The sequence below is a fragment of the Pipistrellus hanaki genome, assembly GCF_964339955.1.
Source record: "Pipistrellus hanaki genome assembly, chromosome: 12".
Lineage (NCBI taxonomy): Eukaryota > Metazoa > Chordata > Mammalia > Chiroptera > Vespertilionidae > Pipistrellus > Pipistrellus hanaki.
Window position 1 is genome coordinate 16646190 of NC_140514.1, and position 72089 is coordinate 16718278.

Here is a 72089-nt window from a genome sequence, read left to right on the forward strand (position 1 = left end):
CCAGGGTTCCTAGAGGCAGCCTTGTCTCCAGGGTTCGGGGCAGTAGAGCCAACATCCCAGCATTCTATGCAGCTGCTGCGTATTTTGGCCCCATTCCCGCCATCCTGGATTCTCCCGCTAGGCATCACTCCCACACACTCCACAGCCAGACAAGGTCCTACTCTACATCAATCACCACGGGGGTCGGGGGACTTTCAGCGGATGTGCGTTCTACTCTGGAGAGCGTTTGGCTTCTAGTAAAGTCCACAAAGCCTTCAGATGTCTGGGACATGAATCGTTCAAAGTGGGGTTTAGGGCGGGGAACAGAGAGAATGTGCCTCCTTGGGACAAATTTCTTCCTATGACCACATAGAAAGGGGGAAGGAGAAAATGCTCGAACGGAACTGGGAAAGCTGTGAGGTCTTTTCCGACTGCTCTGCTAACATCCTGGCTGTGAAGCTTAGAAATGTTGATTGGAAAAGATTTACCTTTTTGCCTTGGCCAGAGTTCTCAGTGGTATTGCCCACTGAATGGTCATGGGTTTGATTCCCAGTCAAGGGCACGTATCTGGGTTGCAGGTTTGATCCCTGGCCCTAGTCGGGGCATGTGCAGGAGGCAACCAATCGATGTGTCTTCCTCACATCGATGTTTCTCTCTCTCCCGCTCTTTCTCCTTCCCCTCCGGGTGAGGATTAACAAAAGAAAAAAACAAGAAGAAAAATATAACTTTTTTTTTTTTTTTTTTTTTTTTTTTACTAAGGCAAGTGATTGAATAACACAGACAAGTCTTTTTATCAGCTGTCATCTGATATTCTAGCCAGCATCCCACCCCCACCCCAATACACACACACACACACACACACACACACACACACAGAGTTGGGTTTTTTCCCCACTTCTTGGGGGAATAAGAAGAAAATGGACACTTTTTTCAAACTGCAGTGAGATCATTTACCCTCCCCTGCAGTCCCAGAGCCCTAAACACTCCCAAACACAGCCAGCAGCGTCAGAAAGGACACCATGTACCACGGCGGGATTCTGAACTCCACCCTGCCTTCCCTCCGACCGCACTGAAATCTAGACCACGGCGGGATTCTGAACTCCACCCTGCCTTCCCTCCGACCGCACTGAAATCCTAGAGCAGCAGCCTTTTCCATCTCACGGCACACATGAACTAGCTGCTAAAACTCCGGGGCACACCAAAAAATGTATGTTTTGCCCATCGGACTGAAAAATGCATGTAATTTTGATTCATTCACAGCAGACAGGCATGCTCTTTTTTACTTTTTTAATCTGTATTGTTGAGAGTATTACAGATACCCTCTTTATTTCCTCCCATGGCCTCCCTCCACCTGGTTCCCACCCCACCCCAGACCTTCACTGCCCTATCTATTGTCTGAGTCCACAGGTTATGCAAATTTTCATGTAAATTCTCTGGTTAATCTCTTCCTGCCCTCCCTCCCCTTCCCTCTGAGATTCCTCAAGTCTGATGTCCCCTTGCCCCTGGTGCTATTTTATTCATCGGTTTATTTTGTTCATTAGATTCCTTGTTCATTTATTTTGATTTTTAGGTTCAATTATGGGAGGACATGTGTTTATTATGTTGGCTGTTGTCATTTTTTTATTCAACAATCTAAGAGGAGGAAAGTCAATGTCTCCGACTGAATAATCAGGTGTTGCACGTGTTAAGAATTCTTGTGGCACACTGGTTGAAAATCACTGCCCTAGAAAAACATTCTCTTTGAATAATATGTTTTCTGGGACTTCCCTGTGCTGCCTGAAAAGTACTTCTCTTTGAATGAAACCGTTTGGGCACAGCCCATAGTAGCTGGGGAGTGGCGAAGGGAACTGGGACTGTGGTCGCCTCTGGACACCACCACACCCTGCCCCAGCTTTCAGGCTGCTCGAGCTTTCTTGGAGAAAGTCTTTTCCAAGGAGTTTCCAGCCACAAGCTTTACACACACACACACACACACACACACACACACACACACGGAGAGAGACTAACTTCCATGCTGTGGGGCAGCTTCAGGCCCTCCACCTCCTGACCCTCTGGCCCTGCATGGACCCCACCCCTCACAGTCAGCCCTCCCAACAGGTGCTTGGAGTTGGAATCGCTCTCTCCTCCGGCTCCTGGTGCCGGACCCGGGGTCTCCTGAGATTTCTCGCAAGGACTCAGACTTGGGTCCTCCCGCCCAGCTCTCCCCCAGCTCTTGCATGAACCAGTTCAAGGCACATGGCCACCCAGGGCCTCCTGGACCCTCGCAGGCCATCCTGGGGCGTTGAAGCAAATTCTGGATGCCAGCACACGATCTCGCTCTGGACTGGCACTCAGGGACAGAGACTTATTTTTCGATGCTTCCTCTTCCACCCAAAGGGCTGGGATGGAGGCTCACTGTGGGCGTCCGGTAACGGCTGGCTGTACACATTCCAAGTTTCCCACGGTGGCGAGCACAGCCTTGTTTGTTAGCACGCTGCATGGAAACTCAGTAAACACGTGTGGTGGTGACTCTGACTTTGGATAAGTGTCTCCCGGCGTGTTCTCGAACCCTCCCTCCACCCCTGCGAAGGCCACCGGCAGGGGGGCACCCTCAGGAGGTCTGAAACCCCACGGAGCTGCTCTGCCCAGCTGGAGGGCACCGGGGGCTGTTGTTGAGCTTTGAACAAATCCTGGGATTATTTATAATTGAACATCAGACTCCGAGAGCCTTCAGATCCACGGAGGGGTTTATTATTCTCCACCCCCACATCCTTTCGCCGTCCCCTCCCCTCGCCCTCTGCCCTGACCGCCTGCCACACGCCCAGCAGGCTCTCCGGCTCTCTCCGGCCGCAGAGCACCTGTGCCCGGCAAGAGGCCGCCTCCCAGGAGTCCAGACTCACAGACCACCAGCACGCCACACCTGCCCTGTGCCTGGGATGGAGCATCAAAGAGTGACAAGGGCCAGCTGAGGCGGAAGGAAGCTCCACACAACTCACTCACTCACTCCAGGCTCCTCTCAGCAGGGCCCGCAGAGTCCGGCCAAGGAATGGAGGCCCCTTTGCCTGGATGGGAGCTCAGTCCTGTTTCCAACCCTCAGGGCCCCCTCCCACCCTGCCTCCTCCACTCTCCTGGCCTGAGCCTAGCCCGCCCTCCAGCACAGCTTGCTCTTGGGCCTCGAACAGGCACACACTGCGGCCAGGTGACCAAGAAAGAGAAATAATCAAGAACATTAGAGCCGGGAGGCTGGCAAAGGCCTCCTACGTGAGGGAATGGAGAACGCTATTAGTTGCAGGGCCCTTTCTTCAGAAGAACTTCCCAGAAAACGCAGTGACCAAGACCAATAAAACCCCAGAGAGCAGCCCGCACCTGTGCTCTCCGGTTTTGCTCTTTCTACTGGGCCAAGGTGTTTTCATTCCACACCTTTCCTTGGCTGCCTCCCATTCCAGAGGCCCCTGACCCCGGAGCCCAGCTGGGGCATGCCGTCTAGAAATGATGTTTCTGGAAAGTTGTAGGAGACAGGTGTTCGTCAGACTATTCTTTCTTGCGATTGGTGGAAGCCCAGCCCAGTGCACGCAAGCTTCATTAAAGCGGATGAATAGTCTGAGAGGATGCTGGAGCTCTCACACGTGTCTGGGCTCTCGGTGCCGGGAAGGCCTTCTCTCTCTGTCCCTCCCCCCTCCTTACCTCTACTTGGCTTTTTTCTCTCTCATAGAGAGAAGTTTCCCAGGGGTGATTGAAAACATAGCCTCTGGAACCCTAGAGTCCCATCCATCCTCCCTCCCTCCCAGATTTAACCAAGCCTTCACCACTCCCTCTTCTTAGAACAACCATTGGAAAGGCCTCTGATTGGCCCGCATTCTGTCATGTGCCTATTCCTGAACCAATCACAGTAGCCCTTGAGAGGAACACATCCCTGAAACAATGCTCTGACCCTAAAGAATGACCCACACAAGTTCCACTTCAAGACTTAAGAGAGTGGGCTGAAACCGGTTTGGCTCAGTGGATAGAGCGTGTGTCTGCGGACTGAAAGGTCCCAGGTTCGATTCCAGTCAAAGTCATGTACATTGGTTGCGGGCACATCCCCGGTAGGGGGTGTGCAAGAGGCAGCTGGTCCATGTTTCTCTCTCATCGACGTTTCTAGCTCTCTATCCCTCTCCTTCTCTCTGTAATCAATAAAATAAAAAAATAAAATAAAATAAAAAAAAGACTTAAGAGAGTGGGCTAGGAGAACCTTGCAGGGCCCCCTGACCACCCACAGGGGGAGCCAGGGACAGTGCCTCCCTCATAGCCAGAGCTAAACCCATGGTTCACTGGGATCATGTGTGTGTTGTTTTCCTTTTACACTTAATTCAACTTGAAAGGACTCTTCGTCTTATTTTGTGCAAGTGAGCAGGGGAGAGTGTGTGCGTTCCGTGCTGCAGTAAATAACCCCTCATTATGAGAAATGCGATGCGTCAGTCCACTCAGCATTTGGTAACAATAATCGGGCATTACAGAAGCTTTTCTGGTGAGACCAGAGATATCTGAGCCACTTCCTTTTCAAACAACTCTGGCTAATGGCTTTCCCTGCTATTAGTGGACCACGTCCAAGCCATCTTTGATTTGTGGTCCCTTGATTGGGTCCTGACAGGGGAGGCTGAGCTGAGCGAGGAGGAATGATCGCCTGCGAACGCGGCAGGGTGATACCATTCCTGCGGACCCGGAGGGACCACAAATCTGGAGACACTTAATTTCTCCGGAGAGATGAACATATTTGTAGAGGCTTCTCATGCCTGGGCTGGCCCTGTCCTCACTCTGACAGCTCACGTTGGCCCCCTCTGCTTCTCCGATTTTCCTGACACTGGGAATGCTGTCTTAGAGAAAAGCGGGGGACGGGGGAGAGGTCTCCCATCCTGGGCCACAGAGCCAGAGCCATTTAGAAAATGATCCAGCCTCACAGCCAGGCAAACAGGGCAAACTACCATATCCTTAGGCAAAAGTGCGCCCCTGAAACCTTGTCTATGAATTTCAAACTCTGAGTCCCGAGGCCCCAGAGCAGTGGCAGCTGGAGGGCAGGCAGCAGTGTGTGAAGCCACTGAAGTGACTCTCTCTTGCTAATAGGAAGAGAGGCGCCATTTTGTTCTGCAAAGGTGTATGGCCACCTGCATGCTTCTGGACTAATCCACGGGCCATTGGGGTGTGTGTGGGGTGGGGATGGGGGAGGGTGTTTGGTACCATCTGACTTAAAAGAGAACAACAGTAGAGCTTGACAAGGTGCTAGGCATGCAGCACACAGGTTGGGGGACGGCTTTGGTCTCATTCTCCAAACCCTAACAATTAAAGGTTGTCTCAGGCTTAGAGGGGACTTCCTTTTTTAATAAACTTTCGATCTGGGAATAGATTTATAGCCGAGCATCGGCCTGCGGACTCAAGGGTCCCGGGTTCGATTCTGGTCAAGGGCATGTACCTCGGTTGCGGGCACATCCCTGGTAGAGGGTGTGCAAGAGGCGGCTGATCGATGTTTCTCTCTCATTGATGTTTCTGACTTTCTATGCCTCTCCCTTCCTCTCTGTAAAAAAAAAATCAATAAAAATATATTTTAAAAAATTATAGATTTATAGAAAAGTTATACATATAGTACATAGCTCACATATAGTACCTAGCTCCCATATCCCCTTCGCCCGGTTTCCACTAACATCAGCATCTTTCATTATCATGCTTCATTTGTCAAAATCAGGACATTAGCATTGGTTATAATACCATCAACTCCAGACATTACTCGATTTCACCCATTTTTCCACTCATGTTCCAAGATCCTGCATGGAATTTAGTCATCGTGTCTCTCTGCGTCTCCTCTGTCCTGACCTATCATGGCCTTGATCATTTTGAAGGGCCCTGGACAGGCACTTCAGAGAATGTCCCTTGATTTGGGGGTTGTCTGATGTCTCAGAACAGACTGCAGTTATGGGGGTTGAGGAATACCCAGAGGTGAAGTGTCTGGGAGGAATTACTTTAAAGAACAGGGTAGCTGCCTTCAAACTGACCTGCCTGCAAACCCAATTGTGTTTTGCTTGTTCGATCTGTATTTTTAAGAAATGTGGGGCTGAATTATTTCAATTCAGACTTCCGGCTTCCCTTAAGAAAACAGAAAGAGCTGGTGACTGCATGCTTGCCCGGCGGTCACAGGCTGAGGCCCCCTGCTCGGCCACTGACTGTTGGCCCTCAGCTCCACGGAGACTGGCTGGCTCTGGCGGGCTGGGAACCCACCACACCGGGAGAGGCCCTTGTTCGCAGTAGGCAAAAGTGCAAACAAGTCATATGAGCAAAGCGGCAAAACCAGGAGGAGAGACGCAGCCAACGTTGGGCCTGGCCAGCGGGACCCTGGAAAGAGCTCCTCGGGGACCGTAAGTAACCGGATGGTGTTTGTCATAAGATTATGAAACACTGTGGAGCCTGCGGTTCCTGTAATCTGTCTGCCTCAGAGGAGCTCGTGTTTATTGACTTTCTCCTGCTGGAGGCAGAATCATCACTTTGGTTTGCCAGTATTGAAAGTTCTCAGGGTTCTGGAAGAAGCTTGGACTGCAAGAGCTGAAATAGGCCTCTCTATATTGGTTTTATCCTTAATGACAAAGAGGGCTATCACAGACTCATGAGAAACTGGTTTAGTGCCTCCCCTTCCACATCTACTTGACCGCTAGCTCTCCCGGGAGCCAGAGCCAGAGCGAGTTGGTACAATTTTCCTGTTTGTCCCAGAAAGAGTAGTTGGACAGGAGGGCAGGGGAAAGCATTGGTTAATGAGAGAGCCAACAAAACACTTGGCTGCTCAAGTAACTCTCTTTGCTTTAGCTCAGATTTTCCTTTTCAGAGGAAATTGCAATATCTCGCTTCATAACTCAAATGCATACTTACCGCTTTTTTTAAAGCACCAGGAAAGTCCAACACAGCATTGAAAAGTCTAAAGTTAGAATATTCTCTTGAGGTCTTTGCCCAAAACACAACCCCCCATTCCTGGTCCTTTCGTCTCTCCTGCTCTGATATCACTCTTGTGCCCATAGCAACAAGTCTCTCTCTCTCTCTCTCTCACACACACACACACACACACACACACGGCATTTGCTCTCTCAACATTTCTGAAAACTTCCTCTTACTTGTTTGAAAGGCTAAGAAAGTAGGAGGGGCTACTACTGCTGAAGTAGGAAACAAGATTCACTAATGAGCATGATGGTCTCTGACCCATTCTCTCAGCAACAATAAAAACGCAGTGACAGTTCAATTTAAGCAAACACCTAAACGCAAATTCAGATTTACCGTATAGAAAATATTCATGTTAAATCCATTCAATAGTCTCTTTTTTTAAAGCATTCAGAGTAGAATTCCTTTACTTAACAAGCTTCTCTCAACTATTCCAGAAAATGTGTTCTTTCGCAGATTTGACAGCACAGGTATCAAGTGTTCCATAAGCAATGAGCATGATGCAAAGCCAGATTCTAGTTTCCTTCAAAAGCTGAATGAAGAACAGCTTGAATCGGCTCCATCTGAAATGCTAAGCAGCCACCAATGATTTGGAAAAATGGACTGCATCTGCCCCCTGCTGCCCTCTAGGTAAATGACAAGACTTCCCAATTGAGCCTCAGGAGAAAGTCAAAACTGGCCCATACTACCAGCATCCTTTTCTAGAATACAAAGACGATGTCTGTGACTCACCATTGGATCTCAGCAAAGAGCATTCATAACTGGAATATAGCAGGTGTCTAAGTGCCAAATGAATGGACATACAGGAAAGTACACATTCTTTTAAAAAAATATATATGTATTTTATTGATTTTTCAGGAAGAGAGAGGGATAGAAAGTTAGAAACATCGATGAGAGAGAAACATAGATCAGCTGCTTCCTGCACACCCCAACTGGGGATGTGACTGCAACCAAGATACATGCCCTTGACGGGAATCGAACCTGGGACCCTTGAGTCCGCAGGCTGACGCTCTACCACTGAGCCAAACAGGTGTCGGTGAAAGTACACATTCTTATTTATAGTGGATGGTCAGGGACGTTGGCTATACAGTATGAAGATATTAAGACAGCGGGGGAAAGTGGAAGGCTTTCTAGATATTTGATATTAATATTTTATTCTTCTAGAAGTGATGAGTGTTATAGTTGCTAAAAAATAAGTCCTGATGGTTTACAGGTACTTACTGAGGAATTTATAATTGAAATGATATATCTGGGACTTCCCTAAAAAATAATTAGGCGCTAAGAAGCAATGGCCTGAGAAGCCCCTGCTTGGCCACTGACGGTTGGGCCTCAGCTCCATGGAGACTGGCTGGCTCTGACAGGCTGGGAATCTACCACACCAGGAGAGGGCCTTGTTCGCAGTAGGCAAAAGTACAAACAAGTCATGAGCAAAGTCATAAGGGGGTGAACATATATAAATGAAACCAGATTGGCTGTGTGGATAACTGAGTGATAGGTATATGGCAGATCATTATGCGGATCTCTCATATTTGAAAAATCTTCATAATCACGTCTTTATCATAATAAGGACATTTCCATTAAGTCCTGATTTAATCTGTGCCTGCACTACACTTCCTAACCAAGAGAAACGATCCGTAGGTGCGCACACAATGACACCAAAAACAGCCTAGAGCAGCGGTTTGCCACTCTGTTGATTAATGAGTTTGCCCACCACTGGCCTAAGGTAAGATCCTGACCGTTTACACAGACACGGCAGTAAGCACAGGAACCATCTTGACAGCACACATCAAATCGTTACCTGCAAGGTGGACAGGAGAAAATTCACTCTTTACTTAATATCTGTTTTTAAATGTATTACTAGGGGCGATTTTCACCTTCCGTGTTAACAGAATCTTGTCTTTTAGTGCTTTTCCTAACACAGCCACGACGGCTTTCATCTTCAGTCAGGGACATCACTGACCTGTATCTGAAACTTCGTATCGATCCTCACCCCCACCCCCCCGGAGGTGTGGGGTCTTGAGACACCTTTTTATGATCAAGTGCTTTCCCGGCCCTCTCGCAGTACCGTGGGGAGTATAAAGGCGCTCATGTATGCGGAGGTGCTTTACTGAGCCAGGCAGAGGCTGCGATCCCCACCCCTAACCCTTTTTATACGTCCTTTTGGGGAATTTTGATCTGGCCAACGGCTAGCCTGAGCTCTGATGAGCCCTAAGTCATGAAACTACAAGAGCACAGTAGTTGTGTTACACTGAAATGTGTCAAGGACAGATCAATTCCTGTCTCAACTCCAGCAAACAGCACATCTAACGCAGACGCTCCTAGATCTGGTACCTGACTCCCCTAGAGGCAGTGGCCACTCGGGCCTGCTTGGGAAAGCCCTCCTTTATCCTGGTTCGCTCGGGGGCCACTGCCAGGCCTCCCATGACAGGCTCCAGGTGCACTCTAAGCGAGACAGTCGCCTGAGCAGCAAGCCTGGCCTCGTGGGAAGGTGGCGGCCAGGAGCACGGCGGCCAGCTCTCCACACGGGATTTCACCACCACCACACATCTAAGACACACGGAAAAACACGCAGGCGCACAGGCCAGCTCTGGTTAGTGTGGGGATCTGGGCCATGAATGAAACGGCTGAAACCTAAAAGTGTCTCCAACTGACACCAGCTACCCGTGCTAGCAGGTAAGCAGCTGGTCAGAAAGCCAATTCCCCAGTAAAAAGACTACACTGCTTCAAGGGGCTTTCTGAAAGGCCATTTTGAATACTTACTGAGTGGACCACTAACAGCAACATCACAGTGTTTGCCGGTATATTTTTAATAGGCTGTTAACCAAGACCAAAGCTTATTTTGAATCCCATAATAATCAAATAATGTAATTAACACCAACAGCACTCACACTACACGGGTGAAGTCCCGTGCCGGTCCAATTCTGGAAGTAAAATAAGCAAGCCCAGCACAGGGTTCTCTGAAAATGTAATCCTTGAAATGGAATGCTGGTTTTTGATTCTACAATGTTCACTGAAGCAACCAGCTATCTTCATGAGAAATGTGTAAGGCATGCTTGTAACAGGGTCACAAATGAACTGCCTCTTCCACAAAAGTAAATTGTCTTTTTTTTTTTTTAATATATTTTTTTATTGATTTCAGAGAGGGAGAGGAGACAGAAACATCAATGATGAGAATCACTGACTTACCGGGAATTGAACTGTGACCTCCTAGTTCACAGGTCAACATGTAAGCCACTGAGCCATGCTGGCTAGGCCGTTATTTGCCTTAACTAGGAAGATAAATTATTTGTCCCAATTATTTTATTTTTAATCCTCACCCAAGAATATTTTCCCATTGATTTTTAAAGAGGATAGAGGGAGAGGTAGAGAGAGAAACATCAATGTGAGATGCATCGTTTGGTTGCCTCCCGCACCCACCTTGAACCAGGGCTAAGGACCAAGCCCACCACCAAGGAATGTGCCTGGGACCCTGCTCTACCCACTGAGCCAGATCAGCTAGGGCCTAAACTACTTCTTTGTAAAAACCCACCTTGTAATATAGATTATTTTTTTTTTTTAAATCATACCACAGAAAATGTACTACACCTAAGTTATTTCAGTCAACAGTTTATCTTTAACCCCTTTTATTGCTTCTTGCCTAACAATGTTCAGGATCTTCCAGCTGAAACCAAAGTGTGTTCTTAGGATCCTTTATAGAAGTAACCTTCTTCGGAGAACACACACTCTTTCCAACAATACTAAAAAACCCAATGGTCTAGATTGCACAGCTCTTTAGTTTAAGAAAATGTAAGCTATATGTCTTTAATTTCAGAAGAATTGATGCTATTATACAATAAACTTTTTATTCTTTCATTCATAAAAACAGTCCACAGCATTCATAAAACAGGATGGTCAAAGAAACCAAGAGAGACACTTTTCAGGTGGATTCTTTATGTGTAAGAACAGATGAGTTGGAACCAATTTAATACAGATGGAAACAAATACAATCCATAGAAAAACAGGAGTTGACAGGAGGAGGAGATAATATCAACCAAGATAAACGTAAGAGTTTTCAGGCATGCAATTCAATATATGAATTTTCACTTAGAAACCAAAGTAGGTGCTTTAATAGGTGTCCTTAAAGGCTACAAAAATATTGCAAAAATGTTAACCTTACATATATCACCAAAAAAAAATATATAATAAATTCTGAGCTACACCCAGGCTAATCACAACAAGTTCTCCCTATCCAAGACAGACACAGGAAAATAACTTTTTACAAGCTTAGCTTAAAGGTACAATACCTTAGAGCTCTCACTTGGGTGTTTCCTGCTCATGCTCTTTTCAATATAAACAAATGTGATTTATGTAATGGAATACATACTTGAAGAATTCCTTAAAAAAAGAATCACAAGTTTCATTTTATATATACAACAAATTTTTAATTATGTACTGAAAATAAATTACAGGAAATAACTTTAAAATGCAACAGAGAACAAAGTCACAATAAACATTCCCATTGGATTCCCTTGGGGGGTGAGATTGCAGTGCTCAAGGAAGATAAATATCACAAATATATCAAAAACTTCAAATAGTTTATGCATTCACACACTGACGTGAGCCACAAACGTTCCTTCACAGGGACTGTACTTATTAGCCTACCACAGAACCAGATTTTGCCATAAACTACAAAACTTTTAATACAAAATTGTTATTTATATATTTATAATTCATATACATGCCCTATCTGTGAGTTTAGAAAATAAAAGCTACACACTGTACAGACACTCTTAACTCATAGCTGTAGGCAACATTTTTGGATGGAATTTCTCCAATGAAATTAATGGCATATTTTATGTACATGAAGGCTAAACTGCATGATGACAGTTCAGATTCCCAGATATGCATCTCCTTCTAGGTCAGGTTTATAAATTGCAAAAGGCAAGACAAATGTACACCTCAGAATCACTTTCTTAGCTACAAGAGTTGTCGTGTAATGTCTGTGGTTTCTGTTACATGCATTTATGTAATACTGGCGTTGAAGGCAGTAAAGCAATATATACTTTTAATGTAGTGGCTCAATGAAGGCTTCATTGTCATTCCAATCTGATTCTTTATACAGTGATTCATAGCTTCTCTAAAAATTAAGATTCAATGGGAGGGACGCTGTGTTAGAAAGACTCTAAATAGATTTTCTTAAAATATTTCCCTGAAATATCCTTTTACATAAAACAAATTTCACTAACATTAGCTTAGGTAAAAAGGAAAAGAAAGATTTAAAAACATGGCACAAATGTGCGTGATAAACTGACGCTCCTCAGTCAATTTCCACGCCTTAGGAGCCATGAACAGAATGCTTAAAACCAGCCAACCATTTCACACTCTGTGGCAGCCGTCTGTGAAGCCAGTTGTACTAAACTACTTCTACAGTTGATTGTAAACTTTGGTTTATTTGTGTTTGAGTTCTCATTGTACAGCAAGCATGAACGAGAGGGAGAGTGGAGTCCATGAGGAGATGAACTGTCAGTCATTCTTTAACCGGGCATGATGCGACACCTGGTCAGTCAGGCCTGCTTTGATAGAGTTTGTTACAGACTGCCTTATGTTTTCCTCCATCAAATTATCACCCAGGGGCTTCAATACCTGTGGTATGAGAAATGTGCAAAACAAATAAAATATGAGGTAAAAAAAGAGTTACACATAAAAATAGATATAAAAATTCAATTCAAAGCAATGAAGAAAATAACCAGGAATGTGGAAAATAAAAAGATGCTTCTCAAAAAAAAAAAAAAAAAAGTTATGATGCTATAAATAATGCAGTTAGACATTTTTTAATGCAACAAAACCACTTTCCTCTTATTCAAACCATTTACAATTCCTATGAGATAGATGTGCAATTCCATACCCTATTTGCAGCATCAAATCTGGTATGTACACAGCATTTATGCAGACCGGCCCAGACGGTCCTGCTTATTGTCCTACATGTATAAGTGTGAACACTTCAGATAGAGAAAAAAGTTTAAAATACTGTCTAATCTTTCTTCTTGTTATTGTTGGATGGCAGTCTCTGTCGCTGTGCTGATGAGAGAGCACGATGAACCATTCGGCGTCTAGTAACTTCAAACAGTTTGGAAAACACCTAAAACATGGAGTGATTTGTTAGGAGAATCACTGAGAGTGCCTGCAAGTTAGAGTTTAAGACTACAGGAATTTGAGACTTTGTAGGTTTCTCACCTTCCTGGGACTCCTCTGAAGCAACAGAAAAGAGAAATGCAGAAAAAATTTAGATAAGTTTTGTTGACACAGCACAGACCCTCTCTGACTAGTGATCCCCTTACCTCAACGACACTGAAAATAATGTCACCCACTTGAGATTCTTCCATTTAATTCAGTGGTTCTCAACCTTCCTAATGCCGCGACCCTTTGATACAGCTCCTCATGTGGTGGTGACGCCCAGCCATAACATTATTTTCGTTGCTACTCCAGAACTGTAATTTTGCTACTGTTATGAATTGTAATGTAAATATCTGTGTTTTCCGATGGTCTTGGCTCTACACAGATATTTATATTACGATTCATATCAGTAGCAAAATTACAGTTATGAAGTAGCAACAAAAAATAATTTTATGGCTGGGGGTCACCACCACATGAGGAGCTGTATGAAAGGGTCGCGGGATTAGGAAGGTTGAGAACCACTGATTTAATTGTTTTGTAATAATGGCAACTCTAAAATCTTAAGAATCAATGATGTATAGGAGATGACTGGTTTTTAAAAGAAGACATTGTACAATTATTGTAATTTTTGTTGCAGACATTAGTAATAGTCCAAAATTTTAAAGTGGATAATACTTTTTTAAAAAGTGAAGTTGTAATAGCTTTTAATCCAAAGGAATGTGAAGAACCAGACTTTTAAAACAAAAATTTAAACTTAATAAATATCCAAACATAAGCTTCCAAATCGGACCTGAATAAAAAATGAGCATTTCTCTAAAGAATAGATTTAAAATCTAAATTAATATAGTGGGTCACTTTATAAAATAACATTACAAGAAAAGTCACCACCCAATCAACTTTCTTTAAAAAAAAAAAAAAAAAAGGTTTACTTCTTCAGTCTTTGCATTTAAAGCCAAAACCAACATGACCTGCATATTCTACACCTTCAATTAAGCCCATTACTTCATCGGCTCAAAAATGGTATCTGAAAATGCCTATTTTACTGTTCATCAATAATAACTGTAGTTTTCATTCTGGTCCTCGACACGATGCTCAAGTATTTCATGATGACCACTTCACTGACAACATCCTTAAATAGAATTTTCTGCACATGGGAAACTCTAGCACACAGTTGGCCAATATACAACATGGCTTTCCTTAGTAGATACATGTCAGGCCCGACTTTTATTTCTGGGTGAAGTAAGCATTATGATTAATGGTTGGTTCTCTGTAGCACTTTGCTTTGTTCATCAGTATTTCCTTGGTACAGAGGTCAAAGGGTTTTTTTGGTGCAAGAAACCACTATTGGATTGTTCCTTGTAGTATATCCGCAAATCATCACTATCTTCATGAACGGCAACAAAGACCTGGACGCCACCTAATGTTCTCCCTGGAATATAAGCATGCACTGCTTCTTGCCAATATTAGTAAGAAGCTTCTTTGGCTTTCCTAAAGGTACTGAACTTCCAAACTTCTTCTCCTTACCTTCATAACTTTCACCGATTATATTTCCTCTTCTCAAAGAAATCCTTAAAGACTTGCCCTGCCCATTGTTTGACAGAGTCAGGCCTATGATTAAGAATCTGTCCATAGGACATTACAGATTTAAGCCAACCAAGGCACTCTGAAATTACGACTTTAAAGAAAAAAAAAAACACTCTCCCGTTCACACTTTATATTCAGATTATACATCCAAACAAAACAAAAAAATCCTCTTGACATTTCGCATATAAAAGAAAAGGTGTGCAAATATTGTGTGGGGAGAAGGGGTGGGAGTCACTGAAAACCAAAACACAGATACCAACCTGTTCCCACAGTGTTTCAGCAAGCTGGTCAATCACTGTTCCAATTTCTCTGAACTCCCCAGAGTATTTAACATATGCCCAAGTACAAAGAGATGTCAGGGCCAAACCCATGCCCAGGTTACACAAGACGGCTATAGAGTTTAGACCGATGAAGCCAGTCAGTCCTGAGATTATATACATAGCAAACATGACTGCAAACAGTGTGGCAGGGGTACGAGCAGCATAGAAGATATTTTTGCCATCGTTGTGCTTTATGAAATTTGCATAGGTTTCTTCAATTTCAGCTTCAAGCTGGTCCTGATAGCGACGGCAGAATTCATCTCCACCCATTTTTTTAATTGAACAAAACTGTTTAATCGCCACTTCTTTGAGATCCAGGTGTTTTCGTTCCAGATCTGAAGGTGCAATGTAAGGCTTGTCTCCACCACATACCTGTACAGACACGATTACAGTACGAAGGTTACATGCTAGAAATGATTCACACTTGCAAGTTCCCTACTCTTAGCGTTCAGTCTCAAAAAGTCAAACCACCTGCATGGTTCAATTTTAAACTTCATAACAGCTCACACATAACCATAACCTATTTATTTACAGCCTATATGTTTAACTGACTCAGGCTAAAGAAATTTTCCAAATATAACTAATACAAGTAAAGACAAAAATAATTACACCAAAATTTGAACCTGACTTCACCTGACCCACTAATACACCATAAGAATACAAAAGATTACTGGCAAAGGAGTGGGTAAAAGATAATAAATTAAAAAAGTACATTAATGTGCAAGCTTAGCATAGAAATTGCTAGTGGCCTTAAGCTAGTGTTAATTACATCAGAAGCTATTAACTAACAGCACTATGAATCATGTGTCGGGAAATATTCCAGTACGGTTTATGTAATAACTTACTACCCATCTCCTGCACTCTCTGTGAATTATTTTGTTAGTTAATTTCCAGCAGAATTAGATAACAGAGAATTGGGAAATGATGTAACATAACAATGCATAAGAAGTAGAATTTACTTCAATTATTTTACATAATAAAAATCTCACTCTAGCATCAAATTTAAAATTTAGTTACAAACCTGTTCCATATTTCTGCAATAAATCTCTCTTGCTCCTGCTACTGCAGCAAGATTATTAGCTTCAGCTGTTGCCTAAAACAATAAAATATGTGCCAATTTTATGCAAAAGAAAAAGATGACTCTATAAATTCTGATCAATTCACTAAGTTATATACAATAAAGAAGTCTGAAAATGAACCAAAGAAAATATTACCAACTTCCAGTTTTCCTTTTCAATGGAACACCAGTTTAAAGGATATAATAAAACTCTACCTAGCTTCTAATAGAAACTATCTGCCTAATTTTATTTTTCTTACGTTTATTAAAATGGGTTTATAAAAAAATACTACATATGCTCAGAAAATCATAGGCAATAAAAAAACACAAACCTAAAATGCATCAAGTCTTCAGATGTAAAGAACCAAGTATTACCCAATATGATTCTCTCTCTAATAATCAATATTACACAAGGGATATTTTTAAATGCACAAAATTGCTCATTGGGTGAGTTTTATAAGAAAATACTACTTAGTCCACCATAAAATGGAGAAATTTCCTGAGGTAGCATTAGAAGTAGCTCTCAATCATTAACACAAAAAGAAAATAAGCCGATTTCAAACAACATTCACTGTCAAAGATGCAGAGGCAAGAAGCATGGTCCGGAGGCCCATTTTAAGCTAGCTTCTGCAACAGGAAGTTTCCTATACTTTCTGAGCAGCTAAAGGGAAGGTTCTGAGGATTCTTATTTCTAGTGGCCTGTGTGCAAGGTCTGCAATCTGTAGTTACAAAAACTTCAGGACCCATGACAAGTACTGCTTTAAATATCTGATATGCATATGCATGCAAAGAAGTACCACCCCATTTCCAGCATTTATCTCTAAAGTAAGACTTTTTTCTCTTCCACAAATAAATACATGTATAACACACACTTACCTGAAGCATAGACTTTGGATGTGGAAGTTCCTCTCCTTGATAAATTTTGATGTAAGCCTAAAAATATAGAAGACTTGTTATATTGATAGGTTATGCAATTTAGCTCTACAATCCAAAAGAAAGACAAATCATTAAATATAAAAACAATCCACACTATTAAAAGGGAAAACCTAGACTTTAAAAATCATCCAGTCTCATTCCAACAAAATTAACCCTATACTCAACATTATTAAATATATTTTTTAATCGACTTCAGAGAGGAAGGGAGAGGATTAGAAACATCAATGATGGTAGACAATTACTGATCGGCTGCCTCCTGCACAACCCCTCTTGGGGATGTGCCCTTGGCCAGAATCGAACCTAGGACCCTGCAGTCCAGACCAATGCTCCACTGTCTAGGGCTCAATATTATTAAATGTCTATGTTGCTAAATAACATCCTAGAGAAATGTTTCTAAATATAATTCCAACGTGCATAAAAGTTATTTCTCATATTTCAAAGTTATATATAAAATGCCATCCACTTTATGAAAAGAAACCCATAATTCTTCCATAGTACCAATGCTTCAACTAAATATGTTAGAAAACATTATAATTCAGTACTTTACTTTGACCAGTTTAAATTATCTCTCAGTTTAAGAAAAAAATTATGTAACTGTGGTATAAGAGTAAAAAGACAAGATGAGAATTTTTAGTAAACCGATATAGGAATCTTTCAACTTTCTATTGACTAAATTAAGTCATAACTAAACAAAGACAGTATGTATAAAATGACCAAAAATACACTCTTAGTTAACTGTGTTTTCCTTTCCACTTATCCATAACTATTATGAATAAATACAACCCTCTACAAGGTCTTGTTTTGTCTATCAAGCTATAAAATTTGAAAAGAACAAAGGGGGGAAAACCTACAAATAATTTTAGCTACAAATAACTTGCACTCAGAAACCAGTTCTGATACTTTCAGCTGCTCTTACCAAGCCCTCAGAACTCTGAGAGAAGGCCTATGTAAGCACTCAAGATGGAGAATTATGCTCCCAACCTCTATTGTCATTTACAAATGAGAGAGTGGTATTACAATACAGTGAATGGTTCTTCTCTCCATATCAGAGCTGGAGAACAAGGAGGATAGTTCGTAAACAAAATCACTGTCCAGAAGACACAAGGTATCTACTAGAATGTTAAATATCCTTAAACGTTGATATATCAAGTTCAAGGCAGACAAATTATAAATATTATATTTTTGCTTTAAAATAGGAAACAAAGTCATTTAATGTGAGAGTTTTCCTACCTTAAAATATTCTACAAGATCTCTACAAGTGACTTTAGATCCACTGATCTCTTTTTCTACCAAATTTTCAGGGGCAAGCAGCAATGGAACCAGATTTCGAAGCTCTCGTTTAAAGTCTTCATCAATATCTATTGGACATGAAATTAGTCAGCATATTAGTTCAAAAAAGCTAAGAACTACTCATTGTTAAGAACTCATAAAATTCTATTTCGTGAAATAAGAGTTCACAGTATCTATTACTTAAGTAGATTCATTTAAAATTCATCCAAACATGCCATCTCCTAGAAAAAATACAGCACCCCTGGCATTGCCCCTCACACCCCAAGAATTCTTTCAGTCAAATAATAGCGTGGACTACACAAACAAATCCCACATTAAGTATTAACTAAACTATCCCTTTCAGAAGGCAAATAATTCAAAAATTTGTATTAAATTTTAAGATTTTTCCCAGTCATACTGTAAAAGCTTCTTCAATCTTCAAGCCTTTTACCATCATTCTCAAAATAATCCAAAAACAAACATAATAAAGTTATACTTTCCCCCCTGAAAAGGAGAAACTAAAATCTGGTTGTATCAATACAGTACATTTTAGCAGAAAGCAACCAGATGAAATACTGAAATGTTCTCAGAACTTTTAGGACATCAGTGCTGAGCAACAGAGCACATAAAACGTTAATCAGTATGATAGCTGTTTGCAAAACACCAATGGAAAGCTAGAAAAACCACACAGAGCATTATAATCACATCATTAACAATGCATCAAATGTCCTCCAGTATAAAACACAAAATTTAAGGATCATGTATTTTTTTTTAAACTTTCAGCCCCTAAAAAATAAGTTCTGATTTTAGCAAGAATGGGAATTCCCACCTTTCAATCTCCCATCAAAACTAGGATTAGTTGCAACTTTAAGACCAGGATGTGGTAAAAGGAAGCAACCAAGATTTGAGAAACAATTGTGAATGTGCTTCCTTACATTCTGTAGCTCTTCATGCTGATTTTGCTTTACCTGAGGGCAGAAGGAGACAGAATGAAGGTGCAAACAGGAGCAAAAAACTTTTTAAAGAAAACACACACATTCTCACATGCATGCACACTTAACTCAGATGCTATTCCAGATAGGTGTTTGACAACATAAAATTTTACTAAAGATCCATTTCTGACCACTTTGGTAAGACCCCACTTTGTCTTAAACCAGAAAAGATGTTTTTCCCCCCTGCTAGCTGCCAAGGACACGGGGGGGGGGGGGGGGGGGGGGGGGGGAATTAACAATTAACCATAATATCTAACACCAGAATAATAAGTCATGGTTGAGATATATAAACCATGTAAGAAATTAAGAATCTTCCTTTAAAGTACTTAACAATGGCAAAGAGAAAAAAAAGTATTAATCTGCCTACAAATAAAAGGGTCAAATAATAGCTAAAGTGAATCACCCAGTGCAATCCAAAGAACATTAGAAATGTGTTAGGATTTCAGCTCTCAGTCCCAATGATATTTACGATTAATGCTAGTTATCAATGTTTGGGGAAGAGAGATTGCTCTGTCTTTTCGGGAAGAATACCTTAACTTTAGATTTTTAATAACTATTTATCCCAATATAATGTCTCAAAAATTATTCTAAAAAACATACCCAAATACCCCAGTCATAATCAACAAAACCTGGAAATTACCTAAATCACTATCAAAAGTAGAACTGAAAAATCATTGTTTATTCATACAATGGAATACTGCATAGCAACAAGAATTAACTAAGCGCCGAAACCGGTTTGGCTCAGTGGACAGAGCCTCGGCCTGTGGGCCGAAAGGTCCCAGGTTCAATTCCGGTCAGGGCATGTACCTTGGTTGCGGGCACATCCCCAGTAGGGGGTGTGCAGGAAGCAGCTGATCGATGATTCTCTCCCATTGATGTTTCTAACTCTCTATTCCTCTCCCTCTCTGTGAAAAATCAATAAAATATATTTTAAAAAATAAATAAATAAAAGAATTAACTAAGGGACTTGAAACAGTATGGATTAATCTCAGAAACATAATAATAGACAAAAGAAGTTATTCACAAACAAATACATACTGTATATGATTCCCTTCATAAAAAAGTATAAAAACAAAGCCAATTAGAGGTCAGTAAACTGGTAGAGGGTTTGGGGCCAGAGGAAGGGTGGTTCAGTGGATGGAGGTGGGTGATTCAGGATGCCAGGAACATGGTGGCTATGTTTAATTTGTACAAATTCATCAAGCTGCAGACTGATGGTTTTAAGCACTTTTCTATGTCACTTCAGTAACACACTAAAAATCCTTCTTGGCTTTTAAGTGCATAATTCTGAGTTTAGGCAATATGCCTAATGTGCTGTGTGTTAATTTCTTCTGAACAAACCAGAGAAAATTCTAGATGACTAAAATGATCTCCAACAGTAGGGTCTAAAGATAAAAATGCCTTTCAAATAATCTAAGATTGAAGAGCTGGTTTTAATCTCATTTTAGAAATAAGACAACTATATCGTACCCAAAGTTTATGAATGCAGTTGAGAAACTAAATGTGTCATCACATAAGCAAAGAAAATTGTATTAATCAAGACAGAACCCTCTTTTGTGTAGGTGAGTGGATGGGTAGTATCTGACAAAAGGGTTTCCCAAATAATGCCACGGAGGGTATCTTTGGGAATAAAGGATCATGTTGGCGAGGTTATTTCCCAGGAATGCCTTGGTGTAGCACCCTCCATGGGCCAGGAGACTGGATATTCAGGTTGTAGTCCAGTTATCAATAATTAGTTGAAGTGATCAAAAGCAAGTCACTTTTCTGGGTTCTAGTTTTACAATATATATATATCTTTTAAAAAGAAGACTGAACTAGATATTTAAGATCCCTTTCTAGCTCCATATGCTGTCGTTCTATGAGATAAGTATTCCTTGGAGAGATGGCCTCACATCCGCATCGTCTGTGCTCGATGCATGCACATTACATTATCCAATCTGTCCTAAACGTTCAGAAGATAGGCTGGGCCAGAGAGGAACATGGGTGCAATCTAAGTAGATAAGTCATTGTCCTCTTTTCACCGATTATGTATGGAGTCCTCTGAGCTAATTGGGGATACTCAATTTATTCTTTATCCCAAGGATACCTAGAGACTGGTAGTCTAAGCAGCAAAGAAGCCCACTCCTTCACCTGGCTTGGCATTTACACTCTCCTAAGAAGTGGGGCTTACCTGCAATCTCTTTTCAAGGAATTGTTTCCCACCTTCCAAACCATATGAGTGTTCATAAGGGTAACTCCAATCTCGAATCAAAAACATTAATGTCTATACACAGTGGGGAAAAAGAAATCATTTATTTTATAAAATCTTGCAAAAAAGCCACTACTTTAACAACTGAAGCCAAATAAGGCCCTAAATAATCCTTATAAAAATTTGTAGTATTAAATGGTTAATGCTGCTCATAGTTATATCAAGGGCCTACCTAAACTAACACTCCCAGATCACATACCACCAAGCAGTTACCTCCATTTGAGAACTTCCCTATGTTTAAAGAGCTACCACAAGCAATAATGCAGGTTTTAAGTTAACTCCCCACCCAAAATGTTGACAACCAAAAATGTCTCCAGACACTGGCAAATATCCCCTTGGTGGTAAAAACACCCCAACTCAGAAAAAAAGGAAACGGGCCCAATAGAGTGTATTTCATCCATGTACACAAAATGAAGCTATAACCAGCCCAAATATTTCATAAAAGTAGTCACTTGAGCAAGACAAGACTGAGGCAGAATTGTTTTTAATTAATCTCTATCATAAAGGGCTCCACAGAAGCAAGCAAAACAAATACTTCTAAAATAACTCCACCCAGATTAATTTCTAACAATATTCTGTACCTATCATTTAAAAAACATGGGCATAAAAGAGCAGAAGGGGGGAGAAATATAAATAATTACCTATGAAATCAAAATAAAGAACAGGATTAACCTCAACTTACAATACACCACCACCAAAGAAACCTATGCTATTTTGTAGTAGTTTATCATGTTAAAAGAAATTTAAGTGACTATCTATTAAGTATTAGAATTCGTAATATCTAATTTAGAATCTATAGTCATCTGTTCTATTTCCTACTAGTATTTGATTAGCCTACTATTGATAAGTTGGTGATGACATTACCATAAATTAATATCAATTCTGCTGAATCTAATGCTAAAAATAAGTTTGTTGTAATGACCTCATGTTTTCAGTTACAAATGAGATGACTTGATAGCTGTCCATAGGTAACTTTAAAAAAAAAAAAAGATAAAATATTTATTTTACCTGAAATGGTTTCTGGTAGATTTCTTCCATTGCAAGCCTGCCATACTCTGTAAATAACTATTAAATCAAGTTATTTAAAATAATGCCTCCAAAGAAATTGAAAGAAGACATCTGTAAACTGTTTTACATCAGACCACTAGATGTCAGATATCATCTGAAAGCCAAGCATTTAATTTTTTAACATACTGGGTGGTATATATTAAAATTTAATTAATAAAAAGTTTAATGAATAAGAAGTCGTACATCAGTTTAAAATCATGCAGTATTCAATCTTCTTACAATGTTATAGGCTTTTAGGAGTAAAGCCACAATAAACTAGGAATTAAATTTTCAATACTTGGACATACATGAAGTCTTACGTACTTGCAAGTGCTGAAGATCATCTTCTTGAATATTCTGAGACAAATTATATACCTGTTAAAACAAAATTGTTTTTACTGGTGTTTTATTTTGAATACCCAGCTGTGTATAGCTTTACTTGTGGAAATAAAGGCTATTTTTACTTCAGTACACTCACTATATTAACCTGTGGCATATGAAAAGGGTATTTTCATTTTTCCTAATAGGATAAAACATTCAGAGGAAAACAGTGGGAGTAAACTATAAAAACCATGAATCCATGCACACGGGGCCTAAAAAAGTAGCACACTTTTAAAAAGGTATATTAAGTAGTAAGTTTCTATTTTCCTTCTCAAGGTTACTTTAAAATGTTATAAACAGGGTTTTTTTAAGTAAATATTGTTTCCAAAATTATTGTTCTCAAGTCAATGAATGTGAGGGGCATAGTTCTACAAAGATAAATTCTTCCCTGATACCAGTACAATCATAGTATATAGCTGATAGTTATTCGATGGGTGTCTCAACTACCTTAGATTCTAATATTGCTCTCTTTTTACACAAGTAAACTCATCAGACTAAATAACATGAAAATTTCAACAGTTTGTGCTAAAAAAAAAAAAAAAATAGCAGTAGGTGGCACTCTTGCCCTTTCTGAAATTCTCAAGAAGCTTTCCATAGACCAGAGCTGATAATGAAAGGTCTAAGTACTCTCAGGGAAGGAAAATTGGAGAAAAGATTCACTAGGTCCAGTCCTTCTGGCTCAGGTCTTTATGAGGTGACCTGGGCCACCACAGGAGAAAAATGGATGTCCACAGATGTCACTCTGCTAAGAAATAACGTTGTCTAAGAAAACAGGGTTGCTCCAAAGATAGAACAATTTGTTCTAACAGCAAATGAGTGATAATCTAGCTGAATCACTTGGAAGTCAAGAATACAAACAGCCAATATAGGTCAGCAAAATTAAAATAATATTCTCAGCTGACTAACTCCAAACAGAGTACTTAAAAGTAACTAATGACTGAAGTGATTAAACTCTTAGATTTAAACTTAAAACCAAGAAAATAAATAAATAAATAAATAAATAAATAAATAAAAGATAAATAAACAAACAAACTTAAAACCAAAAGCATGACCAATCTATTTTTACCACATGGGCCTTAACTTTTAGATAAGAGGTCCAGATCCTTTCACTGTCTGAGCCAAGTTGCAAATAGCAATGAGAGGATTTGTTCATTTAGATGGTTAGTACTTAACATACTGTGTTGTACTTAATAGAGGCTCAATAATTATTTGATGAAAGAACAGATAAAAAGAGATCAATTTGTCATTGATCTATCAGCCAGACAGCTTATATAAAGAAGGTGAGAAATCTAGCCCCAAAGATCAGGAGGAAAGCAATAATAAAAAAATAACTTTAATCTTCTTGGTTATTAATAGTTTACAAAGCACTTTCTTATTGCATTATCTCATTTAGATCTCATATCTGATTGCACATAACTACCACATGTGAGATAAGCAAAATGGGTAAAATACTCATTGCATAGATAAAAGAGTGGATGAGTGACCGTAAATGATTGTCCAAAACCAGGCCTTCTACTACCATAAAACTGAATAAACAAGAGAAAATCATGGTACGAGTTTTAGGACAGAGAACTCCACTCCACATTATATTTTAAGGCAAGCCACAATGCTAACTGAAGGACTATACTGTGATAATATAAACACAAAAATGTGGCTTCTGCTTTCCTAAAGGGATTAGCAGTTCTGCCACCTTGCACGATCAGAGAAAAAGAGGTTGAACAAAATGGACAAAAGAGACTGAGGATCCCCAAGTTGACAGTGACAGATATCCCAAGCCCTATAATAAATAGAAGCCAGGCTGAAAAGTACTCCTCTTTTATCTCATGATACACAACACTTCTTTCCACTCTGACAGCTAGATACTTCAAATTGAGGAAGTATGGAAATAGGAACTTCCAGACTGGTCATATGTTCCAGATATTACTGGAAAGCATAACAAAAATTCCAAGACTGTGACAGCATCACCTATAACCTACCACTGAGAAGAAACATCTCTTATGTTAGGAGTACATATCTGCCAGCCATATGACTGAATCCAACTAAGGATAACATGCAATAACTTTTTCTTTAAAAAAAAAAAAAAAAAAGGCATCAGATACTATGAAGAAAAACCATAGGAATTGGCTATTGATTTATTACTTTCTTGGCAAGCACTCAAAGTATGAAATTTTATACTGTGAGCCAGAACAGCAAGCATGAAATGTAAATAGCTCTAACTTTAACCCTTTTTTCTCCGATCAAAAGGCATTTTGAGGAAGAGGAAAAGTATTAAGTTGATCTGAACCAATCATACCACAGCAGCTTGTGTCTCACCTGGACTGAGCTAGTCATAGTGCTCAGAGCAAACACTGTTGCACAGTCTTTGATTGTTGACTGGCTATCGAAGGCACCCTGAGTATCCATTAGCAGCACAGCCACCTAGAAATTTAAAGTTTAAAAAATTAAATAAAATATTCACCAATAGTGAATTTAAAAATCTATATATATAAAAGCCTAAGCGACCGTTCCTACCTAATAAATGGAACAACTGGCCAATCAGTCACTATGACAGGCGCTACCAGAGGAAGACGCTCAGTGCAGGAGCTGCCCCCGGGTGATCAGTGCACTCCCACAAGGAGCGTGCTGCTCAGCCAGAAGCTGGGCTCATGGCTGGCGAGTGCAGCTGCGGCAGCAGGAGCCTCTCCTAACTCTGCAGCAGTGCTACCAAGTGGTGGCAGCAGGCAGTGGGCCGGGATGAGGGTGAGCAGTGTGATGCTGGCCTCAGTTCAGGCTCTTCCCTCTCTTCCCTAGCTGCCTGCCACTTGACGCTCTGCTACATCTCCCAAGGAGTCCCAGACTGCAAGAGGGCACAGGCCAAGCAGAGGGATCCCCTTTAATACCAGAAAATAACTCAAGAAAGAATATGGGAGAAAAAACACAGTAAGTAAGTATAAATAATATTTACTTTTGTTCCATCAGGTCTGTCAATCACAAACACTTCATTCCAGACTTGTATGCCTGTTGTTTCTCTTTCACAACCACCTCGCCATGTAAAGCCAGTCAATGGTTCATTGTTTCCACCAATCCAACTTTGAGAATCCTGTAAAACATAAATGTAAAATAAAACAAAAAATTAAGAACTAAAAAGAAATATAAAATCACCCACTCTTTACAGATGAGGAAGGCAAATCCAGTGAGATAAAATACACTGGAATATTACACAAACAGTTACAAAAGCAGTCCCAAATCTCATCTGAGGTGGTCCATCAGATGTGGACTTTCTCACACCTAAACCCTCTCAAATCTGCTTACATTTTCTCTCTCTATACTTCTAGATAAGTGGAGTCACACCACTTTCCCCCATTTTGAAAAGCTTTCTTATCCTACAGGGGTCTTCAAACTGCGGCCCGCAGAGGAGTCTGATCCTGCCCGCCAGGTTTTTTGGGCAGTGAGCGCAGCCGAGGTGTTACAGTAGGAATTAGTAGTTCATATAGTCCGGCCCTCCAGCTCTCTGAGGGACCGTGATCTGGCCCCCACTTTAAAAAGTTTGAGGACCCCTGCGTATATAATAAAAGCCTAATATGCTAAGTGTCCAACTGTTCAACCATTCAACCAGTCACTATGACATGCACTGACCACCAGGGGGCAGATGCTCCAACTGGTAGATTAGCTTGTTGCTGGGGCCCGGACAATCAAGACTGGGCGAGACAGGCCAGATACGCCCTGGAGCCCTCTCTCGGTCCTTCCCCTGCCCTAATCATGCACCAGTGGGTTCCCATGGCATGGCCTGCACCCTCTCACAATGTCAGAGAACTGGTTTCAGTCTGATCCCCACAGGCCAGGCTGAGGGAGTCACCAGTACACGAATTTGTGCACCGGACCACTAGTGTTTAATAATCACAAAAAAATAGCTACCATCTATTTTGACATTTCTTATACAGATAAGCAAAAACTAAGTTCTAGACAGAATGACTGTCAAAAACAGTATATCTCTTAGAATAACTTACACTAAAATGTTTTCGCACTACCTTAATGTTCTCTTTAAAAAAAAAATATTGACTTTAAAAATAACCACAAGACTTGTTTGGAATCTGATTCAAACAATCCAACTGTAAAAGTCTCTAAAGAACCTAGAGTGGATATTATATTAGATGCTATTAAATCAGAACAAAGTTGATTCTTTGCTATGATAATACTATTATGGTTATGTTATTAATAAACACATTAACAGAGTCCTTTTCTGTTAAACATGCATGTATTTATGGTGAAAGGCTGTATCTGCCATTTGCTTAAAAATGTTACAGAAAAAAAACAGAAAAAATAAAAGAATTGCCTAGCCGGCATGGCATGGCTCAGTTGTTGAGCATTGACCTATAAACCAGAAAGTCATGGTTCAATTCCTGGTAAGGGCACATTTAAAAAACAAGTGTAACAAACAAAACAGTGCAAACATAAGATATATTAATCCAACTATATCAATAATCGTTTTAGATATGCATGATCTAAAATAAAGCAATTAAAAAACAGAAACTTGCCGAAACCAGTCTGGCTCAGTGGGTAGAGCGTCGGCCTGCGGATTCTGGTGGGGGGGGGGGGGGGCATTGGTTGCGGGCACATCCCCAGTAGGGGGTGTGCAAGAGGCAGCTGATCAATGTTTCTCTCTCATCGATGTTTCTAACTCTCTATCCCTCTCTCTTCCTCTCTGTAGAAAATCAACAAAATATATTTTAAAAAAATAATAAAAATAAAAAACAGAAACTGTCACTGTGGATAAAAAAAGACCCAACTATTCATTGTCTACAAAAAACACACAGTTTAAATATAAAGACACAGGTAGGTTCAAAGTAAGAAAATTAAGGAATATATATCATGCAACCACTAATCAAACAAAAGCTAGAGTAGCTGTACTAATTTCAGACAGAGCTGACTTTAGAACAAGGGAATTACCAGCATAAAGTATAGTATTACATATAATAAAGGAGTCAATTTTCTAAGAAAACTTAACAATCGTTGAAGTGTATATACTTCACAACAAAGCATGAAAATATATGAGGCAATACTAAACTAACACCTTTCAATCACTAACTGACAAATGCAGCAAACAAAATTAGTAAGGGTATAGTTGAACTGAATAGCACCAGCAATCAAGTGAATAAACTGGAATTACAGAACATTTCATCTAACAACAGAATGCACATTCCTCTCAGACTCACACAGAACATTCACCCAAATAGACCACATTCTAGGGCTAAAAACAAATTCAAAGGAATAGATTATACAAAGTATGCTCTCAGACTACAATGGAATTAAACTAGAAACCAATAATATCAGGGCTGAAAAGCTCAAAATAATTGGCGTCTAAACAACACACTGTGAAACAACATAGGGGTCCACAGAAGTTTTTTAAATATTTGAACTAAAAGAAAACAAAAATACAACTCATGAGATTATGAAATGCAGCGAAAGCAGTGCTTAGAGGAGAATTTATAGCATTGGGTGCACACATTAGAAAGGAAGAAGGAACTAAAACTAGCCATCTAAATGTCCACCTTAGGAAATGAGAAAAGCAATATAACCTAAAGCAAGCAGAATACAGGTAGAACAGAACCAATAAAACTGAAAAGGAAAAACAAAACAAAACAAAAACAAAAAAACAGGCTATCAATAGTGGGGGGAGAAAAATCAATGAAACCAAAATGTTTCTTTGAAAAGATCAATGAACTTTATTTGAGAGAGAGAAAAGACAAGTTAATATCAGAAATCAAAGAGGAGTTAAGATTATTATTTGATGGACATTAAAAAGATATTGTAATAAAGTAATAGTAAAAACAACTCTATGCCCACAATTTTGATAGCTTAGTTACAATGGATCAATTCTTTGAAAGAAACAAACTACCAAACTACACATATAAAAATAAAATTATCTGAATAGGCCTATTTCTACTAAAGAAATTTAATGAATAATTAATAGCTTTCTAAAAAAATAATGAACTAAAGCCCAATTTCACTGGTGAATTCTACTAAATATTTGAAGAAATAGCACCATTTCTCTATAAACTCTTCCAGGAAATAGAAGCAGAGGAAACACTTCCTAACTAATTCTATGAGGCCAGTATTATCTTAATACCAAAATTGGCTAGACATTACAAGTAAGATCAATATATCTCATGAACACAAATACAAAAATACTAAGTAAAGTACTAGCAAATTGAATTCAACAATGTATAAAAAGAATTATACTGTATACCATAACTAAGTCTGATTTATTCCAGGGATGTAAGACTGACTCAATATTAAAAAAATTATAATCCATCACATCAACTGGATAAAGAAAAATCACGTGATCATATCAATAGATGCAAAAGAAAGCATTTAACAAAAAAAATCCATTCATGATTTAAAACAAAAAACTCCTAGCAGACTAGGAATAGAGAGAAACACCCTGAACATGACTTTAAATTTACAAAAAAAAAAAAAAACTTTAAATTTACTAAAAAATCTATAGCTAACACCATACATAGTGTTGAGAACCTAGATGCTTTCATTAGGATGTCTGCTCTTATTACTTGTTCTCAACATTGTACTAGAGGTTCTAACCAGGAAAATTAGCCAAGAAAGATACATAAAAGATATTCAAATTGGGGGGGGGGGGAGAAACTATCTCTATGTACAGATGAAATGATCATATATACAGACGACTCTAAAGCAGTGGTTCTCAATTTTTCTAATGCTACGACCCTCTAACACAGATCTTCATATTGTGGTGACCCCCAACCATAAAATTATTTTCATTGCTACTCCCTAACTGTAATTTTGCTACAGTTATGAATCGTAAATATTTGTGTTTTTCCATGGTCTTAGGCGACCCTGCTAGCGGTTCTGACCAACAGAAAACACAGATATTTACATTATGATTAATTAACAGTAGCAAAATTTCAGTTATGCAGTAGCAACAAAAATAATTTTATGGTTGGGGGTCACCACAATATGAGGAACTGTATTAAAGGGTTGCGGCATTAGGAAGGTTGAGAACCACTGCTCTGAAGAATCCACTAAAAAACTATTAGAACTAATAAAAGAGTTGAGCAAAGTTGCAAGATATAAGATCAAAGTACAGAAATCAATTGTATTTCTATAAACTTGGAATGAACAATGTGAAAATGAAATTAAAAAAACTTCCTTTAATAACATTAAAAATAAAAAATTTAAAAAACAATAAAATTTACTCTGCAAATTACAAAACATTTTTGAGAGAAATTAAAGAGCTAAATAAATGGGAAAATATCCCATGTTCATGGATTGGAACACTTAATATTGAGAGAGCAATACTCAAACTTTCAGCCTCAAACCAATCATCAACAGAATCCCATTTAATCTCTCATAGAAATCTGTAAGCCAAATCTAAAATTCATATAAAATTGCAAGAGACCTAGAATAGACAATCTTGAAAAGGAAGAACAAAGTAAGAGAACTCTCACTTCCTGATTTGAAAACTTACTACAAAGCAACAGTAATCAAGACAGTCTGGTACTAGTATAAGAATAGACAAAGAGGTCACTGAAACAGAATTGAGAGCCCAGAAATAAATTCACATGTCCATAACCAGCTAATTTTCAACAAGGTTGCCAAGACCATTCAATGGGGAAAGAATAGTCTTCCCAACAAATGGTACTAGGACAACTGGATAGACACATACAAAAAAATGAAACTGAACCCTTACCTCACACCATTTTTATATACAGGTATATAAAAGTATTATGTATAATTAGTGAATATATGTTAAACTATGCTAATACAATTACAGCATTATTTATAAGACTAAAGATGGAAACCCAAATGTCTATTAACTATATATATAAAAAGCCAGTGAATGGAACCCCATAAGGATCAGAATGACCTATTGCTAAGACACCCACTGCAGCCAGCGAACCAAACAGCCAACCTCCTGTGACTTTTCCCCACCCCACCCCTGCCCCCGCCAGCCCCACCCCGATTGGCCCGAAGACTCCCCCCAGCCGGCCCTCTCCCCTAATTGCCCCCTACCCCAATAGGAGGTGGGCTGACTAGCTAACCTCCTTCAGGCCCTCCCCCCAGCCAGTCCCATGCTCAATGCACCCCCACCACCCCGATTGGCCCATGGCCAGATCCCTCCCCACAGCCACCCCCTGACCGCCCCCCCTTCACACCAATCAGGGGCAGGGCCCACTGGCCTACCACCCATAACCCCTCACCATGGCCAGCCCCGCCCCCAATCTAGGATGGGGCCCACCAGACAATTGCCCACGGCCCTTCCCCCAGCTGGCCCGGCCCTGATCAGGCCCCAATCAGGGTGGGCTGGCTGGCCAACCTCCCACCGTCTCCTCCTCCTGACAGGCCCGGCCCCAATATTCCCCGATTGGGCCAGACAGACCACACCACTGCTTGAATTCATGCACAGGGCCTCTAGTAGATAAATAAAATCTGTTATATCTATACAATAGAATATTATTATCCTAAAAAGCAATGAAGTACCGATAATGCTACAACATAAATGAACCTTTAAAGTGCCCTGGCCAGTGTGACTCAGTTGGAGTGTCATCTGTATCGTTGGTTCAATTCTTGGTCAGGGCACATATCTAGGTTGCAGGTTTGATCCCTGGTTGGGGCATGTGTGTGCATCTCTCCCTTCCTCCCTCTCTAAATAAATAAATAAATAACACTGAGTGAACGATGGCAATCACAAAAGACCACATATTACCCAGCCAGTGTGGCTAAGTGGTTGAACGCCAACCCATGAACCAGGGGTCACAGTTCCATTCCTGGTTAGGACACATGCCCAGGTTGCAGGCTCAATCCCCAGTGTGGGGTGTATGGGAGGCAGCCGATTGATGATTCTCTCTCATCATTAATGTTTCTCTCTCTCCCTCTCCCTTCCTCCCTCTGAAATTAATTAAAAAAAAAAAAAAGAGCACATATTATAGCACTTCCTACCTTCTTTAGCTAGCACACCACCTTTGAAGGCATACAGGTTAATGAAATAAATCGAAAACCATTCCATTGTTATTGCTCCTTTCATCTCCTAGGAAAGCTATAACCCACCATTAAATCAGTACAAGCATGTCATCTTACAAATCAGATGCTGTTTAATGCAATTTTCAATTAAGAGAGATTACTTATATCAGGAATTCTACACAGAAACCTTTTGAATAAAAATTAATAAAAATATTTCAACTTAGAAGCTACTAATTAGGTATGTAACAGCACTCAGGCCCTCATAACTTTCCCCAGGAAAGGGGGTAGGAATCCTATTAGTGAAAGACAGCAAATACATGTGTGGACTGCTATTCCTCCTCTGAACAGCCCCTACTAACTGATCAGAGATGGAATCACAAATGGCACCTGAGGTGAAACTTATCTGTCATTGCCAGACAAGTGATCTAAGATTCCTTCCCCTTCTAACATTTTACTGTCTGTGACCTACTTGAAATCAAATACATTTGCAGTGAACAGCTCAGACACAGATAGAGACAATTCACTCAAACTAACTAAGGGGTTGGAACCTCAAAATACAGAAATTCTTAACCAACTTTAAATGTACAGTGTACTTTTATTTATAGATTCCTCTCAGATGTGAAACTCAGGGGAAAAAACAAGTTTAAGTAGAAAAACTTTAAAATACCATCTTTCTCAATTTCCAATAGAATAGTATTCTTTAATATGAACTACATTCTGATACTCAGGCACACTTGAATATTCCTGAAGAGACCCCTATAAAAAGAATTTCCTGAAAAGCAGATGCATAATCAGTTACAGATTTATATAGAACTCATAAAGGTGAGCACCTTGACTAATATTTAGACCAACAGTCGCCAACCTTTCTAACCTCACGGACCACCAGTAGTCCGCAGACCGTCGGTTGGACCACTGATTTAGACAATTACATAATTCTGTCAAAGTGTTATTTCTAGCATCTTCATGTGGCTTCTAAAGGTCAAAATGTCAAATGCTCCCAATAAAGCCCTTCCCACTAAATGATCCATTCCAAATTTCCTATTCTTTCTTGGTCTCTATCAAACTCCCATCCCCTCAGCCCAACTTGAAACTGTTATAAAAACATTCTGTTTCAAATTTTTAAAAAAACTTTTTTTTTGTTGCTTTTTTCAGGGAAAAAGTCAGAATTGGAGGGGTGCAAGGGAGGAGGGAAATAACAGTTGTCTGGCACCATCAAAAAGTGAAAATGTGTAAGGAAAGGGAGATCATTAGCCAAAATATAAAATGAGTGCTTACACAGGCCAAGTATTGTGCTAGGTGCAGGAGATATGGTATTCAAGATAAGGCCCACCCTTGAGAGAGGTTAAACTAGCCAGAAAAAAAATCTATATATAAAAGCCTAAGGTTAGTGAGGGGCAACCAAACGACCAAACAGCAGGCTGCGTGGGGCAACTAGGCCTGCAGGGGAGACAGTTGGGGGTGACCAGGCCAGCAGGGAGGACAGTTAGGGGCAATAAGACAGGCAGTTAGGAGCCAGTGGTCCTGGATTGTGAAGGATGTGCCGGATTGGAGAGGGTGCAGGCTAGGCTGAGGGAACCCCACCCTCACCCCTGTGCATGAATTTCGTGTACCAGGCCTTTAATAATAAAATGGTATAAAAAAAAAAAATAGTATCAATAAAACACATGGCTGAAACCAGTTTGGCTTAGTGGTAGAGCGTCGGTCTGTGGACTGAAAGGTCCCAGGTTCGATTCCGGTCAAGGGCATGTACATTGGTTGCGGACACATTCCTAGTAGGGGATAAGAGGCAGCTGGTCGATGTTTCTCTCTCATCGACGTTTCTAGCTCTCTATCTCTCTCCCTTCCTCTCTGTAAAAAAATCAATAAAATATATTTTTAGAAAAATAAAAATAAAAACACATGACCTGTGCTTTGAGCATTGGGAGGACATAACTTAGTCTTAGACATTAGGGAAGGCCTCATGTGAAGATTGGCCAAGGGCACAGTGACATTTGAGAAAAATATGACACACTCAAGGAACTAAAAACTATAAAATCCTTTTATGAACAAAGGCAAGAGATGAGTCTAAGAGAACATGGAAGACACTATAAGGGACTCAACTTCATCCAAAAGATGAAGGTGACTCGAGGAGCATAGATGTACTTCTACAAAAGTCTCTATCAGCTTACCTCACCCACTAGAAAGGTGTTCAAGAAGGGGAAGGTACAAAAAAATAACAAAAAGGGAGAGATGAACAGTACTTTAGAGACTTTGGAGTATATTCAGGCATCTTGGATTAGAGCTGCAATGCCTGGAACATAGATGCTCAATTTTATACATCTGCATGTATTATAAGCAAAAGGAATTATAGAGATGAAGTGCAATCAAGAGCTCAATCATATATTACTGTCATAACTGAGAAGTCTTATTAAGAACTGATTTTTGTAAAACTAAAAATACAGCTCTTACTATTTTTTGTCTATTAGCTTTTAAAAAAAATTGGTTGGTTGGTAGAGTTTGTTGTTTTTAATTGGGTTCAATTTAAAAGACACTATTCACCTTGTTATACATATATCTAAGCATGAAGTCCAGTAGAAATGATTTCCCTTTACGAAAAGCTCCTGCCACGGATACTACCACTATGTTAAGATCACGAATGTGCTCCTGTAGCAATATCTGCTCCAAAGCTTCTTCATCAAGTTCAAAGTTATGGTCATCTTCATGAGCAAGAACAATCTGTACTGGACATGGTTTCTTCATAACCTCATCAGAGTTTACTAGGTTCTCATCTTCATAATCCTCACCTAGAATTTAAAAAAAGAAAAACATTACATAAATTTCTGCATTACAAACTTTTTCTAAAGATCACAATTAAAGCAAAATTTCAATTAACTTCCCATACCACCCCCCCCACCACCACACACACACACCCCTACAACCATCCGAAAATATTTACAATGATGGTCAGGTAGAGGTTGGATTTCCCATTCCTTCTATTATAAGACCAAGAATACCAGTAAGATTTCCCACTATATCTATAATAAAAGCATAATATGCTAATTAGACTGGACAGCTGGACAACCTTCCAGAGGAAGCTGGGACCATGAAGGCCAAGCCCCTTGCACAAATTTCATGCATTGGGCCTCCAGTATACAGATAAGCCGCAATACTAAATATGGACTCTATCTCAATTAAGTCTTTAACAGCTGAATGTGAACAGTAGATGTTGCTGAGCACTACATTATTCTATAAACAACTTTTGCTACTGTATGCACAAGAAACTAGTTGGAGGTGGGAGGATCAATTTCACCTAATAATTCACAATCCAATTTTCCTTGTAGGTACTGCCTGAAAGTTACTCCAAGTTACAAAGATTAAAATATGTAAGAAATGTAAATACTTTTCATTCTGAAACTTCAAAGGGCTATGTTAAGGTCCTCAGACTTCTCCAAAAATGAGACTATGATAAAGATAACGAGTCCCTAATTTAATAAGAGTAACTCAGTGGTGCACAGGATTAATGTTCAGTGGAAGACACAAGAAAAATGGTCAGTGAGGTGCAGTTATAACTTAATTATAACTTAGTTTCAGCTACCTCTCCTGTTCTTTTTCACCAAATACCACAGCCACCACCTTTAAAATCACATAGCTCCCAAAACAGCTACATAAACTCTTCCTTGTTCACCTAGCACACCTGAAGAAAGTAACTGTTACAGAAGAACTTTTCTGAACAATGTGTCTCTCTCAACTGAATGGGAGTAAAAAGCCGAGACAGGCTGTAAACACAGATGACAAACAGCAAAACTAGTTAAAGCCCATTGCTACCACTCTATAAGCATAAACTGGCAAAGCCTCAAACTAAAATTGCTTTACTTTCAATACTCTACTGTGCTTTTGTAACCTTTATTATAATTAGGATTCCCACAATAAGGATCAAAATTCAAATTTCTAACTATAAACACTATGACCAACTCAAAACCAAGCACTGTTGGCAATTAGCTGATGCTAACATCCAGTTAAAAACCTGGAGTTGTGCTTAGCACAAATATATGCACTGTGCTCTCCTTTTTTGGGCGTAAATTTTCTTAAATTTTGGAACTTTTTGCTTTCACTATAATCTCAAAAAAAGTAAATCACCATAATGTCAAAAAAATTTTTAAGTAAAAATATTGTCACTCTAGAAATAAAGCAAAGCACTTTAAAGTCTACAGATGTGAAGAATAAAAGAATACAAATTACCATCCACGTTCAAACTATCATGTTCAACAAAGCACAATTGTGAAGGACACGGAAATATAACTGAAGGAAGCACAAACCTCTAGGTCAGTACAATTACCAGTAATCTTGCTAAATGTGACAGACTGACTAACAATGTGGGACAACTTCATAGAACGCATATCAGCAAATCCATAAAACTGAATCAGAGGCCATTTTCTTATAAAGGCACAGTCTACAGTCTTCAAAAGGCTTAAAAACTGGACAGGTGTGAGCTAGTAAAGGAGTAAGTTTTTAGCTGACAATATTATTTGAGAAGTTTGGGAAGATAACTGACTGGCTCTGAAATTCGGTGGAAAGCATTAAGTGCCATTACAATGCACTGTTACCTGGAAGAGAAGAACTTGCTATGTGAGATCACTGTCAACAAAACAGAATTTCTCAGAAAGTGAATGCATTAGTAAAGCCAAGAAAGAAAGAGCAATGCAGAATTTCAAAGCAAACTTGATCTGTTAGAATTTCACTCAAAATAGTTCACCAACAAAGCACTTTCAAAGTGGAAAAGCAAGAAATCATTGAAGAAAAATTCTTTCCTCCCATTTGTTATTCGCAGTTTTAGAGCATCAACAAGGAAAATATTAAGTAGAGAGTAACTCTGGATGTAATTCTAAGATCTTTATTAAAATAACATTTGAGTATTATGTATATAATCATTACTAAATAATATGTTTATATTGGACATCTAGTTTATATTCCTAATAAATGTTCTTAAAAGATTATCCAATATTCACGTATTTTCAAGTTCAAGTATGATACAGAATGAAACAGATCTCCTATATCAAATTACCAATGAGAAATAACACACACAGGAACTAATCTGTCTGACGTAGACTGTTTAACTGGGAACCAATTAAATAGTACCTAAAGTCCTACATAAATAGAATCCAGGTAGTCTTCACTCTAGAAATGGGAACTACAAAAAGGCAGCATTGCACCATGATTTCGAAGACTGCTAGGTGAAAAACTGATGAGATAAATCAGCAATTTTCCTTTTTTAATCTCATGGCACACCTAAACTAATTACAAGATATGTGCAGCAAACCAAAAATATATTTTTTTCCTGATCTGACCATAAAAAAGGTATAATTTTATTCATTCACACCAGATAGCTACTATTATTGGCTGTTGTCATCTTTTATTTGACAATCTAAGAGAAAAGAGGTCATAGTCAGGTATTGCATGTTTTACAATTTCCTGCGGCACACTAGTTGTAAATCGCTGCCTTTAGGCACCTAATTATCTAAAAAGTCACTCTGGAGCAAAAAGGGCAGGTAATTTTTGTTTTTTGTTTTTTTTTGTAAATCAATCAAATGTGTGCCTATTTTTTTGTCAGATTGACAAAAAATATTTTTTTTTTTGGTGTGATGCAGAAATGCAGTAATTAGTTTATGTGTGCCATGATAATCTTATTTCTACTCTTTCTGAATGTATATATAGTTCATAGTTATTTCAATGTATAATATTAGAAGTGTTTGGGGTCTTTCTTTATAGGTTTAGTGATGTTTTATTATATGACCAGAAATGTGCTACAGGAATTTAAGTCTTGTTTATATTAATTAGCTTATGGTAAACTTGGTTATGCTATATGTAATCTCACTGCAGTTTTAATAACCCATCAAAATTAAGTAAGAACTTGCTGTACTTAAAATTAAGTCTAACATATCACTCACAGGGGTTTTGGAAACTATGCAGCAAAACTCACCCATTTTAAAGATAAGAAAAACACATGCCTAGATCACTAAAGGGCCAGGTCTTATGAATTTAGTATTATTTCCTCTATAACAGTGCTTCACAAACTTTTAACATGTACATGAATGACCTGGGGATCCATGTTCTGATTCAGTAAATCCAAGGTAGAACCTGAAACTGTACACTTCTAACTCCAACATGATACCAACACTGCTGGTCCTCAGGAAATAACAGAGTACCCAGGGTCACAATATTTACAGGTGTTTAGTATGTAAATATCACTTTATTTCATTTCATGTAATTTCAAGTGATGTTCAAGTTCCCACAGTAGAAAAAAGTTTAAGCTCAACTATAACCATTCATTCTTCCTGGGAGACCGCTAACACTATGACATAACTCACCACTCCACCCTGGCTACCTACTTCAAAAATGTGAATGTAAAAGATATTTTAATATGTTGACATGATATAAAGCTAGAGTTGAAAACTACTAGGAAGGAATCATCATCAGTCACCTGGGTGAGCTTTTCTAGTAGTGCTCAACTTCCCCTTTCTCCAAATAGGTACTGCCTGGAGTAAGAATGACAATGACACAAATTTGGACTTCAATAAACTGTTTTTGAAAGAGAGAAGAAGCTATTTGCCAATCAGTTACTACAAAAAAAAAAAAGAAAAAGGTTTTAACTATTTGCTCCTATAAAATGTTATTAAAAAATGTATAAAGTTAACTGCTCTCATATGAAACTGGAACCACAATGCAAATTGCCAAAATAAAAACTTGACAGATTCCTGCAGAGGAGCTATTAACAATGTCAGATATTAATTATGTGGGAGAGAAAGAAATTTTACACTACCCTTCTTTCTAGTCTTACAGCTGGTCTGTTTAAATTGATTTGAGACAAAGAAAAAACCGAATTTAATTATATATTGATATGGGAATCCCCACAAGCATGACAGGTTCAGAGACAGAAAAGTAAAATGAAGTAATATAATCATAGTGTAACTATCTGTGCTTTCCAATGGTCTTAGACTCTACAGCAGCGGTTCTCAACCTGTGGTTCGCGATCCACAGGTTGAGAACTGCTAGCAGGGTCGCCTAAGACCATCGGAAAACACAGATATTTACATTATGATTCATAACTGTAGCAAAATTATAAAGTAGCAACAAAAATAATTTTATGGTTGGGGGGGTCACCACAACATGAGGAACTGTATTAAAAGGTCACGGCACTAGAAAGGTTGAGAACCACTGTTCTAGATAGTTAAGGAGGAATAGGGTCTCAACTGCATTCAGCGCAAAATAATTCATAGGCCAAACTGGCACATTTGGGGAGGCCTGTTCTGAACCCCTTCAGGTGACGTCCTCCATTAGCTTTATCCCTTTGACCAACAAGACCATCCTAAATCACCAAGTTTTAAAAACGCTTGTAAAGAGTATATAATGTAGTTCATCTCCTTTCATTACTATCAAATCAAGAAATAAACAAAAAATTGTTTTCCTATAAATTTTACATATTATTTTGCACTTGAAATCTGTTTCCATAGTAACCAGCGCTAATGCAACAGAATTTCTGCTGTTCCCATTTTAAGAATACCGAATCATAAAAATTCCTTCATGCATTTATCTAAATAGATGAAGAAAAATGTAAAATAGATTACAAACGTATCAGCTAAATGTATTTTCCCAGAGCTTATCATCAAATATTAAGTAGTTCTTTTTTTTAATATTTTATTGACTTTTTACAGAGAGGAAGGGAGAGAGATAGAGAGCTAGAAACGTCGATGAGAGAGAAACATCAACCAGCTGCCTCCTGCACACACTCCCCTCCACCACCAGGGATGAGCCTGCAACCAATGTACGGTACATGCCCTTGACCGGAACGGAACCTGGAACCCTTCAGACCACAGACCGACGCTCTACCACTGAGCCAAACCTGCTTCGGCAAAATATTAAGTAGTTCTTAAAGAATACATTTGAATATCAGTGTACTTTGAGATAAAAAATATTTTTCAACTGAAATACATTTTAAATTAGGCATTTTAAATGAGGCTGGAGTTATAAAGCAGTTTTGTTGCTAGTTAAGAGATGCTAAAATGAGTAATGGCTCATGGAACTCTGAGCAACAACACAAATTCAGAAAAATTCTATTTAGGCTCTGCAACTTAAGAGTCCTCATTTAGGTTCTTCTCTATTTTCTTCTAAAGGAAAGTTTTGCAGAAAATCTCACCCAAGTCACCCCAAGAATCTTGCATCTGCTCTTTCTTTGGGGAGTGGGGGTCTACTTTTGTTCCCTGGTCCTCATTTTTAAACACAGTACAGAGTAGTGAAACTTTTTAAACTTAATTTTTCATTAACTTTGTTCATATACTAGAGGAATTCTTACACATATGCACATGGAGAAAGAGACAAGGTCTCTTGTTTCCTGAAGCATTGTTTGTAACCATAAAAATAAAAATTGGAACCTGAATATCCATGAATAAACCACGAATTAATTGAAATTATGAATAAGATCTAAATGTGTACACATGGATAAACCTCAAAACCAATGTAAAATGAAAAAAAAGTCAAGCCACAAGTACACAGTTTAAGCCACTTACTAAAAAAAAAAATTTTTTTTAACATATGTATTATTTAGGGAAAATATATAGACATTTTACACAACTATTTAAAAACCAGAAAACATATATATATCACTTGAGAGGCATACATCTGAGGGGGAAAGAAAGGAGATAGAGAACTCTTCAACTATACAGTAACACTTTCTCTTTTTAAAAAAGGATTTTAAACAAACATGGCAAATATTAATAGACCTATGCAATGGGCATTTGGGCATCTATTACAGTTTCCTGTCGTCTTTATAACTTTGAAATACGTTACAATTGTTTTTTAATGAAGTATTTTAAACTGCTTCAGAATTTACTTTCTGAATTCAGAATTTACTCACTGAAACTCTTATGACTGACTTATGCCAGGCACTGTGACAAGAATCCTCTCCACAACCCCGTGTGTTAACAATTGTTCCCATTTCAGGGAATTCGCATTCAAAAAGTTTAAATTTTCTTTTTCTTGAAGATTCTACAGCTAAAAGTAGTATATGCATCAAGATTTCTACCTAGGTTTTTACAGTAAGCCCAAGCTGTTTCCTCTATACCAAACTGCCTTTAAATGTTATAGGACCAACCACTGTTCTCAGGTGCTATAGTCTAGAAGGAAGACTAAATCAGACATACTTTTGAATTATGCTTTTCACTTAAATCCCTGATATCAGCTCATCCATTCTTTTCTTTGTTTTGTTTTGTTTTGTTTGTTAATCCTCACCAGGATTTTTTTTTTCCTATTGATTTTTTAGAGAGAGTGGAAGGGAGGGAGGGAGAGGGAGAGAGGAAAAAAACAGATCTGAGACACATCATTTGACTGGTTGCCTAACAAACACACTCTGACACAGAGCAGGGAAGAACCCAGTAACATGCCCTTGTTTGGGAATCAAACACGAGACCCTTCAATCCACAGGCCAACACTCTAACCACTGAGACAAATCAGCCAGGGCATCATCCATTCTTGTCAGTTAAAAAAAAAAAAAAAAAATAGACACACATACATCTGGTTTAAAGGGTTTTATTTTGTTTAGGCAAAGTGCATTGGTAAATATCTAGTATTTCAGATGTCTAGATCCTTAAAGTTCTGAATCATACTGGATTTTGGGACAAAACTAGAATAACTAAAATAACCAAAATTACAGATACACATAACTCTACCCTAGAGATCAACAGAAATATTTTGCTACAGAATGGTCAATTCATCTGTAATTTAATTATACATGGTTCTACAACCAAGTTATACTGTCAGTATTTAATTAGGTACAGCCACACAATAAACTGTGAGTCCCATATACACTAAAACTTAATAAGAACCACCAGGGTAGCTTGTTTAAGATTAGCTTGTTTAACACTTCTCGTCCAGTGTTGAGACAGCTGATTAGATATGGGGTCTAGTAATCTACCTTTATAACAAACACCGCACTGAAAACCACCAGAGTAATGTTGATTCAGGGGACGAAAAGAATCCGAGTGGGGGGTATGGTATATAAGTCTTGATTCTCTCAATAAATATTCACTGAACACCCACTAATATGCAAATCGACCAAAGGGAGGAATCACCCATGGTGAGTGCACTCCCCCTGCTCAGCCAGAAGCCCGGCTCCAGACAGGCGAGCACGGTGGCGGTGACAGTGGCGAAAGCTTCTCCCGCCTCTGCAGCAACGCTAAGGATGTCCAACTGCTGGCTTAGACCCCCTCCCCATGGGAAGCGGGCCTACGCCAGCAGCTGGACATCCCCTGAGGGCTCCTGAACTGCAAGTGGGCACAGGCCAGGCTGAGGGGCCTCCCTGAGTGCATGAATTTCATGCACTAGGCCTCTAGTAATAGCATACTATCTCTACATAAAATCACAGCAATGAGTTTCCTTGTTTGTATAAAGGATAATGAGGCACAGATTAAGCAATGTGCAAGGACATAGCATTTTAAAGTAATCAAATAAGGATGCACACCCAGGTTTTTATAATAGTCATATCCATCATCTTCCTACTGTGCCAATCAAGCAAGTTTGCTGAATAAACTCAAAGCTGAATTAGTATGTGCTCAAAATTTCCAGAAAATTGAAAAAAGTTAGCAAAAATACAATCTGTTGCCTAGGCCCATGAACCTGGAGGTCACAGCTCGATTCCCGGTCAGGGCACATGCCTGAATTGCCAGCTTAATACCCCGTAGGGGGTATGCAGGAGGCAGCCAATCAATGTTTCTTTCTCATTCATGTTTCTATCTCTCTATCCCTCTCCCTGCCTCTCCCTAAAATCAATAAAAAATATATATTTTTTAAAGAATCAACCAATGAGTGCATAATTAAGCCAACCAACAAACCAATGTTTCCCTCTCAAATCATTAATAGTATTTTTTAATACAACTTTTTAATAAAAATAAGGGGTATATATAATATCTTACCTTTATAACAAATTTTGGCATACAGCTATTTTTCCCATTACTTTCTCCAAAAACTTCCTTGTCAAAACAATCATGTATATAGTCAGCATATCATTTATACAGTCATCCATTTGGGAAACAATTCTCTTTCACTCATAAGCTTTAGCAAAGGGCAAGTTTTAAGTTGTAGACTTTTAAAATATAAGATGCATAAGCATTCGGGATCTTGCTCTCTAGCATATGCCATCAGTTTTGGCTCAAATTAACTCTAAATAAGTAAATAAATAAATATAGTTTACTTGCCCATCTTTGGTAAGACGTGCATATATACTTATATATAATATAAATAAGTGTGTAACTCTAGTTCATACCGTATTCACTGACACAATGACCTACACAATGTGTCATGAATAAGTGAGAAAGGCCCCACCCTGCTTACCACAAGCCGGTAATTAGAGAGCAAGGCCCTACGCTTGATACAGAGATGTACAATTTGCTAGTAATAATCCTAACTCCCAAGGTGTGAACACAAACAAGCATAAAAGCACAGTATGAAGAAAATGCTATCCTGGACTATTTAAATTGGGGTTATTAATGAAGACATCCTGAAGAAGGCTGCATCCCTCTGAGCCCTGAAAATCAGATTAAGGCCAAACTTGAAAGTTTAGGCTAAGGGAGCTGGCATTACTCTGAGGAGAGCCACGGAAAATTTTGAACGCGAGTGATAAGATCAAAGCTGTGTTAGAAAGATAAGGTGAAAGTGATGATGAGTGAGGAAGAAGTGTAATGAGAGTCTAAAAACAGAGAAATCAGATATAAGGCAACTGGAAGAGACTGAGTATAAGGTGAGCCGCACAAAGTGAGGAGGTGACAGTAAAAAGAGAAAGTGATGCATGTAAGAAAGAGCTAGCTAGTTTGGCATCCTTCTTTGGACGAGGCAACAAATAACACTAAGTTACTCCATATTTTTTGTAAGAGACATTCTCTTTCTTATAAGCCTTCGTAAAGCAACAATGCGTTCAATTTCTATTTTCAAAAGTATTTTTGATACAGTGACTACAAAGTTTTGTAACACAGTGAACAGGAATCCAACGTCAGAGGAGGTTTCCCTGACTCAGGCAAATAGTTTAAACATTCCTTTTCTGCCCCCCCCCCCCCCCAAAAATTAACTCCATAGTAAGTCAAAAGATATTAAACCCACAAAAGAGCTACTGAAATTTGGGCTAACCAGTTAGGAAAGGAGTCACTAAAATTAATAACAATGCACACAGAACCCAAACTTAAATTTAGAATAGGGTTTTCATGACAAATCTCAAATAGGTATCTATCTGCCAAGTCTCTGGAAATAAGATGCTTAAGTTCCATTTTGCCAACTCTCTACCTCAGATGACTTGTTAAAGGAGCAGTTTTTTTAAAAAAGGGGGTTTTGGCGGAGGGGGTAAAGTATACACATAATACAAGCCAAGTGCTTTTAAGACATTATCTTTTCATCTTAAACTTTTAAAGTGTGTGTGTGTGTGTGTGTGTGTGTGTTTTAGTTAAGGAAGCTGAAGCTTGGTTGTGATGGTGATTTGAACATGGTCAACTGATAGACAGTGTGGCGCACATCTGTAATATTCCTAAACTTTGGAATCTATACTACACTACTGGACACTGAAGCAGATGCCCACAAACTCAACACAATCCCTATTAAAATACTAACAGAATCTTTCATAGACCTAGAACTAACTCCAAAATTCATATGGAACCAAAAGAGGCCCTGAATAGTCTCAGCTATCTTTTTTTTTATTTTTTTATTTTTTATTTTATTGATTTTTTACAAAGAGGAAGGGAGAGAGATAGAGAGCTAAAAATTTCAATGAGAAAGAAACATCGACCAGCTGCCTCCTGCACACACCCTACCGGGGATGTGCCCGCAACCAATGTACATGCCCTTGACTGGAATCGAACCTGGGACCCTTCAGTCCACAGAGCCAAACCGCTGAGCCAAACCAGCTTCCGCAGTCTCAGCGATCTTAACAATAAAGTTGGAGGGATTACAATATCTGATATCAAACTATACTACAAACCCACTGTAATTAAAACAACCTGGTGCTGGCACAAGAACAGGTATATGGATCAATGGAACAAAACAGAGACCTTAGAAATCAACCCACGCCAATATGGTCAACTGATATAGACAGTGTGGCGCACATCTGTAATATTGTAAATTATAAATAAATAAAATTTTAATTAAAAAGCAAAAATGAAAAGGGATTTCTTATATGCAAAAGATTATTTACATAAGAATAAGAGAAACACTGAGAGATGGTCAAAGAATACAAACATACAATTAATAATTTGCATTCAGTTACCCATTAAATTTCAACATCAATTGTAACCAAAGATATGTAAATAAAGCGGTAAAATCTCCATTTTTACCTATGTTGCATTTTTAAATAATGCCCACTTGTATACAAAAGTATCTGTAAATAAGCACAAACCTAACTAATGGGAGACAGAATGGATACACCTTTCTGAATGGATTTACTGATGTATGTCTTCACTCTTGAAAATAAACATGCCATTTGACCCACAAATCTACTTTTATTGCCTATCCTAAATGTCAAGATTTATCTACACAGATGTTTAGAAATAACCGCATATCCAAAAAAGATTAGTTAAGCAGTACTTCAATGCCACTTAAGAAATCAAGCTGTAGAGATTTTTTTAATCACATAGGGAAATACAATATGCAATAAAAAAGTAAATTACAATAAGATCTCAATTTAGGAAAAATTACAAAAGGATATAAACTAAAAGATGTATACTAAAATGTCAGCACTGGTTACCATTAGTTGATATGTTTTTACTTTCTTCCTTTTTATTTTGTGTTTTCCAAGTGTCTACAAAAATTATTGCTTTTCAATTTAAAAAAAAATAAAACTTTTACAACAAGGTGTGAATTATCATATCACTCCTTTAGGTAAAGGGCTGTGGTCGGTCACAAACCCTGTTCCATCAATCACAAGTTTAGCTATAACTTAAAGGCAGTGAATTTCTATCTTAAGCCAGAGGGAGGGGAAGGAGAAAGTCTGGATAGAGGTGGGCAAAGGAGGAGAGGTGGAGGAGGGTGAGACATCTGTAATAATCTCACCAATAAAAAATAAAATATTTTTTAAAACTCCGTCTTAACACCCAGTTGTAAGACATTTGGCACCAGCTACAACTGTTGACCTTCCCTTGACCTTCTAGCCTAAATTTAGAATTTTTTGAAAACAATATCCAAGTGCACAGTCATTTTCTTGGAATACGTAAAAAGCCTCTCAATTCTGAACAAAAACTCCACGTAGCCAGTCCATATTGACATACTTATTTTAAAATTAAAGTGCTGATGAAAAGAAAACAGCAATTTCTGAAGATCTGATTAATAACTGTCTTTTTTTAAAATCTAAGAACAATGTTCATTTCCAGCCAAAATTTCTCTCCTATTCAAAAAAAAATCACCCTTCATTCTAATACAAGTGAACTTAATCAAACTTTTCATATCTCATAAATCCTCTCATTCAAATACAGAAAAAACAGCTTATGTGTGCCAATTTCACCCCCTTTAAAGAATTTAAGGAAGGCTTTAAAGTTCAAAGTACCTTCATAAGTTATTATCTATTTAATAATAAAAAAATGTTTAAAGACTAATCAGTTGATATCAACCTTGTAGGAGGTGGAAAATGTTATTACTGAGTAATCCAAGCCTCCATTCTGAAGGTCACAGGAAGTTTATAGAACTCAAAAGCTCAAAAGTAAGTCATTGGTTAAAATAACTATGTTCTAATCACTACTCGTGACTCTACTATAAATTATTATATAAAGGGGAAAATTTTTTTTATTGATTTGAGAAACAGAGAGAGAGAAGGGAAGGGGGGAGAAAAACATTGACTTGTTTATTCCACTTATCTATGCATTCATCGGCTATTCCTTATATATGATAATAATTAGTATGGTATTAAGTCAATCATTTTTAGTCATTCTTATGCACAAAGACCATAGTTAGATTTTGCATGTTTACTGTTTAAAATGCACTCTACTTGGAAACTGTCATGACCTTAACTAAAAAATGAATTCATATTGAGTCTTGTAATTGAAAAAAGCAATTTCAGAAGACTATTTTGCCATATTAAGTGATTCTCTAAAATGCAAGTTTATTAAAATAGCAGAAGTATGGATGTTTACTTTTATCTTATAAGAAACTAAACAAAGGCCTTTCAAGTCACCTATTTTACAAATTAATTTTTCGTTCAAAGTCTCATCTTAGATAACCACAAATTATAGTATTAACTACCATCAATACAATGTTTTCCTTTGGGTTAAGCACTTTTATCACATTTAACACTCATAATACCCTCATCCTGAACACATTATCACCATTTTACACATAAAGTTAATAATTTACCTACCACCCTTGTCCAAACTAAACCTCTGTCCACATTACAGAAAAACAATTACAAGAGACTTTCTGATTGCAAATAAACACATACAAATAATAGCACAAGTATTCAAACTGGCATTTCCTTACATATCTGTGCCTTAAGCACAAATTTACAAAACTGTCGTCTCATTTGTTTCCCTTAGCAGCCCTGACAGGGGATTTTGTCACTACCATATGTCATAGGCTTCAAGGATCAGAGAGCTGAAGTGAAGTCACTCAGGTTTTGATTCCTCCTCCTTTTTCCATACACCATCTCTCTTCTTTATGGTTAAAGAAACATAACCCCCACAATCTATAAGTATTATGCAATAAGAAGATGAATGTATTAGAGATCTAGACAAGCAACTTTCATCAGTTACATTCTTCACCAAGTTAATTGAGTTACTGGCTATTTTGATGCCAACCACAGAAATACAAATTATATAAATAAATTCTGTTAAGCTGGCATGTTAGCAAGGGAATCCCCTGGATTCTACTGACCCAGAAGTCAGTGAGAAGTACAAACTATCTCCTTGTGTAAAAACAGGGTGAATACACTAGTCTTCCATGAATTAACAGTTGTTTCAAAGACATCTGCCCATAAAATCCACCACCGTACAGCCATTTGCTCCAGAGTGGGTACTGAGGGTGGCTACCTGTAAACACACATTTCTACTCACGTTCAGCAAATATGTGTACACTCACACACACACAGTTGTGATTAGTAATAACTGGAAAAGTCGTTTTTAAAATACAATAGTTCTCTTGGCTCTGCACTTATGAAGACTTATGCTTCTCAATGTGCACAAGCAAAACTGTTCTATAATATTTAATTACTTCCACTTCTTCCTACAATGTCTACCGTTACCCTTTCTACTTTAAAACTTCTCACTCCTGCCCTGGCCAGTGTGGTTCCGTTGGTTGGAGCATTGTCCTGTAAACTGAAAGGTCATGGGTTCAATTCCGTCAGGGTACCTACATAAGTTAAGGGTTTGATTCCCGATTCCGGCAAATTCTGTCTGATTGATGTTTGTTTGTTTCCCACCCTCTCTTCCACCCTCCCTGCCTTCCTCCCACTCTTCTTCCCTCTCTCCTTCCCACCCTCCCTCCCTCCCTTCCTCCTTCCCTTCCTCAAGTCAATAAACATATACTCAGATGAGGATTAAAAAGAAAACATTTTTTATTTCCCACTTCACTTAGTGACTTGCCCTTTTACTTTTTTTTCTCTAATCCCCACCCAAGAATATGTTTTTATTGATATTGAGAGAGAAACACTGATGTGAGAAATGAGAAACATCAATCAGTTTGAACCTGCAACCTAGGATGTGCCGCGACCGGAAATTGAATCTGCAACCTTTTGGTGTTCCGGCTGACGCTCCAACCACTGAGCCACCTAGCCACCCATTACTTTTTAACCCTGTCTTCTCATTAGTATATCTGACTTCAAAGTTTTACCCACTCGTCTCTAATTATGTGACAATTTTCGATGAAGAAATGCCTCCTGCTTTCTGAGAGCGCCTCTGAGGAGTTTCTGTGACGAGTTACAATCATTCCCTCTAATAGCCAAACTCTATTCCCTCACAGAAAGATTTTGAAAGAAAATAAAATCAAAGCCAGATGTTTAAAGTACCTCGTAAAGTACTGTAACAAGTATCCTATTGCCATCATACTTTCAGGTTGGTTTGTTTTTTCGGTTTTTGTTTTTTGTTCCTGCTAGCCATTTTTAACGCTATTGGAGAAAGTCCTCAATGGTCTTCTGGATTATGGGTGCTGAGAGTAAGGGATAGGAAGAAACTTACATGAGTACTGAAATCATTGGGGAATCATGTTCAATTACTCTATATTCCCAACTATCTTCCTTAAGTTATATAATGTCCAAGAAAGTAAACACACCTGAACTTTGAAATTCCAAAATGGCTACAGACTACAGTACTGTTACACTTTTAAAAAGAAAGGGGGCGGGGGGGGGGGGGGGGGGGCGTTTCTCAGCGCCCATCCCAGAGAAAACCCCTTTGGTAAAGCTGTAAACTGCCATTACAAAAGGTTAACTTTTATTCCCATCCCTTACATTTCTGGCTCTTACAATTGAGCGCCTGCCTGTTAAATGGCTTTGCTTACAATTGTATGTCAAGCAGGTCTTCCACTGGGGCACAAACAATTTTTTTGATGTATATTGCTACTAAGTGTTGAAATTTTTAAAACATATTTTGCCCCGAAGGCCTGGCTCAATGATTGACTGTCTACCTATGAACCAGAAGGTCACGTTTCAATTCCCAGACAGGGCATATGTCCAGTTTTCTGACTTGATTCCCAGTGTGGGGCGTGCAGGAAGCAGCCAATCGATGATTCTCTCTCATCATTGATGTTTCTATCTCTCTCTCCCTCTCCCTTCCTCTCTGAAATCAATAAAAATGTTTAAAAAATAAAAATAATAAAACCATGTCTTGAACTACAGGATCAAACTAGATGACAGTCTTCCAGGCAGCTGCTTACTATCAGACATATGGGAAAAAATCACAATTTTGGAAAAATTCTAACAATTTCAATCAATTATTTTCACTTATGAATATTCAAAAACTTCATCCTAAAGTTATAAAACAGTAGCTAACGAAAAAGGAATTCCAAAATAGGTGCACTCTACTTAAGACCAGAATAATCTCATTTTACACTCATTCCTTATAATAAATTACTCTAAGACAGCTCTTCCTTCCCCCAAAAAATAATTTCAAAGGATTTCAAAACTTGACTAAACATCTACATATTCCAATCATCCTATAAAGCCATTAAAATATGAGTGTTAATGCTTTATAAAGATCCTACATTTCCTAAAAAAGAGGAAGCATTTCTCTTAAAAGTCACACGAAGCACCTAAGACGTAACTACTGGAGTTGCACCTGACTCACCCCAACTTGGTACTTCACCTTTACTCATCCAGAAAGCAGAGGGAGACAAAGAGTTTCTCCAGTCAAAAATAGAAGAGTCCCTCCTCATCACAGCCTGTTTGCTCTCCCTTCAAACACAAATCTTAACACGGTATTTGGTTTCTAATGTAGTAATAGGTGACTCAGAGCAAGTTAGCAGGGAGAGGGACTGTTTTAGGCATTCCTTTGCTAGGAATGACTATCAAGTGAAGACTAACTAGAAGGAGGAGAGAAGAAAAAGACTAAAATCTGCGAGGAGCAGACTGAGCACTGACTGAATAAATGGTGAGCCTGGTCTGTCCAGTTTTAGAAATCCCATTTCTTCTCAGTGTACCACAGCATAAAAAACGATGTTCTTGGCCACAGCGGAGCCAAAAACTTGTGCTTCTGATTAGACGGGTACACGGAAAGACAGCCATATAGACACACACACACACACACACACACACACCCTAGGGTCCAAAAGAGCTAAATTAACCAATCCATCTGCATTCCAAGCCAATTACTTGAGAATTCCAACCAGAAGAGATCTAGGACAAAACATCCCTTTTTTATTTATTTTTTTTTCCTGCGTAAACAGTTCTGCCATGTGCTTTGGTTGGCAGGTAGTAATAAATCAACCTTTACTTCCTGTTCTTTTCTCCCCTTACCAAATCTCTGCCATCTGACATCACCTCTGACCCGTCCCCGGGCCACCGGTGAATGAAGAAGTGTTATTTCACACAAACTTTTCTATCCCAGTGTGCCTTCCTGGCCACTATCTTATCAAAATGCCTTCCATTTCATCTCACGGGATCTCAGATCAGATTTTTGGAAAGAGAGAACTCTGAAAACCGCCCAATTCCTATCTAGTATCCTTAACCCAACTTTTCACCTGTGCCATGGCCGAACCGACCTAACTGGAAGCTTTTATGATTTCTATATAAAAGCCTTTGCAAACTTCATGCCTTTTAAGTTACCATCAAAATTCCCAGACAGAATTCCCTGTGTGCAATCCACACCGCAGGGAAAGATCAAGGCTATAAATTCCTAAAAATAGGGGTGCCGTCGGCGAGACGGCCGACGCACACATCTGGGGGGACCAGGGGTGTTCCTCGCGCTCCCGGCCCGAGTGGGAACCCCAATTCAGCAAAAACCCGGGAGCGAGGGGTCGGCCGGAGTGGGAACCCCAATTCAGCAAAAACCCGGGACTTCGAGCCGCCAGACACGCTCAGTCGGGGGGGGGGGGCGGCCTGAGCCCCTGCCTCGGACCCCAGTTTGACAACTTAAGTCCGGACTCGCACCCTGGCCACGCGCCCCCGCGCGGAGGGGTCCAGCGGGGCCGCGGGCGCCGGGAACCGCCGGGCACAGCCAGCCTGGCCCCGCGGGCTGCGCGGCCCCCGGGAAGGCGCCCGGAGGGTCCCCCCGACCTGGCGGCGCGCGAGGTGTCCGCTCCCCGCGCGCCTCCTCCGCGGGGCCCATCCCGCCCGGTCACCCGCCGCCCTAGGGACACGGCAGCGAGAGCCCGCGGTGACAGGTCGCCCTGCCGCGGCGTCCCGACCTCTCCGGGGACCCGGGGACCCAGCCCGCCGCCGCCCTCCCCGCGCCCCGGTCCTCAGCCCCGGCTCAAGGCCGCCCCCTCGGGTCGGGGCGGACGCGGCGGCGGCGGCGGCCACGCGGAGGGCGGGCAGGGGGCCGGGCCGCCTCCCGAGCACCGACAGCTGCGGCCGCCGGGCGCCCCTTCAAGGCCGCGCGCGGCGGGCGTAGGCCCCACAGCCCGGCCGCCCGGCGCGGCGCCCGGAGGAGAGCCGAGCGAGCGGCCGCGGCCACGACCCCGCCGCCTGCAGCAGCCGGAGCCCGCGCGCCCCAGCGGCCCGCGCCCGCCCCCCGCGGCCCCCTCCCGCCGCCCGTACCTAGCGAGGTCGTGGACGAGACGTGGTTGACCTCGGTGCCGGGGTCGCTGGTCCGCCGCCGGCGCCGCAGCCCCAGGGGCGGCTGCTGCCTCCGCGCCACCTCGTCCCCCTCCGCCATCTTGTACCGATTTAAAATTAACTCCCCGCTGACGTCAAACGGCGCCGCCGCTTTATCCACCTCCCGGGAGCCGGCGGCCGCCGGCGGGTCCTAGCGCCGCCCTCGGCCCGCCTCCTTCTCCTTCCCACGCCCTCCGGGCCACGCCCCCCAGCGCCCTGGCTCCGCCCCCCGCCCCGCTGGCCGGGCGCTAGGTTTGCCTGGCCTTTCCCTTCTGGGATGCATTGGGCGCGCGGTCTCAACCCTCCTCCCCCCCACAGTCCAGAGATCTGTGTACACACCCTTTGCCCTTGGCCGGGATAAACCCAGGAGGAATCTCCTTGGGACCAGGTCCCTCCTCCCCAATTCTCTCTCTCTTAATCTCTCTTAATATATTTTATTGATTTTTTACAGAGAGGGATAGAGAGTTAGAAATATCGATGAGAGAGAATATCATCCATCAGCTGCCTCTTGCACACCCCCTACTGGGGATGTGCCCGCAACCAAGGTACATGCCCTTGACCGGAATCGAACCTGGGACTTTTCAGTCCGCAGGCCTATGCTCTATCCTTTGAGCCAAACCGGTTTCAGCCATAAACCCATACTCTTGACAGCTTTCCTCCCTATCCTTTGACTGGAACCCTGCACGTGAGGTTGCTTCCCCCCTCCACTCCTTTCCTTCTCCCCTTTTATCACCCCTTCCTCCTTCACAGCTATTCCCTTCCTCCCTGCCTGCCACCCCACCCCAGCTATTGCTTGCGACCTGCTTTCCCTTTTGATTCACACACACACACACACACACACACACACACACACACACACACACAGAGTCCCTGATGTTGCTTCCCCTCCACACACCAGCCTATGGTTCATTTGCAATAGCTCCATTTATAAAACCCTTCCCTATCTTCTTACGTGTGCATAAGAAGGGGCAAACCAGAAAGCTCTCCCACCAGAAAATGAATTTTAGCAGATCCTAGTGATGAACTTTCTTGTAAGGGATCCAATGACGTCCTGTAAAAGTTCAGGTCACTTTTTAAAATAACCTGTGGACCCTGGCCGGGTAGCTCAGTCAGTTGGAGCACCCTCCCAATAAGCCAAGGTTGTGGGTTTGATCCCTGGTCAGGACACATGCAAGAATCAACCAATGAATGCATAAATAAGTGGATCAACAAACCAATGTTTCTCTCTCTCTCTCTCTCATCAATCAATAAATGAACAATTTTTAAAATAGCCTGTGTGTGGAGACTTCTGTGATACATGGTCCCTGTTCTTTTGGGTTTTTGCCACATCTGCAGTTGCATTACAAATTCCTTTTCTCTGATGGTTGCTAGAGGGGATGGGGGTGGGGGAGACTGGATGAAAAGGATTAAGAAGTACAAATTGGTAGTTACAAAATAGTCATGAGGATATAAAGTATAGCATAGGAAACCTCTTCAAAAATATTGTAACAACTATGTATGGTGCCAGATGGGTACTGGAAAGATCAGAGGGAACACTTTGTAAAACATATCATTATCTAAACACTATGCTGTAGACCTGAAACTAATACAAAGTAATATTGAATACAAACAGTAATTGAAAAAATAAGATTTTCTCTCTCTCTCTCTCTCTCTCTCTCTCTCTCTCTCTCTCTCCATGCACAAATAAAGGCCATTTGCAAGCACACTGAGATGGCCACTTGTAAGCCAGGAAGATAGCCTCACTAGAAACCAACCCTGAGGCACTTTCAGCTTGGACTTCTTACCTCCAGAAATGTGAGAAAATATATACATACCAGAGGCCCAGTGCACGAATTCATGCATGGGGAGGGGGGGTTCCTCAGCCTGGCCTGCACCCACTCCAATCCGGGACCCCCTTCAGGGCATGTCCAACTGCCAGATATCTGCTTTGCAACCCGGGACCACTGGCTCCTAACCGCTCACCTGCCTGCCTGCCTGATTGTACCTAACTTCCTCTGCCTCAGCCCCCACACCCAGACCCAAGCTTCCCTCCCTCTGGCCAGTCTCAGGCACCTGGGACCTGGGCCAGCTTCACCCGGGCCGGCCCCAGGAGCCTGGACCACAGGCGGCTTCTCCCAGGCACTGCTTTGTGAGGAAGGATGTCCGGAAGGTCATCTGGAAGACGACCGGTCTAATTAGTATATTACCCTTTCATTAGTATAGATAATGGTGGGAAGAGGGAAGGGGACATCAACATACCATTTCACTCATTTGTGCATTTATTGGTTGCTTCTTGCATGTGTCCTGCCAGGGGATCAAACCTGCAACCTCGGTGTATGGGGACTACCCTCTAACAAACTGAGCAACCCAGCCAGGACAGAAAATGTCTATCGGTAAAGCCATTCCATCTGTGGTATTCTATTATGGAAGCCAGAGCTGACTAATAAAGGGGGCATCATTAGTGGTCCACTGAAATGTAATTTTGCTGGGAAACTCTGGGAATTGGTACACCTAAGATTTCTTTCTTTCTTTCTTTCTTTCTTTCTTTCTTTCTTTCTTTCTTTCTTTCTTTCTTTCTTTCTTTCTTTCAGGTTTATTTCTATCCAAGGAATGAAGAAGCTAGCATTTCTGCACATTCAACTCATAACAGATACAGCTAATGACTGCTCCCATGCGTCATTCATTTCTCCAAACATCTAGTTACAAAGTGGCTTCCTGCAATTTAAGGAAGAAAGGAAACCCCGGGAACACACGCAGACACAGCCCCTGGGAACCGGGTGCTGCTGGGGAGAATACTGACTGAGGTCTGATGCCTTGGGAGCTGAATATAATATACTGACTCCAAGGCAGTTTCAGAAGCTGTCCAGGGGATTTGACCTTGTTCAAATCAGCATCTACCTTTCCGTCTGCATCCTCTCCCCCCCACACACCCCCCACCCCCGCCTTTCACCTAAACACATGGGCATGCAGGATGTGCCCTGTCCCTCCACCACACCAATGTGATGACAGTCAATTACTGCAAAAGCCCTTCATACAAACTTGGAAAATACAGAACTCTATAAGATAAAAGGAAAACATTTAAGAAATTCCTTTCCTCGCCCAGCCGGGGTATCTCCGTGGTTGAGCATCGACCTACCAAGCAGGAGGTCACGGTGCAAATCCTGGTCAGAGCATATGTCCTGGTTGAGGGCTCGATCCTCACTCATGAAGGAGGCAGCTGATCAGTGGTTCTCTCTCATCACTGATGTTTCTATATCTCTCTCTCCCTCTCCCTTCTCCTCTGAAATTAATAAAGATATATTTTTTTAAAAAGAAATCCCTTTTCTCTAGTAAGGACAGGTAGACAGGTGTCCAAATCACTGTCTTTTTTGTCCAGGTTTTCTCACAAATCTAAAACTAACAGCCTTCATCCCACATGATGTCTAGAAAAGCATTGGTGTCGTCGACATGTAGAATGGCAGGGGACCGGCCATTCTACATGTATTTTGTAGGGCTGCTTCAAAATCCACCTGCTTTCTGTTTTCACGGAAAGGGATTTGGAGCTCCTGCTGGACTCTCTAACGCCCTGCATCCTGGTTCAATGCCTGTGGGACGGCCTAAGCCCCAAGCCATAATAAATCTTGCTTGACGATGGATTTCCTCTCATAATTTCCCCACGTGGCATCTATTTATTGCCCACAGTCTGCTTTATGCAAGGTATTGTCTGGGGCATGAGAGAAAGATGCAAAGATGGGTATTTTTGCTGACAAAGAATAAACTCCCAGTGAGAATTAGTAATCAATTTTGCACTAAATGCACCCCATCAGGGACACCTTCTCCCCAGAGAGCTGGCCAATTGGTGTCCTCACTGGTGTCCTTTCTGCTACAGTATCCCTCCCTGACCCACAGGAGGGGTCCATTCCAAGATCCCCAGCAGATGCTTGAAACTGTGGACAGTCACGAACCCAATATTTACCAGGTTTTTTTTTCCTAATAGTATACATACCCAAACCCTTGATAAAGTTTAACTTATAAAATGGGCACAGTAAGATATAAACAACAACAACAACAAAATAGAACAGTTATACCAATGTACTGTAACAAAAGTTATATGAATAGCACTCAAGCCATTGTTAAGTAAAGTAAGGGTTACTTGCACACAAGAACAGTGGTACCTCGACAGTCAAGTTGGTGACCTAGTCCTAAGCCACTACTAAGTGACTAGTAGGATCGCATGAGATTTCATCACAATCTTCAGAAGGGCATGCAAATTAAAACATCAATTGTTTATTTCCAGAATTTTTTTATTTAACACTTTCAGCCCATCTTTGACTCCAGGTAACTAAAACTGTCGAAAGCGCACTGCAAATAAGAGAGGACGCGGTGTTGTTGGTTTGATTCGCAGGCATGGCACAAGCCCAGATTGTGGGCTCACTCCCCAGGGGGTGGGGCTGTGCTGGAGGCAGCCAATCAATGTTCCACTCTCACATCATGTTCCACTCTTCATGTCCATGTTTCTCTTTCTCTCTCCCTCTCCCTTCCTCTCTAAAAAATAAGTACAAATATATATATAATTTTTTAAAGGTTAAATAATTTGGTAAGGCCACGTGACTAGTAAATTAAGAAGCTGAGATTTAAATGCAATTCTGTCTGCTGCCAGAGTCCATGTTTTCAACCATGTATCTCTGGGAAACATGCTGGTCTTGAGGCTAGGCACTGAAAAACTCTGTAATCATCTATAATAATAAAAGTGTAATATGTTTATTAGACCAGGCAGCCGAACGACCTTCCAGATGTCATTCCACATGTCCTTCTGAATGGACAAAGGCAGTTAGGGGTGATCAGGCAGTCAGGCAAGTAGTTAGGAGCCAGTGGTCCCCGGTTAGGCAAGCAGGCAGGTGAGCGGTTAAGAGCCAGTGGTCCCCGGTTGCGAGAGAGATGTCCAATGGCCAGTTTAGACCTGATCCCTGCCTTCCCCAAGGGGTCCCAGATTGTGAGAGGATGCAGGCCGGGCTGAGGGACACGAATATTATCGTGCACCGGGCCTCTAGTATAATCATAACAACCATTTACATAGATTACGGGGCATCCACAGGTTTGTTCCAGAGAGCTGGAGTGGAGGTGAACTCCACTGACGTCCAGGTCAAGGTCACCATGAGCACTATGACAAGACTCCATGGGAATGACTTCTATGGAATTCACAGGTATCTATCCTGCAGTCACTAGAATAGTTTTGTAGTGGGAGCAACAGAAATCCAAATTTGTGAAATGGATTCATTTGAGGGTGTTTCAACATGTAGGTAGAGCCTGGGTTTTAACTTAAGGTCAGAATACAAAGGAACGCTGGCAGGAACTCTTTGGGAACTCTAGCATCGTCTATAGCACCGTTTCAAAAATAACCAGGAAGACGTGAGGGTAGCCACCAGGAAACAGAAACTGGGCTTGTCGCTCGCAGCCAACACTGCTGTGTGCTTTCATCTCTGAGAAACAGCCGTGAATGATATCCACCCCAGACAGCCTATCTGGACACACCCCACGTCCCCCCATCACTGCCCTGCCCCGGGAATGGCTTTGAAGTCAGTGGGAAATCCGTGTTTCCCAGGAGGAACTGTGTATCTCTTTGAAGATTAAGACAACATCTCACTGGCCTTAATTACAATCAAGGTAGTTTATTTGGACCTGGAGAGCAGCCAAATCTTTTCTTTCTCACACCCAAGCTGAATTCCAAACTCCCCAAAACTGAGTGGCTGGTGGACAGGCAAAACACGCCACCTTGACAATGCCCTTGGAATTAATCATCCTCGTGGTAACCTGTGTAATCCGTGGATTCACTGCCTCGAGCGTACCGTGTTTCCCCGAAAATAAGACATCCTCTGAAAATAAAACCTACTTACAGGTTTCCTTCTGAGTGAAATATAAGGCATCTCCCCCCCCCCCCCGAAAATAAGGTCCCCCTAGGCCACATGTGTCAAACACAAGGCCCGCGGGCCAAATCCAGCCCGCCAGGCCTTGCAATGTGGCCCGCACCGCGCTGTCATCACTGCACTCCGCTGTCAGTTTATGACATTGTCAGTTTATGACTGTTCAGTAAACCATTCGGCCCGCAATTTAGGCTGAATTTTAGATTTTGGCCCCTTCTCTGATTGAGTTCGACACCCCTACCCTAGGCTAAACATGAACGATTTGGTCCACTGATTCTGAAAGAAATGGGGTCACAAGAAATTCACCAGGAAATTCAGGAATTGGATTGTTATGATGATGTTCCAGAAGATGACGACATGATTGTCCTTGAATAAAAGATTAAATTCTTGATACTGTAGGATTCACAGTTTGTCTGGTTTGTGTTGACAACTACCGTACTACCATACCGTATACAGGTAATAAATTTCCTTTGTTTTCATTTAACAATAAATGTGTACCGTATTCTTCTTCATGGAAAAATAAGACATCCCCTGAAAATAAGGCCTAGCGCATCTTTGAGAGCAAAAATTAATATAAGACACTGTCTTATTTTTGGGGAAACAGGGTAGTTCCATCATTGTATTTTGACGATTAAATCTGCACCTCATCTCAAACACTTCCCCCAGCCCCTCGCCATTTCTCCCCTCCCTCAATATTCTTGGGGGTCTGTCTTCAAAAATAAATGTTTAGAAGGTATGTCCCTTCTTTTTATTTCCCACAACGGTTCTTTGCTCAGAGTCTGAGATATCGGTGGGTAATGCCACTGCCACCAGATCCGCCCAGCAAATATTTATCTTTCGAGCTTCCCCTTTGTTTGAACTGTATTTCAAGCTTGTCTTGATCTCCATCCAAGGAAGTGAGATGTCATAAGACATGATGAAATGACTGCATTTTAAGGCATTCTGGTTTGAGGTGGTTTGTTGTGCGATAGCAATAGGTAACCAGAATGCTTTAAAACACAGTCATTTCATCATGTCTTATGACATCTCTCCAATAGGTAATCACATGGTGTGATATCAATGTTTAAGCACTTTTACAGAGTAAAAGTGTAAACAAACACAGAGCAGTGACAAGCACTGAATTCAGGAAAGTGATTGTCCGTCTCTGGCCAAGTTACTTGTTTGCTTCTGCTGTCAAGGGCAGTGGTTCTTAATTTTCATTGTTGCTGTGGTTTTGTTTCATTTAAAAGCCATACAAATGACAAATGGCATTTGGGTGCAGGATGTGTTGCCATAGGCACATCCAAATGTCCACTGGGGGCCACCGTAAATTAGACTACGGGCCACTTAGCCCCTCTCAGGAGCAGATCCAGGATGTGTTGGGACCTAACACGTGTACAAATTTGGGGAACTTCCTTAAGCAAGCAAATTATGATTCAAAATTGGACGTCCAAGTAAATATTTATTTAGAATGAGGAAACAAATCCCAAGTCACAAAATTTTATGAAGTTAATACCACAAACATACAGAAAAAAATTATATTTTTATGGATTAAGTTCATGGCATACCTCTCTCATACCTTGTGTCTGATTTGTTTGGCTGCATATCTTTGGCTCTATGTTATTCCATTTGGGGATATCGTTTTCTGAAAAGAACATAGACAGGTGATTTCATTTTTCCCTCCAACATAGTTAACACAGTTTTTATTTATTGATAGCTTCACAAAGCCTCTTTCAGCTTCGTAGCATGAAAATTTTTAGGATTAGTCGAAACCAGTTTGGCTCAGTGGTAGAGCATCGGTCTGCGGACTGAAAGGTCCTGGGTTCAATTCCGGTCAAGGGCATGTACCTTGGTTGTGGGCACATCCCCAGTAGGGGGTATGCGAGAGGCAGCTGGTTGATGTTTCTCTCTCATCGACGTTTCTACCTCTCTATCTCTCTCCCTTCCTCTCTGAAAAAAATCAATAATATATATATATATATATATATATATATATATATATATATATATAAAAGATTATGTGCTTTCTTTAAAAAAAAAAAATTTAGGATTATTGTCAAATTTGGGGAAAATCTCCATCAGGTCTCTTTCATGTAGAAACTTCAGATTACAGGACACATCAAGTTTCTTTTTTTTTTTTCTTTTTCTTTTTTTTCTTGCTTGGTTGTTGGTGTTATTTTTTAATTTAATGTATTGGGGTGACATTGGTTAATAAAATTATACAGGTCCCAGGTGTACATCTGTATATTATATTGTGTGTTCACCATTCACCAAAGTGTATCCTTCCATTCATCCACCCTTTACCCTCTTCACCTTCACTAACCACCTTTCCCTCTGGAAATCACCATACTGTTGTCTGTGCCCATAAGTTTTTGGGGTTTGTTTTCTGTTTTGTTTTTTGCTTAGTCCCTTCAACTTGTTTCACCGAGACCCCCAACCTCCCTCCCTTCTAACAGCTGTCAGCCTGTTCTCTGTATCGATTAGTTTTGTTTCTGTGTGTCAGTTTATTTTGTTCATTAGATTCCACATGTGAGAGAGATCATGTGGTACTTGTCTTTCTCTGACTGGCTTATTTCACTTAGCACAGAGGTCGGCAAACTGCAACTCTCGAGCCACATGCGGCTCTTTGGCCCCTAGAGTGTGGCTCTTCCACAAAATACCACGGCCTGGGCGAGTCTATTTTGAAGAAATGGCGTTAGAAGAAGTTTAAGTTTAAAAAATTTGGCTCTCAAAAGAAATGTGAATCATTTTACTGTTAATATTTGGCTCTGTTGACTAATGAGTTTGCCAACCATTGACTTAGCATAATGCTCTACAGATCCATCCATGCTGTCACGAAAGGTAAGATTTCCCCCTTTATTTTTTTGTTTGTATTCCACTGTGTAAATGCACCACAGCTTTTTTATCTATGCATCTACCGATGGACACTTGAGCTGCTTTCAAATCTTGGCTATTGTAAATAATGCTGCATCGTTTTCTTTTCAGTGGCTAATCTGAAATACCCTTTTGACCTGAAAATGCACGGGGTGTTTAGAGTTGTCTATGCTGCATTTAGCAGTAGAGGTCTTAACATTTTAAATCATCATTGATGAAGTACAAAGTTCTTTTTTTACAGTTTTATCTGCCTAATGATTGGGAAGAATGTTCCAGAGACTAGTTTCTATCTCCATACTTTTCAAATATTCTTTTTCCTCCTGGCACCCCTTGCACACTCTTGGTCTGAAGACGTCAGGGCACTTTTACTTCTGATTTTCCATGTGTTCCTGTCACCTTTGAGTCTGAGAACACAGGGATAAAGAGACAAAAAAGTGCATGCATCCTGGTCAGCCCCTTCAGGGCTTAAATTCAGGAAGTTGGAGCTCAATGGATTGAAGGGAAACAGAAAGCAGAGAGCGGTTCATGCTCCTCTCCCCCATTTGGAATTCAGGGAGGGAACTGCTCCACAGAGTGGCCTAGTGCCTTCAAAAAATCGTCACAACAAGCTAAAGGCAATGGTTCATGGGGGTTATGTGGGAACGGGTCTTTTATCCCTTCTGAGCTCCGTGGAGGTCACTGCACACACCATGGAGGAGTAGGGAGGTAGCTGAGTTGGGAACCAGAGGTCATCAATATAAGTACAATGTTCAGCCTAAGGCAGGAATCGATGGAGGTTGTGGGTGAGAATCAGACGGTTGACCTGAATTAGCAAATAAATAAATAAAAGTGCTGAGTCCCGGATATGTCAAAAGGCAAAGCACAGGCAAGTCAGATCCAACTCCACAGCTGAGTGCAAGGTGCCCGGGGACCAGATTGGCCAGAGCACCTCACCACAGAGCCCAGCCAGACTCCACACAAGCGCCCTGGGATACAGCTATGTGACCTAAGCCCTCTGCCAGTCACCTGTGTAAGCCTTCCGCTTTGTCTGCAACCCTGTTCCCTTAGCTGCTGTTCTAGGAGAAAATAAACAGTGGAGCCTAAGATACCAGAATCAGGTTTTCAAGTCACAGGGGAAGATCCCTGGAACCACTACTAAGACTTAAAACAACATTAGACATTTATCAGGTACTTTTTCTGTGCCTGGCCATTCATATTACCGTACTAGATAATATATTTATATCAGAGGCCCAGTGTACAAAATTTGTGCTGGTCCTTCAGCCCTGCTACCCTGTCACAATTGGGACCCTTGCCTGCCGGCCTTCCTGATTGCCCCTAACTACTCTGCCTGCCTGATTCCCCCAACTGCTCGCCTGACTGCCTGATTGCCCCTAACGGTTGTCCAGAAAGACATCTGGAATGATGTCCGAAGATTGTTTGGCTATCTGGTCTAATTAGCATATTATACTTTTATTATTATAAATATTATTTTTTTTTTCAGTTAAGGTACACCATCACTTTAAAACAGAGATATTATTACTAGCTCCATTTACAAGAAGCCTGAAGCCAAGAGAAGTTTAATAATTTGCCCAAGGCTATCCCGCTTATAAAATAGGAACACTGGGATTTGAGCCCACAGGTGGAACTGGCCAATTCACACTTGGAACAACTAAGCTCTGTTTTCCTGGAACAGCTTGAGAAACTCCAGGTGTGTGATGCCAATAGCTCTTTGAAGTTAGACCGACTCTCCCCTCCCCTCAACCCCACACGTCCCCTTCTGGTCACCATGTGCCATCAATGGCCAAGCTCAGAAGACAAAGTCATCGGTGCTCTGGTGTGTTAAGTGTAGTCAACATCTCCATCTCGAATCCAGAGCCCAAATTGCTTTGATGGAGAGAAACACTACACATCAGCCACCACTACTCTGGAGACCTCACTGGGCCACGCTGGCAGCAGCCAGCCACACCCTCCAGCGCATACCCATTCTCCACTCCATTCCAGAAGCCTCTGGAGCATCTTAAAGGCACATTTTAATCCATGAAAATACATCCTTAGAAATCCACACTTGCTGTGGATAATCCAGAAACTGCAGCAGCAAGAGCTCCAGATTGCAATTTCGACTCGGGGGTAAGAATCTTTGAAAATGGCCCTGACTGCTTTGGCTCAGTGGATAGAGCGTTGGCCTGTGGACTGAAGGGTCCCAGATTCGATTCCAGTCAAGGGTATGTACCTTGGTTTTGGGCACATCCTCAGTAGGGGGTATGCAAGAGTGGAAACCGAATATTGTTACTACCCTGTTTCCCCGAAAATAAGACAGTGTCTTAGGCCGAAACAGGTTTGGCTCAGTGGTAGAGAGTCGGTCTGTGGACTGAAAGGTCCCCGGTTCGATTCTGGTCAAGGGCATGTACCTTGGTTGCGGGCACATCCCCGGTAAGGGGCGTGCAAGAGGCAACTGGTCGATGTTTCTCTCTCATCGACGTTTCTAGCTATCTCTCTCTTCCTTCCTCTCTGTAAAAAAAATCAATAAAATATATTTTGAAAAAAAAGACAGTGTCTTATATTAATTTTTGCTCCCAAAGATGCGCTAGGTCTTATTTTCAGGGGATGTCTTATTTTTCCATGAAGAAGAATACGGTACACATTTATTGTTAAATGAAAATAAAGGAAATTTATTACCTGCATACGGTATGGTAGTACGGTAGTTGTCAACACAAACCAGACAAACTGTGAATCCTACAGTATCAAGAATTTACTCATTTATTCAATGATAATCATGTCATCATCTTCTGGAACATCATCATAACAATCCAATTCCTGAATTTCCTGGTGAATTTCTTGTGACTCCATTTCTTTCAGAATCAGTGGACCAAATCTCTCATGTTTAGCCTAGGGGGGCCTTATTTTCGCGGGATGCCTTATATTTCACTCAGAAGGAAACCTGTAAGTAGGTCTTATAATATTTTTGGAGGATGTCTTATTTTCGGGGAAACACCATAATAGGGAAATGTGAAAAGGGAATCAGGAAGGCTGGTCAACCTTAATTGCTCTGAATGGTCGGAGCTAATCACTCATTGTTTAGTTGAGACATTGGTAGTTAAAGCAACCTTCGCCTGTTAATTATATGTAAATTATTGCTGATTGTTCTATTATTGGAATTTCCTGCCTAAAGGATATGGGTGTATCTCATAACCTCAATAAAAGGGATAGCAAAGGCCAGAGCAGTGGTAATCCTCCCACTAGAGGTGGACTCCAGCCTGGCCCCCCATTTTCCCAAATTAATACTTTCCTAGTCTCTTCATTTTGTGTGGGGCCTTCTCCAGAACATGGAACCCTGAACAGGAACCCTGAACCACACAGGACATGGAAGGAGCTCCCACAGCAGCCGATCAATGTTTCTCTCTCTCCCTTTCCCTTCCTCTTGTAAAAAAAAAAAAAAAAAAAAAATCAATAAAATATATTTTTTTTAAAAAGGAAAAAGAAAACATATTTAACTTTTATGTATTTTCACTTCCACAAAACTGAGAGAAGTACAACATCCCACTATCATTTATAGGCTAGTTGGTTTGTTTTTCCTTGAGCAAGTAAGTAGTCATGTGCAGTGTACGTCTCTGCTCAGCCTTGCCATCGCCTCCAACACCTCCCTCCCGTCAGCATCTGCTTTCCTCAGAGTTCTTGCAGACGGAGCCTTATCCCTGCTGGTGCTGACAGTGCCCATGCAGAGAGCTAGGATCTACGCCAAGCGTGCAGATTGCTGACGCTCCCAGCGCCTCTGGTCCACTGGGCACCACAGCTGAGAAGATTCCATGCAGGGGCAGTGAGATCAGCCTCCAATCAGCCCTGGCACACTTTGTCCTGAGCAGGCCTGCTTGTGCCTAAAGCTTCCCAGTCTCTCTCCTGAATAGAGACTTCACAGTTTCTCCCTCTCACTTCCTGCTGGGCATGCCTCGAAGTCTCATGAAGCCAATTCCTCTGTGTTCGGTCTCACCCCTCTAACCAGGGGTCTCCAGCAGCTCCCAACAGGAAAGACTGGGAATAGAGGCTATGCCTGTCCTCCACCACTCACCTCTCAGGCCCTAATCTTACCGGTCCTCTCCTTTAAGGGCACTGGATTTTTGACCAACCCAGCACAAAGCCATGCACAGTACTGATAATGATACACGCAATGCCAAAAGGAGCTTGAAGGAGAAATATTGTCCTCAATGGCTGTATTTTGGCCCTAGCTCAGCAGAGCAAAATTGCCCATAACAGATGTTAAAAATAAAAATATCTAGGAATGTCAGCATGGATTAAATGTTTTCCTCCTGTTCTTATTTTACCAAAAATGTGCACGTCTATCTGGAAAACAGCAATTTTAGATTTTAGTTCTTGGGCATAGTGAAATCTGAAGGTCATCACCAACGGCACCCTGTAACCTTTATCTCTCCTTACCTACATTCATCTTTTATTTTATCCTTAGTTGATGGTGATTGATAGCATTTATTATATTCAGGTCAATGAAGGAAAACTATGGGCAAAACACCATGACCATAGGTAAGGGACTTGTTCTCAAACAGGTTATTTCTCACCATAGAAGTTGCAGTTGTATAAAAGGACACAATGTTTTTCTCTCTAACACTCTAACCAGAGTGGTTTTAATATATTTAATAATACTACGTGAGAACTGGGGAGCTGGTCGCCATTCAGTGGAACAGGGGGGATTAAGCAGAATATGCTGAAGACTGACACATGGCTATTTGCCAAAATTAAGTCAGGTGAGGAGAACCAGAAAACTATGGAAATGCCAGGTGGACACATAGATGCTCTGGGGAGGGTGGAAGAAAAATAACAGGCCTTTTGATGGGAAGACAGGAAAAGGCATATTATGGTATAAAGGTTTTAGTTGTGAGCAGTCAAGAATGAGAAAGAGAGACAAAGAGGAAGTGAAAGCTAAGAAGGTGATAAAATACCCATAGTGGGTTAACAGGGAGGAAAGAGAAATTAGGCAACAAAAATTCAAGAACTAAGAGAAGAGATTTCTTAAAAAGACAATCTGGAATGTACTAGAGTTCATCCACTCACTAAATGAAGGTGTCCCCAAGCCCCACAAGCAAGGAAATGGAAGAATAAGACCTTGGTGTTGAGAGGGCAGGGCGGGGCGAGGATGGGCTCCTGACTCCACTGTGGGGCAGGGCGGAGTTATCCTCCATTCTGTAACTGAACCCTAGCCCTCACCCAACCAATCAGGGTTAGCCGAGGCAGTGACATTACCACCGACCGGAGTAAAACCCCTGGACTGGGCGAAATTTGCTCTCTCTTCTGCCATGCTGCCAGCCTGAGTGAGACAGAGCCCATGCTAGCATGGAAAAAGCTCTTTTGTTTATTGCATCGGACTCGGCTCCCTGGTGGTCCTTGGGGATCACGAAGTCTGGGCGTAATATAGTCTAGCCTACCGGCTTCAACATCCACTAAAGCCATCTGGCCAGCTGTTCCCTCTGCGGGCCACAGGGAAGGGGAGAAGAATGCAGAAGACAAAGGTGGGAGGGCAATATAAAGCGCAATAGCAGCAAATATTTTAATAGAGGAGAGACTTGGGAGATGCTGCTGGGAAGACTCGAGAGATCAGTGCAGGATGGATGGTGAGCTGGGGTTCTTTCTGGTAGACTGAGCCTCACAGGATCTGCAATGGGCTTGCAAATAGTAATCTAGATTCTTGGGCATCACTCTTTAGATCATTTGCATTCAACTAAGACTGTGACTGGCTCTCTAGGCAGGGTCCTAAGGATATGATGTTGGCGTTGGGCACAAGCTGCCGATCCACCACAGATGCCCAAGTTAGCTCTGGCTGCTGCCAGCAAGGCCTCCCATCACACCTGCAAGCTTCCAACAGGTTCCTCCATGCAGAGACAGCTGTAACTCGCAGAGGCTTCTTCTCTGAGCAGAACGGGCAACATTAAAATTCATAGGCTGCTTCTAGTAAACCCTTTGATGACGTAATTTAATTTAAAGGAGAAAGCTATGCTATGTCAATATTGTAAGTGAAGTAATAATTGATAAGACATCAGGATGCCTTAGGCTGAAACTAACAGAAAACCCAACCACGAACATCATCAACAGAAAGGAGAATGTTGTAGCATCTCATGCAACAGTTAAGTTCAAGGGCAGAATATTTTCAGGGTTGGTTAATTCGCTGTTCAATGGAACCATTAAAACATCTGGAGGTTTTGGGGGAGCTTTTTTTTTCCTTTTAAATTTTCTACTTTTCCTTTCTCTACAGGTTGACGTTTTTGTCCACACATTTATCCTCTATGGCTGCAAACTGGGCTGCCAAAGTTTTGAATGCCCTTTAAAGATGCAACAGTGTAGACAAAGCATGTCAAACTCAAAGGCGAACACGGGCCAAATAAACAAGGTTTAAGTTTATGTGGGCCACAAAAAAACATTAGCTTCAATTTTTATGGAAATGTAGGTTTATTTCTATAGACGCATGCTGAATACAAAGGGTTGAAATGAATGAGTAACCACTAACATAAAATAATAGAACATTTTAATAAAAAATAATATATTTTTCTTGAACATTAACTTACCAGACACTGAGTAACTGCACAAATTAATAAGCATAATGCAAATAAACCTATTTTTTTTGTTCTTTGAAGGCGAAATATTTCCTGTTGTGCACACCAAACAAGACAGTAAAAGACTAATGCCATGGCAATCAGCGGCTAAAATATTCGCTGCCAGTATTAGTGGAGAAAAATGGTGCGCCTTTGCGTAAGGCAGGTAAGGGAAATGAATGCAACATGATGATAGTAACCAGTCATTAGCAAACATTGTAGTTCATTATTAATAATTATGTATAATAGGATATTGTAAAAATTAAGTTACAAACATTTTATTAAATCATTCCTTACATACCATTATACTGACTGGGCCACAAAAATATTCGTTGTAGGTGCATGCAGCCCACAGGCAGTGAGTTTGACATGCTTGGTGTAGACAAAAGAATGTCTATTTCCTGCCTTGAGCCTTTTCTCATCAGAAGGAAAATGCCCCTTAGACTTCCTCTGTCTCATTGCTTAGAATTGCTACACGTGCCGATTTCTAAACTAATCTCTGACAAGGAAAGTCGAGTGGCCATGATGGATTTAATGTGATCAAAATCCAGCTTTCCCTGCAGCACACAAGTTACCTAATAACACATCAAAGTTGAATATTATTAGAAAGAAAAAAGAAAGGAGTTGCAGAAACAAGAGGCAGCCCATAATCTCTGACATGGACCAGACCATGGGCACAGCCTTCAAGTGCACCCTGACCTACCATCTCCTCCTCCTCTGCTCCAGCAATGCACTTGCCACGAGGAAAATGAGCCCACACCTGCCCCCGGAATTTGAGCATAACTGAAGTACTGGAGCGTAGGAGCAGCCTGGAAGCTCTGAGATCCAGTCCAATATGCTACAATTGCCAGGGAAAGTAATGTGAGAAATTAATTAATAGGGAGCTGATGTTGAAACATGCCACCGATTGAGAAAAACCTAAGTGACATCATTAGTGGTGATAAAGGACCTTCCAATTCTCAGAAAGTATCAGTCATGTACAGCTTTGGCTCAACCCTTGACCAGAGATGTTTATGATAGAGTTCCTGGCTTTTTATGAGGCCTGGTTGCATAGTTGAAAATCCCATTTATCTTCTGGTCACACATACCCTTATAATCTAGTCCTCCATAACTTGAAGTGACTTGAATAAGTTGTTCCCATCAGAAAATTAGTTTCACTTGGATGCTTGGGATATTTATTCTTCAGCTTGTACCATAGGATATTTATTGGGATAAATATTTAAGGATAAATAAATATTTACCCCCTATTATTACTTGGAATATTCAGCTTGTACCATGGGATATTTATTTAAGGATCAATAAAATATTTATCCCAATTATTACTTCACTTATAATATTGAAATAACATAGCTTTCTCCTTTAAATTAAAATAATTCCAGGCTTGTTTTGTTTAATTCTCACATAGTTGGCCTGCAAAGTGATTTTTTTTTCCAACTTAAATTAGTTACAAATATTTTTTTTAAATACATTACACACATTTTTTTAAAAAATCTGGATTTCTGGCTTTTCTTGGAAAATCAGTGGGTCTGAGCACCTGGGCCAGCCTACTACCTAGTGGGCATTATCTAAAGCCAGCTGGTGGATCCCTATCTGGAAGGGAAATAGATTCTCCAGCTTGCTACAAACCACATTTCATATCCATGCTATCTTGCTCAATGCACCCTCAGCATTTGAGCTTATGGTCCCTGGCTACCTAATCAAAAATACTCATGGAGCCGAAACCAGTTTGACTCAGTGGATAGAGCGTTGGCCTGTGGACTGGAAGGTCCCAGGTTCGATTCCAGTCAAGGGCATGTACATTGGTTGCGGGTACATCCCCGGTGGGGGGTGTGCAGGAGACAGTTGGTCGATGTTTCTCTCTCATCGACATTTCTAGCTCTCTATCCCTCTCCCTTCCTCTCTGTAAAAAAAAAAAAAAAAAAAATCAATAAAACATATTTTTAAAAAATACTCATGGAGTTGACCAGACATTAGTAAACCCAAGAGTCATAGCCAGTTCAATCTGAGATCGAAAAGTGTGTATCTATATATGAAGGGAGAGACATATGTGTGTACATATGATCTCCTGTCAGGAGATCTGAGACAGGAGGCCCATCTCCAGAGGAAAAGCATTTTGAAACCCACAGTCCTCCTCCCACAGCCCACACATCTTGGGAAGCCGGCCAGCCCCGATAGGAGGGAAAGAGGAGACTCAAACATGCCATTGTTTTTGGTCTAGTCTACAACAATCACGGTGTCGTGGGAGGCCCCAGAGCACTAGCTCTGATTACCTGCTGATCAGGATTCCAGCTTGCAGGACAAGCCTGCTCCCATTAGTGGATGGATACAGTTACACGCTAATATGCTTTGGGGATCTACCACAATATTCTTTTCAGGGATTTCTCTCTCTCTCTCTCTCTCTCTCTCTCTCTCTCTCTCTCTCTCTCTCTCTCACACACACACACACACACACACACACACACTTAATTTTGATATGCCTGGCAGCCTGTAGCCCAAATGGAGTCTGAAAACTGACTCTGCTTTATCAGCACTTACACGTGTTTCTCAAAGTCCATATTTTCTTCCTTCTTTAATCTCCTCTTTATAACCATGCCCATAAAAGCAGTCCTTCGTGCTGAATGTCTGCGTGCAAAACAGAGAAAGCTGGGGGTGCGGTGGGGGGTATTTCACCAATTATGTTCAATAAGTGCCTAACATCAAATTAAATCAGAACTGTTAAAATACAGTAAATTGACATCTCAGGATCTCAATCCAGAAGTAGCCAACATTTAATATGAACAAAGGTGGGGGTAGCATGACATAATGCTGCATGTTGAAACGGGCCATTGAACACAGATTCTCCAGCTGATGAGGTGACAGAAATAGTTCTTAAAAATTAGGACAGATATGAAAAAAAAAAAATCAGCAAGAAAAGGGAACTACGTATCCTAGAGATTACTGTTGGCCTTCGGAGAAATTTCTATCAAACTGGATGCAGCCATAGGGAACTCAGGTTAGTGTAATAAAATCGGGCATTCTGAGTCCAAAGCCACCTCTTCCAGCATGGGAGGACTCAAACAATGCCGTCCCCTGAACCCAGGGTGAGACAGTCCGCTGTCTGTTTCACTTTCTGGTGAACTAAGGCAGTGCCTCCCAGAAATCCTGTTGAAAAGAGAAGGGTTCATCATATCTCAATTGTTTTAGCACTTGGAATATAGGCTCCACAGCAGCGGTTCTCAACCTGGGGGCCTCGACAGGCTGAGAACCGTTAGCAGGGTCACCTAAGACCATCGGAAAACACAGATATTCACATTATGATTCATAACAGTAACGAAATTACAGTGATGAAGTAGCAACGAAAATAGTTTTATGGTTGGGGATCACCACAACGTGAGGAACTGAATTGAAGGGTTGCAGCATTAGGAAGGTTGAGAGCCACTGCTCTAGAGGAACGTGAAGGAATTGGACATTTTCTTTTTTTTTTTTAAACATATTTTATTGATATTTTACAGAGAGGAAGAGAGAGCGATAGAGAGTTAGAAACATCGATGAGAGAGAATCATCGATCAGCTGCCTCTTGCACACCCACTACTGGGAATGTGCCCACAACCACAGTACATGCCCTTGACCGGAATCGAACTGGGACCTTTCAGTCCGCAGGCCGACGCTCTATCCACTGAGCCAAACCAGTTTCGGCGGAATTGGACATTTTCTAGAATTTCTCTCTGGTGGTCCTTCCATCACCCTACGGAGTGTCTGAAAATGGAATGATTAGGCATGAATCTATGAATGGAGAATTGTTCCATAGCCCTTGGTGTGTTTGCCTCCACCATTTAGTTCAGGCCAATTAAATCAGAACTTCCTGGGTGCCTGCTCTGCCTGGCACTGCGGTAAGGGCTATAACAACTAGGAAAGAAGCCTACCACAAAGCCCTTGACCTCAAGAAGCTTGCCACCTCGCTGAGTGGGCTGAACCTATACATAGGAAGGAATTGGAGAACAACACAAGACAAGAATATAACGGAGCATTAAAATTGATCAAATGTCAACCTATTCTCAGATTAATTATATACCATTCCACAAGTATATTACTAAATTATAACAAATTCAATTCATTATAACTAAATATATTCAAATCTATCATGAGTCACATTCCAGAATAGCTAAAATAAAAAGACAGACAATGGCAAGTGTTAAAAATGTGAAACATTTTGCAGCTCTCATACACCAATGATGAGGGAACAAATTGGTACAGCCATTTTGGAAAACCCTTTGGCAGTATCTATGAATAGAAGTATATCCTATGACCTAGCAATTCTACTCCTGGATTTATATATAAATAGTTTTTTTTATTGATTTCAGAGAGGAAAGAGAGAGAGAAGAGATAGAAACATCAATAATGAGAGAGTATCATTGATCAGCTATCTCCTGCACACCCCACACTGTGATTGGAGCCAACAACCCAGGAATAGCCCTGATTAGAAATTTACTGTGACTTCCTGGTTCATAGGTCGATGCTCAACCACTGTGCCATGCCCACTGGGCAATCCATACATATTTTCACCAAAAGGCATGTATAAAAATAGTCATTGCAACACTATTCATAATAGTCTCAAACGAGAAACAACCCAGACAGAGAGCCAGTGTGGCTAGAGCAGGGAGGGAGCAGAGAGGCTGTCAGAAAGGCAGCCGGGACTAGCCCACAAAGACA

At 40.7% G+C, this 72089-nt stretch overlaps 1 protein-coding gene across 3 annotated transcripts; it reads right to left on the reverse strand.

Moving 5' to 3' along the window:
- Window positions 1-10734: 10734 nt before the first annotated feature.
- On the reverse strand, window positions 10735-52199 carry ATL2 (atlastin GTPase 2). 3 transcript variants are annotated; one of them, XM_084901447.1, is made up of 14 exons: window positions 52043-52199; window positions 34405-34649; window positions 25841-25975; window positions 25210-25314; window positions 22840-22890; window positions 22477-22533; window positions 21391-21483; window positions 19058-19196; window positions 18190-18317; window positions 16900-16956; window positions 15988-16059; window positions 14907-15338; window positions 13123-13137; window positions 10735-13027 (listed from the first exon to the last, which is right to left on the reverse strand). In XM_084901447.1, the coding sequence occupies exons 1-14, from the start codon at window positions 52158-52160 to the stop codon at window positions 12920-12922; spliced, it is 1755 nt and encodes a 584-aa protein (XP_084757573.1). In that variant the 5' UTR covers window positions 52161-52199; the 3' UTR covers window positions 10735-12919. The 3 variants fall into 3 exon arrangements, with proteins under 3 accessions (XP_084757573.1, XP_084757574.1, XP_084757575.1); XM_084901448.1 differs by lacking the exon at window positions 13123-13137 and having other exon boundaries at window positions 10735-12531; XM_084901449.1 differs by lacking the exon at window positions 13123-13137.
- Between the last annotated feature and the right edge of the window lie 19890 nt (window positions 52200-72089).

What these genes read in the sequence shown, in the direction of transcription:
- ATL2 (XM_084901447.1), bottom strand. Translation starts at nt 52,160, where the DNA reads ATGGCGGAGGGGGACGAGGTGGCGCGGAGGCAGCAGCCGCCCCTGGGG. An exon ending in ATGATCTTCAGCACTTGCAA is followed by an intron (nt 22,534 to 22,839) that starts GTACGTAAGACT and finishes TTGATTTAATAG; the next exon opens with TTATTTACAGAGTATGGCAG. An exon ending in TCTACCAGAAACCATTTCAG is followed by an intron (nt 21,484 to 22,476) that starts GTAAAATAAATA and finishes CACTGTGTATAG; the next exon opens with ACATTAATGTTTTTGATTCG.